The 72,089-nt window shown below is 39.4% G+C and overlaps 1 protein-coding gene across 1 annotated transcript; it reads left to right on the top strand.

Moving 5' to 3' along the window:
• Positions 1-30,923: 30,923 nt before the first annotated feature.
• On the top strand, positions 30,924-60,391 carry LOC119554381 (ubiquitin-conjugating enzyme E2 G1). The gene is made up of 3 exons (XM_037865262.1): positions 30,924-31,155; positions 46,241-46,343; positions 59,958-60,391. Exons 1-3 carry the CDS (start codon positions 31,110-31,112, stop codon positions 60,313-60,315), a joined length of 507 nt encoding a protein of 168 aa, XP_037721190.1. The 5' UTR covers positions 30,924-31,109; the 3' UTR covers positions 60,316-60,391.
• Positions 60,392-72,089: the final 11,698 nt, after the last annotated feature.

Genomic DNA, 72,089 nt, shown 5'->3' with positions numbered 1-72,089 from the left:
TACATCTCCAAGGGACCGGCACTGGAGGACCACGCAAGGTAACGGCAAGCACAGCCAAGCGAACAACAGCAAAACGATTGTTAGGAAGAAGGATGAAGGAGCCGTCGTGGACCGTCACAGGTCGATTGGGAGGATAACGCAAACCATCTGTAATAGGACCACACGAAGTCCGGATCAAGAGCGTACGGCGTTTACGACGTACATAAAATCCTGGGATATTATCCAGTAAGGACCAACAGGTGGGAACACAAGTCTAACGCATCGAACCATCAAGGTCCAAAACGACTTCGCAATGATCATCAAGCACCATTGCAACAAACTAAGACCCGTTGCACGGAACACCGCAGTTTTTATAGACGATTAATGAAACCTCAGCAAAAAAAAAACATACTTAAGAGTAAAGTAAGCTATTTATTAAACACTTACAAAGGCAGATCCAATATCGCATTCGACACCGGAATCTGATTCATCATTATCAGGAGGGCACGTCAGCGCGCAAAGCAGGACTATCGCTACGATGCAAGGCCAGGACAGCACGCCGAAAAACCAGTACGTATCCATCGACCAACAAGAGAAAGGACTCAGGAGAAAGTTGGACAGCGCGATCAACTGGATACCGTAGGTCACGCCAAACAAAACCAATCGGACTACGTATCCACAGTTGGTTTCCTCGACGAAAGATGTTAGGACCATTTGGATAAAGAAGGTGCAGCCCTTGTAGGATACGAGTAGACTCCTCCTCACATGCAAACTGAAACACGAGATCCGTATAAGGAACGAGCAACATGACGACAACTGACAAAGAATGCCTGCTTCCGACTTTTATTGACGAATTCGTCAATGGGGGGAAGAATGTTCGTAACCAAGGTTACTCGGTTCGATCTAGCCAAGTTGCGTTGCACGGTTCAACAACACATCAGCTAACAAGAACATACGATCAACGCAACTTATACGGAGCAGCGACCAGGCGCACAGTAGCAGCACATTATAGTACCGACGTCGCAAGTGTGATACAATCAAACAAGACTCAGCAGAACAGCCCAACAGGTAGCGTTGCTGCTGACACTGCAGCCTAGACGACCAGCCGACAGACCCAAGGCCAAAACTAGGTCAACGCAAGCACCGGGCAGCACCAACGCTGATGCCTTACTTAGCAGATAATTTAGACACCCAGTTCTGGGTTAGAATAGTATTTAAGCCCTGATCTACAACCCAATAAAGTTAGTTACGAATCTAAGCATTCCCCAGACTTATCACTGTCATCTCCAAGTGACTCTCGTCAACTCACCCTAGAACAGATCGTCGATCGCCTGTGGTCCGGCACCGTGCTCCTTTAGTTACCTGTGTCGCGACGCGATCTTCCTGTTCTACCTAGCGTCTCCGTGATAGCGACAAGTGTTCAGTAACCCCCTTGTCCCGCGGCGCGACCTCAACACACTGTTGATCTCCGGTTACACGCACACTCGTGTACTCACCCCCAAACAGTCCTATACCGCCTGCGGTCCGGCACCATACTACCTCGTAGTCATCCGTGTCGCGACGCGATCCTACTGTAACACAAAGCGTCCCCGTGTCCGCGACGAGCATCCATAACCCCCTCGTCCTGCGAGTAACCCGTACCTTGCCCAGCTAAACTAGGCAAGAACAAATTGCATTTCTAAGTATTTACCTGCTCAACCAACAAATACTGACCCAATAAGTACATCCGACCATTAAACGAATTTAAATCCACTACATTTTCAAATTTGTTTGCAAAGATAAAGTTATAAATTGTATTTTGTTTTGTTTTGGGTCGAAAGTAAGTTTTGATCTACAAAATATAACAGAGTTATTGAAAGAAACCTTAACGCCCAATAGGTTGCATGCAATTCTACCTTGCGACATAGTTTTTGAACTGATAAAGGAATCATATGTACAAAACATTATACAATATACAATAAATGGCCAGGCCATTTAAGCACTCATAACACACGTTACCTTATTCCACCCGCAAAAAGATTACACTCATCCTTAACCAAAACCTCCAGAATTATCCTTGAAAACAGGAAGGTTGAAAGCTGGAATGTGGACATGTTGTCTGAAACCTATAACCATACACTCAGTAACCATATATACACCGTTCGAATTATTTTCAGAAGAGAGCTCATGTATTCTCTAAAAAAATAAACAATAACACGGAAAATAAATTACAAATACGCTGTATCCAAAAATTAAGTCCTAACTAGAGAACGAAATGAATTCTAGAATCGACAAAATGAATGAGAGTATAGTTAAACAAATTACAGTAAGTCCAGACAATGTGGTATTTAGGAAAAAGAATAGAAGAAACAAACTGACTGCTTTTCGAAAAAAAAGCACTAGAAGATAGAAAAAATAATCCAATTTCCATTCCAATTCGGCAATTCTCGGGTGTTGCGTGGCCAGACCAACGGCCACGATTGACCTATTGGTAACCACACTTCGGTAGTTTGTGTACCAGACGGCCATTAACTCCTAAGATAGGGGAAATAGAGAAACAGTACCCGTAGGTGGGAGCACCTAGTTAATTCATCCAGTATGGGAAGCCAGCGAAAGCTCTAGTCCGGTATAAAAGACCCCAGTCAAATAGAGAGGACAGACAGAATTTGATCTGATCTCCCTGGCAGTGGTTTAGAAGTACAACTCCCATCAGCGCAGACCACGGCTGGAAGAAGACTGGTGTCTAGAAGGATGTCTTGACCGTTTCCCTAGGATTAACTTTACCCAGGAGAAAGTCCTGATTACCGGTCCTGCGATCGGCCGCACCCTGAAGGAAGTCCACCTCCAAGCTCCAAAGGACGAAAAGTTCTAGTGAACTACGTTTCTGGAATAAGGACCCCAAGATGGGTAGTAAAACATCCAAAGTGGACGGCAGAACCGCTCCATGTTCTGGGCATCCTGAAAGTCGTTAAGATACAAAAAAGATTTGTGCAGAGACGCCGCGACTAACATCACGCCCTGGAGAAAGTAGAAACCCACATCGGAGCCTGAATAGAGTAGTTGCAGCAAAGTGACACAGAAAAAGAAAAAGACAATAAACCAATAAAAGTCGAATAAATGGCCAAACAATTAAAAACAATTTGCGAGTGCAGGCATTTCTAAATGCAAGTGAAACAGAACCCACAAATACGTTGAACAAGAAATTGGAGCTACACCGACCAGCCCCAGCCCGAGCATTGGAACTGACGTATGCCGCTGTGGAACTACCATACGATGCATACATACATACATATTTATACTGCCATAGTGTTATTTTTTTTGTGTAACATAGTTTTTGTGTTATGTTTTTGTGAACCGCCAACTAATATCGCACGTACATATATATTTATAAACCCTTTGTAACGTCTCCCAAAGCCCAGGATTCAGAGCGTCGAGATCTTATCGCCCAGGAATTTAAGGAGGGTAAGTGTGTCGGAGCGAAGTTCCCATTTTTAAATATATCTTTATATTTATATGTTTATGTCCGTGCATCATGGTTACCACACAAGCTATAGAAAATACTATTAGCCAAGATCCACAGTTCAATTTAAGAATCCAACATTTATTGTCAAAAGTAAGTTTACCAATAACTATAACTGAGTTAGAGAATTCATACACTGAGACCTTCCGTCTAGATTTTTTACCACTCATACATTGTAACAAGACAGAAAAAGCTATTGTCATCCATAAAGTACCAAATATAATTGCTCTTTCTCGCTTAGACAGAAATACATTATTGGGCAATATTAATTCGTTCATTGTTAAGCTCAAGAATTAGTTTCCAATAAACATCCGTAGATATATAATAAAATTAATATACTAGACATACTCTTTGTAAATTTTCATTTTAATATAGTACTTATACAATAACATTCCGAGTATCAGCCTTGTAATTGTATGTACAATTGCAAGAGCCCTCTAAACGACGTTTGTAGTCGAAAATAGTCAGCGTTTTGTGACGTGCGCACCTTAACAGATGGTACTTAATTCTATATGCATAAGCCAATATTATGTTACTCATCCACGGCGCATTCCGATATATATTACTCAATAAATTTATAATGAAAAAAAAAATCAAAACCATGAAGTGCTAGATCTTTAACAAGGGTAGTGTGCTGACGCGAGAAGTGGAGTAGGTTAAGAACAATGACATAACTTTCAACAGACAACCTTGACAACAGGGGATCGTATTGACCGACCCGCGACGATCCACTTCTCCCGTCTGCACCCCCTTTAGAAATGTTTAGCAGCTCATGATTTTAAATTCGCTTCCACTGCTTCCACACTTTATAAATTTATTGAGTAAAATATTGGCGGGTGTCATAAATGGGTATTAACGATAATGGCTAATACATATGAAATTAATTCAATTGACAATTACAATGGAATTAAATATCTCCGAAACATAGATTTATCGCATTTTGACTGAACATATGGGCTTACGAAAGGTGTGTGCACAGTTTTTTCCGCACAAATTGACTAACGACAAAATTGCTCAAAACTAAACATTCGAAGGACATTATTAAAGAGGTCAAAAAGGACAACAACTTCCTTTACAATATTGTGTGGTGACGAAACGTGGTGTTCCAATATGATCCCGAACCGAAACGCAAGAGTGCTGAATGGAAGGCATAGGCATTTATTGGATACAATAAATTAATTTTGCCAAAAGAACCATTTGTTCTGTTTTTATTTTTATACCCGTTACTCGTAGAGTAAAAGGGTATACTAGATTCGTCGGTAAGTATGTAACAGGCAGAAGGAAGCGTTTCTGACCCCATAAAGTATATATATTCTTGATCAGGATCACTAGCCGAGTCGATCTAGCCATGTCCATCTGTTCGCTGAGACATCGCGAAAACTATAAGAGCTTGGCTATTGGGACTTGGCATGCAGATTCCTGAGCTTCTTGCGCAACGCAAGTTTGTTTGAAATGTATTAGTCTCGTCAATACCTATTGACTGACCCAAAAAAAAGTTTGCCACGTCCACTCTAACGCCCATAACGCTTACATCTGTCTACCGCCCATATAACCATATATTGAGATCGCGGGTAGGTGGCGCATTTTAATCTCGCTTTGCTGCTTGCATATCTCCATTTCCCTTTAGCTGAGTAACGGGTATCTAATAGCCGAGGTACTCGACTATAGCGTTATTTCTTGTTAAGTCCTGTTTACTTTGGAACGCACCTTGTATGTTGTGGGCATCTGTGTTTGTTGACAACCGGAAAACAAAACAATTGGAGCAATTTAAAAGACTAGTTTGCTGGTTCCTGTCCCAAAAAGTATGTATGTCCTTGATCAGCATCACTAGACGAGGCTATCTAGCCATGTCCGTCTGTCCGTTCCTACGCAAACTAGTCTCTCAGTTTTAAAACTATAGGAACGAAACCAATACAAAAGTCTTACTTCTATTGCAGGTAGTATATAAGTCGCAACTAGCCGGATCGGACAACTCGACACACTTGAGTTGTTGCCTCTTTGGACCATTTTGTCAACAAGCACTGGAAACCACAACCCCTTCTCGAGGAGGAAATCAGATACGAGCAGCAGCAGCTCCGCGCAGGAGAATTCCTTCTAAACATTCTGTGTTTCTTGTTGGCCACCGCTGAATAATATAAGAAACCAGTCTTGAACAGAACTCATACTGCAACTGTTTATTCATATGAAATATTATGAAAACTAATTAAAGACAAGAAAGGAAGTTAGCTTTGGCAAGCCGAAGCTTATATACCCTTGCAGCTATAATTATTATATTAAAAAAACACAAAAAATGATATTCCCAATGGTATAAGATAATATGTCAAAAAACACCGATGCTATAATTTGTTTCATATTATTTTCCTACCAATTTTCCGATCGTTCCTATGGCAGCTATATGATATAGTCGTCCGATTTTGATAAAATTAAATTCAAAATTCAGAACTAATTAAGAAATGTTATTTCCAAGCCTAGGAGGTTATATGTTAAAAAACACCGAAGCTATAATTTGTTTCATATTATTTTCCTACCAATTTTCCGATCGTTCCTATGGCAGCTATATAATATATTCGTCCGATTTTGATAAAATTAAGTTCGAAATTCAGAACTAATTAAAAAATGTTATTTCCAAGCGTTGGAGGTTATATGTTGAAAAACACCGAAGCTACAATTTATTTCATATTATTTTTCCACAAATTTTCCGATCGTTCCTATGGCAGCTATATGATATAGTCGTCCGATTTCGATAAAATTTAATTCAAAATTCAAAACTAATTAAAAAATGTTAGTTCCAAGCTTAGGAGGTTATATGCTAAAAAACACCAAAGATATAATTTTTTTAATTTTTTTGTCCGATTATTCCTATGGGAGCTATAAGATATAGTTGTCCGATCCGGCTGGTTCCGACTTATATACTACCTGCAAAAGATATAAGACTTTTGGGAAAGTTTCAGCCCGATAGCTTTAAAACTGAGAGACTAGTTTGCGTAGAAACGGACGGACAGACGAACAGAAGGACATGGCTAGATCGACTCGTCTAGTCATGCTGATCAGGAATATATATACTTTATGGGGTCGGAATCGTCTTCTTCACTGCGTTGCAAACTTCTGACTGAAATCAATATACCCTCTGCAAGGGTATAAAAATCCGATGGAGAAGGCTATCAGGATTTCCCTGGATATTTTACCATAACCGACGCAGCCGACTACGGACGGTAATAGATCATCAAAAATTTGTAAGCTTGTAAGCACACGCTACACATACACATGTAAAGGTGGATTATATTGTGAAATCAGAAGAAATTTAGGTGAAGTGCCAATTTATTAATAACATCAGTGATAAAGTGCGACATGGAGATAAGGAGGAAAACAGAAAGCTATAGTCGAGTACCTCGACTATCAGATACCCGTTACTCAGCTAAAGGGACCAAAGGAAAATGGAGATATGCAAGCAGCAAATGCGCCACCTACCGGCGGTAGACAGATTTAAGCGTTGTGGGTTAGAGTGGGCGTGGCAAAGTTTTTTTTAAATCAATCGATAGGTATATTGACGAGACCAATACATTTCAGTTAAAATTTTTTATCTAGCACGAAAATTGTGGGCGCCACAGGCTTGGGCGGTTTGCGGGCGTTAGAGTGGGCGTGGCAAATTTTTTTTAGATCAATCGATAGGTATTGACGAGACCAATACATTTCAGTTAAAATTTTGTATCTAGCATGACAATTGTGGGCGCCACAGATTTGGGCGGTTTGTGGGCGTTAGAGTGGGCGTGGCATATTCGCGTAACAAATTTGCGCTGCGCTCAAGCCTACGGAATTTAAATCTGAAATCCCGTTTTCTGTCTTTGATATTTTCCGAGATATCCGCGTTCATATTTACGATTTTTTGAAGATTGTGGGCGGTATGTGGGCGTTAAAGTGGGCGTGGCAAATCAAAACTGTAGGAGCCACAGTTTTGGGCGGTTTGTTGGCGTTAGAGTGGGCGTGGAATCTCCATGCCTAATCCCAGTATTGTAGCTCTTATAGTTTCCGAGATCTCAGCGTTCATACGGACAGACGGACAGACGGACAGACGGACATGGCTAGATCGACTCGGCTAGTGATCCTGATCAGGAATATATATACTTAATGGGGTCGGAAACGCTTCCTTCTGCCTGTTACATACTTTCCGACGAATCTATTATACCCTTTTACTCTACGAGTAACGGGTATAAAAATGTATACTTTTTTTAAAGAAGCCATTAATTTTTGTGTAAGAGACAAAAACTAAAAAACTAAAGATAAATTTATAATAAAAATATAACAATTTTTTTTTTTAAATATAGGTATATAAAAAAGAAGCAATTAACTTTTGTAAAATGACTTTGCAGTTCGTGGTCCCTAAGACCTCTTATTACACTCTTACTGGAATCCATAAATCCAGCACAAATTCGTCACCATAATGCCATTGTCAATCCTCCTGAGTTGTTCGCTTCTATGAGAATCCCCAATCTTATCCGCTTCCTACCCACTTACGGTGGGGACCCATTCAATTTAAACGATTTTATAAATATAAATGTGGAGGAGGTGATACGAATTATCAGAGGGACTGACCAAACCCCATTTGAGCAAATGCTTCTTACAGCAATCAGACAAAAAATCGAGGGAAGCAGATATTGGCTCGGCATCAAATTTGATTTGGGACTAAATCTAAGACGCATTAATAAGACACTGCAGAGATAGAAGGGACGTGGACACATTGATGGCAGAGTTGTGCAGTCTACAACAAAAGCAATTGTAGGTGCAAAGCTTGTACGACCATATTACAAAGATTAAGCTAGCATTGTACAGACTCATCGAGACAGAGGAGACCGAACAGCTTGCAATCAGGGTTAGACAGACTGCCTAACGTCGAACTCGAATGGACAGAAAATGTTCAATATTGTAACTAAGAACATGATAGAGGCCACCGAGGCAGCACACAATATTGAGGAAGATTAATATTTGTAGTTAAAGGCCTCGAAACGCATACAGGATTCCTGAGCAGGTTTAAGCTAGAAGCTAACTTACCATATATACACTTATCTTTCCAAAACAAACACAACTTGAAATTTCTGCTAGACACTGAAGCTGAAGGCTCTTTCATTAGTCCTCAATTCTTACCAGATCATTTAAGAATCAGGCTCAAAAATCCAATCTCAATTACAACACTTATCCAACAACACCCCATCTTACAGATAATACGGAATTTCCGTATTCACCAATTCTTTGCCGGTTTAATCGGTATGCATTTTTTGACCCAACTGCAAGCGACCATTAATATCCCCGACCTTATCTTCAACATACAGAACTTAGAACTTCCCTTACCGTAGAACCAAATCGCTACTCAGAGATTCAAGAAATTGAGGAAGAATCTAAATCTCTGGTTAAGGTCCCAGTTTATGTTAAGGAGAGCGCATAATAACCTTAGTTTGCTGGAAATTGATAATTTCTCTACCAAACACCAGAAGTTCTTCTTGGATTCGAAATTTAAGGTAGTCAAATTTAATGAGTACGAATTCGCTCGCATTAATGTTATGCCTAGCAATGCCAAATACAAGAATAAAGGTTTAACCTTTATATAACTCTATCCGAACCAAAGTCTTAAATGAGGAAGAAAGGCAAAAGCTTTTCCAACTCTGAACAAAATTCACACACTTAGTATTCCGCGAAGGTGACAAACGTAATAGTCGACGACCTCGACTATCAGACACCCGTTGCTGTTTACGAGATATCACTACACGCCACATAACGTGAAACCTAGGTGGCTTTAATGAAATTATTATCTTCATCCCTCTCAAACTCTATTCACTTTGCTAATTATTATTCATTATTTGGTTATAACTTTTTAATAAATGGTCAAATTTAAAATATTTTTGAAATAATAAGAGCAAAATCTCATTTATATTTTAACAAAGTATTAAAAAATGTGAGAGCTAGTCTGGTTTTAAGAGAATATAAATGCTTCCTTCTACCTGTTACATACATCTAGTATACCCTTTTACTCAACGATTATCTGGTATAAATACGGACGACCTCGTATTTTGTAGATCCTTTAGATTCAATCTGACTGAAGAAGCAGAAATTCAAAATCAAATAAACTAATTCCTATACCAGAATATCATAAAGCATTGGGAATCAAAAAAATTGACAATGGTGTTTGATTTTAGGAAGGTTAATGAGAAAACAATAAGGATAGATTTCCATATGGAATATTAACGACGATTTCGACAACATTGGTAGAGCTTAGTATTTCAAAACCTTAGATATGGCTAGTGGGTACCATCAAATCGAAATGGAACCCATAGATACACCAAAGACTGCCTTTACGGTACAAGGGGGACGTTACGAGTTTATCCCCATGCCCTTCAGACTTACCAACGCCCCAAGACTCATGGACAACGTGTTAGGCGGTCTAAACGAAAAATGTTGCTTAGTTCCTCGACCTCAGAACACATCGCTGAATTAGGATCAGTGCTTCGCACGTTAAATAAGGCTAAATTAAAAATACAACCGCATATGTCAGAACTCTTACGTATAGATATTGAGTACTTAGGGCATATTGTTACGGAAGAACGGAAGAACCCCAAAAAAAGATCGCGACAATATAAGCATTTTCAATCCAAACTCACAAAAAGGGGATCTAATCTTTTTTAATTTTTTTCGCGATTTTGCCAAGATCACCAAACCCATGTACTGTTGACTGAAGAGTTTAAAAAATCTTTCGAAACATGTAAAACCTTGTTATGTAAAGACCCTCTACTGAAATAACCCGATTAAAAAAAAACTATTCATATTAACGACTGATGCCAGCAATGTGGCAATTGGAGCGGTCTTTTGGCAAGGAACCATAGGTTCCGACAGACCGGTGTCATTCGCAAGCAGAACACTCAACGAATGAAAAGCAAACTACTCTACCGTGGAAAAAGAAATGCTAGCCATCATTTGGGCTAATAAGTATTTTCATCCCTATCAGTTTGGTCCAAAATTACAAATTGTCACAAAGCACAGGCTTCTGACTTGATTAATGAATTTTAAAGAACCAAATACAAAATTTGAATTGGAAGCTCCAACTTCTGGAATATGACTACGAAGTGGTGTACAAGAAGATATCGCAAAATTAAGTTGCCGACGTCCCAAGCCGCGTACCAAGAGAAATTTATTGCATTTCTAAGTATTTACCTGTTCAACCAACAAATACTGACCCAATAAGTACATCCGACCATTAAACGAATTTAAATCCACTACATTTCCAAATTTGGTGGCAACGATAAAGTTATAAATTGTATTTTGTTTAAAAATTAATTTAGACTCACTGGGTCGAAAGTAAGTTTTGATCTACAAAATATAACAGAGTTTTTGAAAGAAGCCTTAACGCCCAATAGGTTGCATGCAATTCTACCTTCCGACATAGTTTTTGAACTGATAAAGGAATCATATGTACAAAACATTATACAATATACAATAAATGGCCAGACCATTTAAGCACTCATAACACACGTTACCTTATTACACCCGTAGAAAGATTGCACTCATCCTTAACCAAAACCTACAGAATTATCCTTGAAAACAGGAAGGTTGAAAGCTGGAATGTGGACATGTTGTCTGAAACCTATAACCATACACTCAGTAACCATATATACTTGTACACCGTTCGAATTATTTTCAGAAGAGAGATCATGTATTCTCTAAAAAAATAAACAGTAACACGGAAAATAAATTACAAATACGCTGTATCCAAAAATTAAGTCCTAACGAGAGAACGAAATGAATTCTAGAATCGACAAAATGAATGAGAGTAGAGTTAAACAAATTACAGTAAATCCAGACAAAGTGGTATTTAGGAAAAAGAATAGAAGAAACAAACTGACTGCTTTTCGAAAAATAAAGCACTAGAAGATAGAAAAAATAATCCAATTTCCACTAAAAAACCAAAGTTACAAAAAAAGTTACTAGGTTTAATCAACGAACTGGGAATCGTAATAAAGATCATTACAGGGAACTTAGATGACTCGGATGGACGTAGAATCGAAAACAGTCTCAAAACGATAGCGGATAAGTAATTTACATTGATTGCGAAAAAACAGGAAATAATGAAAATCGACATTACAGCTAGGTATGAACATATTAATGAAGAGCAGCAAATATTAAACCACTTTTTAAACTATTATAAAAACACTATTTTCAAATCTATGAATTCAGAACACAAACTTTTGCATACTCTACAGTGCATATCCATAATTAGAATAAATATCGATGTATCATTAAATTACCTAAGCAATATAGAAGAGAGCATGCTTCTTAGCTAAATAAAAATTTGTACCGACTTTCATTGTTTCCGAAGAAGAGATAAACCTAATTAGACAGGAAATAGACGACCCAGAATTAAGAGAAATTTTCGATGAGTATCTTATCAAAATGTTAGAATTATAAAATTTTATGGTTGGTATTAAGATCAATTTTAGAATAAGAATACCTAACTTTGAGAAACCCCGATACGAATACAAACACCTTGTTTCGTTACCGATAAATGAATCTAAATTTTTAACTGTACCAAACTGGTAAGTCATAACACTAAAGACTTACATTATATTAATGATAAATGCAATGGGGTCTACAAATATTTTATTTGCAAAAACTCAGTATCAGCTGAAAACGATTTTATATTCGAAGGCTTCAATCATATACTCCCCCTGGAGACAGCTAACTGCAAAATTAAAGACGTGGAAAAACAAGAAATTAAAACAGAAATAGAAATGGCTCATATCTTGATACTAAACTCGATAAATTCAACCATTAAATCGAATTGTACGACTAAGAATTTCATACATGGATAAGCCCTAGAAACATTTAAGAATTGTGCGGTGTACATTAATCAAATCCCGAAAAGAAACGAGTATCCCCAGTTCGAAGATGAAATAGAAGCGACAATTCCTAATATCCAGAAGATCAACATTATATATGACATAGAAGACATAAGCCTACACAAACTTAGTTTAAAATTCGTCAATGGTTTCAATTTAATTACATACTGAAAAAAATTGACAGCAACTAACCTTGGATTGATCTACTTCTTAGTAATAGTTGGAGTAGTGGTTGCAGTCCTTTTAATCAACACAAAGAAGAATGTTATATTCGCTACATTACCAGTTACGAGTTTCGTGACGTCCACTCCTTCGTTCTGGCCGACACTTCAATCCAGGGGAGGAGTTACCGTCCACCCCGTAAGTAACGAGCATCCGGCTAAGTCACCCAGAGCTACCCTGAAGATGGTACAAATGTGCAATCGGCCACATAGTCAAAACTAAACAACGACCCACTTGAGTCGTTGCCCCTTTCGACCACTTCTTCAATGCAGCACAGAAAACTCCAAGCCCCTTCTCGATTAGGAAATCAGGCTTGAACAGCAGCAGCTCCGAGCGGGAGAGTTCCTTGTAAACATTATTTTACATATTTGTTTTTATGTATTAATGTATAAGTTGTAAGCTATGTACATTCGGTTAACAAAATTTCCCATTTAGTATTCACTTATGCAGTTATTCCACGGCATTATTTCAGACTATACGATCTTACGTAAGTGCGAGCCAGACAGACATATGCCAGTTCCAATGAACAACTAATGAGCAAAACTGACAAGACCGATAGACACTGCTAGTATTCAAACATTACTTCTGTTGGGACACCCACGGTCCCAGAGGGTTTCCACTTATTTCAAGTTCTGGTTCACAGCATACAGATAGCTGAAATCTTTATTTAAATTCAAAATGAGTTCACAATTAATCAAATTATTAACATTTTTCCTTACACTTGTGGTTTGCCGCTCTTAAACTTCTCAAAGCATCACTTTCTTCTTCTTACATTCCTAAGTTTTCCAATACTAACAATATAGAGATGACACTGGCTAGCAGTGTTGAACAACTTAACATTTTAACAAATAAATCGACTTTTGAAATTGGACAGTTAGCGCGCGGTTAATCCTTCTTATTAGCCTCGCAACATTCCCCACCTCGTGATTCTTCTGCGTGACTACGCTGAGTATCACCAATCCTTATAATGTCCAATTTAGCCAGTTTAACTGCCGGGCGAGTAACGAGTCCTCCCGGTGTACGCACAACACCGCTACGAACTTGTCCATCCTTCGCCAGATGAACATCCACGACGATCCCTTTAGGCCAGGAGTTTCGCTTGCTTGTTTCATCAACGATAAGAACCACGTCATTCACTGAAATTGGAGCTGGGTTCGGCTGAAACCATTTTGTACGACTCGTCAGGGTGGGTAGATACTCTCGAATCCATCTTCTCCAGAAACGGTCTGCTAGTTGTCCAGCGATGCGGAAATGTTTGGCCAAGCCTAAACCATAGGATTCCATCGCACCGCGTTCCCGTAGACCACTGGAGTTACCAACCAAGAAGTGGTTTGGTGTAGGGGCTTCCGAATTTTCAGATTCCAACGAAATATAGGTCAACGGTCTTGAGTTTAAAGTGCATTCGACATCGGCCAACGCAGCGCGCAATACTTCCTCGCGCAATCCGACGTTCGACAAAATTTCCGTCAGGATTGACTTTGTAGAACGCACCATACGCTCCCAACTGCCGCCCATATGAGGCGATCCCGGAGGAATAAAGGTAAACGACATCTCCGGATACTTGCTTTCCACTGTTGACGTTGATATACGTTCGATCTCTTGCGCGAGTACTCTGCTGGCTCCCCGAAAATTGGTTCCGTTATCAGATAGCAACTTAAGAGGCACACCTCTGCGAGCAGTAAATAGTTTTAGAGCCAATAAAAATGAATCCGTTGAAAGAGATGGCACCAATTCTAAATGAACAGCGCGAACTGTTAGACAAGTAAACAAAACTCCCCATCTCTTCTCGCGACGCCTTCCTACAGCAACTTCAATCGGTCCAAAGTAGTCTACTCCAGTAAACGTAAATGGCAGTGTATGTGGCGATAGACGTTCCTTTGGTAAAGTTCCCACCATCGGTGGAATGGGTTGCGCTCGCCTGATGCAGCACACAGGACAGTTATTGATGATTTCCTTTACAAGGGCTCGCAGGCCCGGTATCCAATACTTTTGTCGTATTTCGTTGACAACTATTTCTGCATGCAGATGGTGGTACTTCCGGTGTTGATACTCTACTATAAGGTATGCAATCCTATGGTGACGCGAAAGTATAACAGGACGCTTAACGCTGACTTCAACATTTTCTATAGCATCGATTCGACCGTGCATGCGAAGCACTCCGACTGGGTCCAAGTACGGCGAGCATTTATATATTGTGCTTTTCCGGTTTGTTAGGCAACGATTTTCCTTTAGGCATCGAATTTCATCAAAAAACTCTTGTTCTTGACATGTCCGTATGAAAATTGTGTCCATTTCAACATCGCGCTTAAGCAAAAGCAATCTCTCCAGCTCAGGTCCGTGCGGCTTCACGGAAAGAAGGCGTAGAAAATCTAAAACTTACTTTTGCGCAGCGCGTAGACGCTCCAGTTTGCTGAAACGTAGTGGATCCGGCATAACACATGCTAAAGGCGAGATTTGTTTCTTAATTTCCTCCTTGTGGTACAGTACCTGAGATTCTCTGGATTTAGACACTTCATTTCCGAGTGGCCACTTCGACTCATCCTGCAAAAGATAATTCGGTCCGGAAAACCATCGTATTGAACTATTTACCTCAACACCTTTTGTCCATTTAGTCCCATCATCCGCTACATTTAGTTCCGAGGATACCCAGCGCCATTCATCAACTTCGGAGCCTTCAAGAATTTCTCCAACTCGTAAAGCTACGAATTGCGGGTACTTACGAGCGTCGGATCTTATCCAGAACAGAACATCTTGAGCATCGGTCCAGGACACACGTTTTTCAATTTCGATTGATAGCTCAGACTCCAAACACTTGGCCAGGCGCAATCCCAAAACCGCTGCCATTAATTCCATTCGTGGTACTGATATGGGTTTCAAAGGTGCTACTCTGGTTTTCGATGCTAGCAAGGAGCATCGAATTTCGTCTCCAAGATCAACTCGCAAATATGCTACCGCCGCGTAGGCATCCAAACTAGCATCAACAAACATATGCAGTTGCAGGCTCTTAGCATTACTCGAGCCTGACATGTAGCGAGGGATACGCAGATCGCTCAGTTTTGGCAGTAAGGCTTGCCATTTCATCCAGTCAATCTCATCCGGTTCCTTGATTGTGTCGTCCCAGCTCACACCAGACCTCCAAATATTTTGTAGAATAATTTTGGCACGCACGTTAAAAAATCCAAGAAGCCCGAGTGGATCGAAAATGGACATAACGATACTCAACACTCGGCGCTTCGTATGAGAGCCAGCTGACTCCCTTTGCAGCAACTCAGGCTTGATGACAAACGTTAGCATATCCGACTCGGGCAGCCACCACATTCCTAACACTTTCTCCTGCAGTTCATCGTGAGTGCCAAGATACTTAGGCGGTGCTTCATAAACGTCATTCAGAGAGCATACGACGCGATTGGAGTTTGATAGCCAATTTCTCATTTCAAATCCACCCTTCGCGTGAATATCCTTAATATTTTCGCGAGTTTAACCATTTGCTCCTCTGTATCAACTGACTCCAACCAATCGTCAACGAAAGTGTTTCGGCAAATTGCTTTTACGGCTTCTGTATGACTTTGACTAAAGTTGGCAAGTGATGGCGAGCATGCAGCGCCGAAAGTCATTACCTGCATTACGAATGTATCCGGTGGGCAATTAATTTCTCCATTACGCCATAAGAACTTCTGGGAATATTGGTCTTGGGCGCAAACTTTAATCTGATGAAACATTTCCCGTATATCGCCTGATACCGCTATAGGTCGTTCTCTGAAGCGCAACAGCACTCCCATCAAGGACACCAACATGTCTGGTCCTTTTAAAATAGTGTCGTTTAGTGATATGCCGTCAACTTGCGCTGCCGCGTCCCAGACCAGACGTGTCTTCTTTTTGTTAGGGGTTGTTACCGTGAATATCGGAAGATACCAAGAACGTGGACTGTTTGACAACTCCCATTTCCCGAGTTTGCGAATGTATATCTTTTCCTCGTAGTGCTGCATGGTATTATTCAAAAACGTTTTCAGCTTCGGATCTTTTAACATTTTCGCCTCAAGACACTTGTGCCTTTTTAGAGCCATGGGGTACGAATCGGGCATATTGGTTTTGTCGTACTTCCACAACAACCCAGTCTCCCAGCGACTTTCGTTGGAAATGTACTTTGTAGTTGCCTCCATTATCTTTAGCGCCTGTTCGTCCTCCTAAGATCGCAATGGTTTTATAGGAACACTCACGCCGAATGAATCCAGCGAAAAGAATGCCTTCATAGCTTCGTCAAGTTTCCGCGTACCGCAAACTATTGTGCAGTGGCAGATATGGAATATATGAGGTGGTGTGTCATTTTTCGGTTCTTGGCGGCCGTACACAGCCCATCCTAATTTACATCGAACGGCAATAAGATCGTCATCTTCAGCTTGACGAACCTCCAGCGGCACACTGATCTTAATGTTGTCTAGTCCGATGATAATTTGAGCCCTCACATCTTTGTATGTTGAAATCGGAACCGTTCTCAAGTGCTCACGTTCTTTGAGTGTCTGATCTTCAATGCTTTGCAATGGAAGATCCAAGTTGCTTACAGTACGCACTCCTTTAAGTCCATGTCTTACTTCCGGACGACCCTCAGCGGAAACACTGACGCTAACGACTCTCGATTTTGACTCGCTCTGGGTCACGTCGCTAGTCCATTTAAGACAAAGCTGCTCTTCAGGATCGTCAAGCCCTAGCTCATCGGCTAACGATCGTTCCATTATAGTGCAGGACGCACCTTCGTCGATTAGAGCATAAACGTCTATGCGACGGGAATTATTATGCAAAGTTACTGGTATATAACGGAAAAGAGCCTTTGTTGTTGACTTTTCATGGTAGAAAACCGTTGACTCGCTGGTCTCTGAGTCGCCGGTTTTTCTAGGACTGTCCTCCTTGTCATGACGAATCTCGCTGTTAGTCTCAGTATTCTGATAATGCAATAGCACGTTGTGCAGTAACTTACATCCATCGAGGTGGCAAAGTTTCTTCACTCTGCAGTTGCGAACAATGTGCTTCCCAAAACAACAAAAGCAAAGTCGTTTGGATTTAATAAATTCCACTCTCGACTTGATGGACATGGATAAGAATCCTTTGCAATTTGCCAGACCATGGTCGCAGCCACATTCTGCACAAGGATGATCTTCTGTGACATGTGCCTTCGACTTGCCGTCGTCATTGCTTCCTAGCATGTCGTGCACTAGCAGGCGCTCCTTTGAATACCTTCCACCTTTATCTTTCTCTGTTGAGTGACATTCATAGGGTGCAACCATCGTTGCGCACATCGCTATTCCAAAGAGCCACTTGTCAAAGGTGGTCAAATTGGCGGCACCAGCTGCTAAGCGATGTCTACCCCAATGCAGCTTAAGATCACTTGGCAATTTAGCAACCAAATCGTTCAACAGAGAAAAATCATTAAGGTATTCTTGTAGTCCTACTGACATCATTGTGGCACAATAATTCTGGACTGCCAGTGCCAGACGAATCACAGATTCCAAATTGTTGGGTTTGATGGGCGGCTCTTCTTTAAGCTTCCGTTGCAAGCTAGCGTGCACTATTTCTGAACGCCCATACAACATCCTTAGCGTTCCAATAGCATAAGGTACCATAGCTGGGATCATGAGCTTTCCCCGGACAGCTTCTAGCGCGGATCCTTTCAGGCACTTCTGGAGTCTGATCAGATTTTCTTCGTTGGTAAATCCACATCTTCGGGCTTTCCGGTGAAAATCGGCAAGTCTCGTGATATGACCTGGCGCGATGCAACTTGGGCTGGCGTCAATGTGGGTCCCGAAGGTACTACGTGTGGGAGCTGTGTGCCGGCAAACTGTGGCATATGTCTTCCTGCTCCAACGTTACCAGCATTAAGACCAGCATTAAAAGCGGCGTTAGGCTGTGGTACAGAACCCAGTCCATTGGCTGGCGGAAAGAACCCTGCGGCCACGTTTTGATGTACAGATGTTGGTGCATTGTTTGGTGGCATGAATCCGACAGTGTTATATGGCGGTGCGCATTGCGCTGCGGTATATGTCGGCATAAACTGACGTGCATAGTTTTCCTGAAGATTCGCATAAGAACATGCGTTCGGTATAAATTCAGGCGCCGCCCTCCTTTCCGTATAAGGAGGTGTGGCTCTCTGCGCGTTCATGTTGCACGTGTCCGCTTGTTGTGTGAACTGCTGCCCTGCCCAATTCTGCGAAGCGTCGTAGCCGGCGTGATTAGACATGATCGGTGTGCTCGCATTCTCAAGCGACACAAACTCGTTCGAGTGAATCACAGTTTGTCTAGATACATTTTCGTCTTCAAAACCTCTGAATGGCCCAGTGAAGCTGCATCCTGCGTTTCCAACTGAACCTGCTCCCAATCCCGTGTGTGAATACTGATCACCAGATCCTCGTCCTCTTGCATCATCCATTTCGCACTTGTGACGTCACTCCTTGTACAAGTACTACTACACAACTCATGTGCGATTCACCAGCCAAAGTCGTCGAAACTTGCGAATTTGGCACTCTATGACCACTATCGTGTATACTCCGTCCTCACTCTCTTACACCCTTGGTAAAAGAATGCTTTCCCGAAAGCACGTGCACCCTTGGCACCGAGTTTTCCAGATGGCAAAGTATTTCAGATTGTTGGGACACCCACGGTCCCAGAGGGCTTCCACTTATTTCAAGTTCTGGTTCACAGCATACAGATAGCTGAAATCTTTATTTAAATTCAAAATGAGTTCACAATTAATCAAATTATTAACATTTTTCCTTACACTTGTGGTTAGTTCTGCATCCATTTAGTTCTGTAAACAAAAAAAACAACATACAATGTAAGTACAATTTTTGCGTCACAATTGGGTTATTAAGATCCGATCAACAGGCACGTTGCGACAAAAATAACGTTGCTACTTACAATTAAAGACAAAACTATATATTAGCCTTCAGAAACAAAGCTCAAAGTGTTTTTGGAGAAATTATTGGCGGAGATGATATAATTAAGAATAGTTGCAAGCTTTGCTCAGCATCGAAATATTTTATTGCTTATTATAAGTTCGAAATTTAAAATCAGCTAGTTAAGGTAATATATGTTAGGTAATACTCTAGATTGGGGGACTCACCCCCGAAATTCGCGAAAAAATAATCCTCGATGGAATGCGATTTCTTAAGCATTTACGTGCAAAAAGAGCTTGGTCGGTTCTTGGCATGGTTCTCTTGTAATTGAATTTCAAAGTTCCCGGTTTTGCTATAAAAAACATGTGTGCTTTTTTCGTACTTTTCTCATGCTATAAAATCGAGTTGTCTTTAAATTTCATGTAATATGTAATTTGTATCAAAAATTGTTGTTTATTGATTCATTGATTCATTCTGTTCAACATGACGTGCCAATCCTGCTTTCTAACCATTCCGTCAGTTTTGTTGACCCAGTTACGAAGGCAAACACCCAAAAAATTGAGCGCCTGTGGCGGGACCTTAAAGAAAACATTCCGCACTACGGCCGAAGGAAGGAACACTGTCATAGATATTTGGCGCGCTTCGCCTTTTTAAAGAAGCACACGCCGCACACCGTGTGCCTCGATTGTATCTTTACAGCCACGGCGGATATGTTCAGGCCGAAGACCAAGTCATATGATGTATATTAAATATGAACTCAAAACATCGTGTAAGTACAAATTAAACAAGAAAGAACGCTATAGTCGAGTACATCAACTATCAGATACCCGTTACTCAGCTAAAGGGACAATAGGGAAATGGAGATATGCAATCAGCAAAGCGAGATTGAAATGCACCACCTACCCGCAATCTCAATATATGGATATATTTGGCGGTAGACAGATTTAAGCGAAAAAGGAAAACTTTTTTTTTATTTTACCCGTAATCGCGGCGATTTTTTTTTAATTTCATGCCAAATTTTACTCGTTGCATTTATTTTTTAATTTGTACTTACACGATGTTTTAATTTCATATATCATAACATTTTTCATACAGAATACCTCCGTTGTTGACTAAGTTGTTAATTAGGACACTCTGTCATATATTCGGATCTGCAATGTGGACTAGGCCTATGGGGACACCACTATAAAAAAACGAGCCTGGAACATTACCTCAATGGTAATTCGAAAAAGTGTTTGCTGAAATTATCTTAATAAATATAAAGATACAAATTGTTGGAGTGTTATTTAATGCATTAAGATGGTGGGCGACCGTGGATGGCCATGATCGTTCATGGCCGTCACTGAAATAACGGTACAGCATTGTGACATCAATAATGTGTCCTTTATAGACCGCAAAGTATAACATGATTATTTAAATATGCTTTTTCAGTAGAAAAAAAAAATAAAATTTTTTATTAAATAAAAAAAATGGTACATGATTTTTATAGGAAATCATTTGAAACCCTAATTAGGTTTATAGGAACTCATTTAAAAATGTAAATAATTTTATAATTACTTATTAAAATTTCTTTGATTGAAAATATGGGAAAAGCACCCTTGTTTTTTATAGAAAAGCCGGGAACTTTGAAATTCAATTACTAGAAAACCATGTCCGACCGCCAAGTTCTTTTTGCACGTAAATTCTTAAGAAATCGCGGTCCATGTTATTTTTTGCATAGTTTGTTACGAAACGTTTTTTCAGAGTCCTGAAAATTTTAGATGATGCTAAAAAGCTTAATATAAGAAACTAGTTCTACCGCTTTTGAAAAAACTCGCTAGTTTGGAGGGAAACATCTATAAATTGCTTAATTTGGTAATACTCTAGTAATACCTCACCCCCAAAATTCGCGAAAAAATTATCCTCGGCGGACCGCGAATTCTTAAGAATTTACATAAGAAATAAAGGCGCGGTCTGCCATGGCTCTCTTGTACGAAACCGACGACGGATTTGGGGACGGTTGGTTTGGAAACCAACCAATCGAAACCGTAGGTGTCACAGAAATTCAAGCGATTTTCTTTTTTTGGAAAAATTACCGAAAAATGACCAGGGCTGGATACGAATTTTATTTGACTTATTTTAACCATTTTCCAATAAGTATTAAACTTAATTTATGCTTTTTTTTGCAAAATTACAAAAAGAATGCTTGATTAAAGCGCATATTCTACAAAATATAAAATATAAAAATGAAGAATTTGAACTATCCGCCAGGCTACATACTGCAGCCCTGAACAGCTGCTCCTCCCAAGCAGTGGTCACAAGAACGCGGTCGCCCCGAGTAAAACCTTTGACAATGTCGATATTTTCGCGAATGAATCGCAAGAATATGGCGTCTTGTGCTGCTGACCTATGCTTTCCCCTGAAAATTAGCAACGTCTATTAGTTTAAATTAAAAATAAACAAAAATTGTTTAATTTTAATCACATGTTTGCTTCTTCTTCATAGCCGGCTTCTTATCCGGCAAAAATAGGACATTTTTCACGACAGAGCTGCCACCTTTTTGCAAAGGCGGCATGTTCTTTGTAATTTTTCTCAATAACTACAACTTCTTTTGATATGAAATTTTTACCAGAAATAGGTTTTATTATTTACTACAATACTAAGTCCCGTTCTATAAATAATTCGTTAACACAACATTTCGATAACTACTCCGAAATTTGGTATTTTAAAGTTCGAGGAAATTGGTACCACTGTCAGGCTGGACGGTGTGCAGACGGTTTTTTAGCTAATTTTTTCAATACCTCTTATAAAATGCTTATTTTTAAATACAACCCGAAGTAAATATTAAAATTGTAGTATGCAGATAGTTCATAGATTTCATTAGTGTTGTCTTAAATAAAGTTTTATTCTTGTCAAGGATTTGTAAGTTGATTTATTTTTATCAAAACGTCTGTCAAAATACGGGGGAGTTAGAAACCGTCAAAAATTACGTCTGTGACACCGAGACTTGCCTTTCGAGGGAAATTTGGCTGGAAGGAATTACTGTGACACCCCCGTATATAATTATCGGTGTTGCCAGATCGATATAAATACATAAATACACCTTACACTTAAAAAATTATTTGTTCATTCAGTGCCAATGGAAACAAGTTTTCATCTTTTATTTTGACGGTAGAAAAAATGTTATCCTGGCTTGCACTCACTTTGTCTTTAATACAAGAAAGATTTTTTCATGCGAATCCAAAAAAATAATCGGTTTAATAATCGCTCGCACCTTTTTCCACCGGTCCGGCATCTCTGTCAGCTGAGATTGATAAAATGCATGAATTCGGAAGTGTTGCATAGATCGACTCGGCTAGTGATCCTGATCAAGAATATAAATACTTTATGGGGTCGGAAAAGCCTCCTTCTACCTGATTCATACTTTCCGACTTATCTAGAATAATTATAAAACAAAGTTTTTTAATCAGATTCTTAAACTTTTTTTAAACTCAATTGTTGTAACAAGTAACGTTTAAAAGTTATTGATTAACCAAAATTACCACATTTACCAGTACAGAACAAGTAACGTTGTATGAGCATGGAATTTTGTTTATGCCTATCAAAACTTTATTTTGCGGCCCTGGAAACAATTTAATGGTGTTCAACAGCTCGATATAAGCAAATTCACTTCTAAAATTATTAAAAAACCCGCTAGCTTAGCGATAATGGCTTAAAAATAGTCAGACCTACAAGCCTTTTGCACAGAACACTACAATTAACTTTGTAAAGTTTCCACGAACCATTTCTAGTTTTCCATGTTATTTGGGTGCTTCTGAGTAAAGCCTAGTACTCACATCGACGAAAACCGCGAGCTTACCATAGGAGTGAGCGAGAGGCAAATACGCGGCTAACGCTTTTCGACGGGTCTGTTTTTCAGCGCGGTACTCAGATGAGCTAAGGAAATACCAGAAAAAATACCAGATTTCGGGAGTGAATTTTCGATGAACGCCGTTAGCCGCGGCCCAAAGAATAAGAAATTTGATCTTTGGCGGTGTTCGTGCAAAGGCGTTATGGAAACTAAAAATTAAAAATGGAAGGAAAACCCCAAAATCGGCTGCAGGAGGTCAGTGCAGATGAAATAGGACGCCTAATTCAAGCTGTTGCATTTTATTGTGGGATTTCACCGACAGAAAGCAATACCTCAACAGGGCAAAGATTCACTAGAGAATCCCAGTGGGAAAGAACATGCCGAGTGGGACTTCGCTCTCTACATGGACATCCTGCCGAGCGTGTCCTCGCAAAGAAAGTAAGATCTGGCCAAAGTAATTTGGTTGCGTTGTACTAATAAAAGGATCTTTTTAGCATAACCACCAGTAATATGATCTCCGAAGTCCTCTCCATTAGGAGTCCGTACACCACCACCACCACCAGCTACTTGGCATCTTTAGCGGAGCTGGAGGACCCGCTGGCTTCTATAGGGAGGAGGAAAATAGGGCGCCCGCTAAGTAACAGTTGGAGAAGCCATGGCCAGGATGCTGGGCGACTTCCTGCAGCATCAGCGGATCAACCCCGTTCCCAATCCGGCTACCACTTCCTCAAGGTCCAATATGCCCATTGGGACTCGGAGCTGGACTGCGGTGGCGCGGGAAAGATGGCGAAGCATTCGTGGGACGTTAAGGAAGCTTTAAACTACAAAATTTACACAAATAAAAACATTTGATGAACATTCCATTTATATTATTTTTACTTTCTTTGTGAGCCAGCAGACTCCTCCTTTTTAAATTTCTCCAATTGATTTGTTTTCCGTTTGACAACAAACCCAGCCGCTTGACAGTAAGACCATGCTACATGCATTGCGGGTGAACTTTGAAAACTTCGGTCACACTGCAAAGAATAAGTTTTTTCGACTAGTGAAACTCTTAGCCGATCTGAGTACTAGGCTTATATGTCTTATTCTTTGGGCCGCGCCTAACGGCGTTCATCGAAAATTCACTCCCGAAATCTGGTATTATTTGGAATTTCCTTAGCTCATCTGAGTAGCGCGCTAAAAAACAGTCCCGACGAAAAGCTTTAGCCGCCTGTTTGCCTCTCGCTTTACCGATAAAAGCCTAGTACTCACATCGACGAAAACCGCGAGCTAACCATAGGAGTGAGCGAGAGGCAAACAGGCGGCTAATGCTTTTCGTCGGGTCTGTTTTTCAGCGCGGTACTCAGATGAGCTAAGGAAATACCAGAAAAAATACCAGATTTCACGAGTGAATTTTCGATGGACGCCGTTAGCCGCGGCCCAAAGAATAAGAAATTTAATCTTTGGCGGTGTTCGTGCAGAAGCGGTGGGGAATTTAAAAATTAAAATGGAAGAAAAACACCCAAAACGGCTAAAGAAGGTCAGTGCAGATGAAAAAGGACGCCTAATCCAAGCTGTTGCCCATTGTTGTGGGACTTGACCGACAGGAAGCAATACCACAACGGGGCAAATCCGCTGAATAGTTGAAGCGCTGGAGGGGATCCACTAGAGAATCCCAGTGGGAAGGAACATGGAACATCGCTCGCTCTCCGACGAGCTCTCCATTGAGGACTCCTCCTTCACCAGCTACTTGGCAGCTGGTGATGGAGCGGAGATGGAGGATGCGCCGGCTTCTATAGGGAGGAGGAAATAAGGTCGCCCGCAAAGGGACAGCTGGAGGAGCCATTACCAGCCATTATTGGCCAGCTCGGAGCTGGACTACAGATGGCGCGGGAAAGATGGCGAAGCATCCGTGGGACGAGAAGGAAGCCTTAAGCTTCTAATTTACATAAATAAAAACATTCGTAGAAAACTTCATTTATTTTTATTTTAATTTCTTTGTGCACCAGCAGACTCTTCTTTTTTAAATTGCTCCAATTGATTTGTTTTCCGTTTGTCAACAAACCCAGCTGCTTGACAGTAAGACCATGCCACATGCATGGCGGGTGAACTTTGAAAACTTCGGTCACACTAAAAAGAATAAGATTTTTCGACTAGTGAAACCCTTAGCCGATCTAAGTACTAGGCTAAAAACTCAATTTGCACGTACTTTTTCTTCTGCTTCTGCGATTTTGCACATCCTGTTATAAAATTAAAATGTCGGGACTTACACCCTCTTCCCACAGAGTTCATCCGGCAGAACGAATTGGGATTTTTGGCAATTGTGAAACTCCTATTCCCATAGAGTACATCCACCATCTGATAACAGCTAACGTGAACTGAAGTTCCTCATCACAACATAAGAAAAGTGGGGCTATACCCTACCCATAGAGTCTATCCGATAACAGCGTTTGGGATTTTTGACAAATGTGAATTTTCGCAGTCATTTCACTGTTAGGCCTAGTACTCACATCGACGAAAACCGCGAGCTAACCATAGGAGTGAGCGAGGCAAACAGGCGGCTAGAGGTTTTCGTCGGGTCTGTTTTTCAGCGTGGTACTCAGATGAGCTAAGGAAATACCAGAAAAAATACCAGATTTCGGGAGTGAATTTTCGATGAACACCGTTAGCCGCGGCCCAAAAAATAAGAAATTTAATCTTTGGCGGTGTTCGTGCAGAAGCGGTGGGGAATTTAAAAATTTTAAATGGAAGAAAAACCCCAAAAACGGTTAAAGGAGGTCAGTGCAGATGAAAAAGGACGCCTAATCCAAGCTGTTGCCCATTATTGTGGGATTTGACCGACAGGAAGCAATACCACAACAGAGGCAAATCCGCAGAATAGTTGAAGTGCTGGAGCAGATCCACTAGAGAATCCCAGTGGGAAGGAACATGCCGAGTGGGACATCGCTCTCTACATGGACATCCTGCCGGTCGTGTCCTGGCAAAGAAAGTAAGATGTGGCCAAAATAATTTGGTTGCGTTTTACTAATAGAAGTATCTTTTAAGCAGAACCACCAGTAATATGATTACCGAAGACCTCTCCATTAGGACTCCGTACACCATAACCACCAGCTACTTGGCAGCTTAAGCGGAGCTGGAGGACGCGCTGCCTTCTACAGGGAGAAGGAAAATAGGGCGCCCGCTAAGGAACAGTTGGAGAAGCCATGTCCAGCCACTGCCAGGATGCTGGGCGACTTCCTGCAGCATCAGCGGATCAACCCTGTTCCCAATCCGGCTCCCATTTCCTCAAGGTCCAATATGCCTATTGGGACTCGGAGCTGGACTGCGGTGGCGCGGGAAAGATGGCGAAGCATCCGTGGGACGAAAAGGAAGCTTTAAACAAATAATTTACATAAATAAAAACTTTCGTTGAACATTCCATCTATTTATACCCGTTACTCGTAGAGTAAAAGGGTATACTAGATTCGTCGAAAAGTATGTAACAGGCAGAAGGAAGCGTTTCCGACCCCATAAGTATATATATTCTTGATCAGGATCACTAGCCGAGTCGATCTAGCCATGTCCGTCTGTCCGTCTGTCCGTCTGTCCGTATGAACGCTGAGATCTCGGAAACTATAAGAGCTACAATACTGGGATTAGGCATGCAGATTCCTGAGATTCCTGCGCAGCGCAAGTTTGTTTCAGTAGAGTGCCACGCCCACTCTAACGCCCACAAACCGCGCAAAACTGTGGCTCCTACAGTTTTGATGCTAGAACAAAAATTTTAACTGAAATGTGTTGTTCTCATCAATACCTACCGATTGCCCTAAAAAAAAGTTTGCCACGCCCACTTTTACGCCCACAAACCGCCCACAAACTTCAAAAAATCGTAAATATGAACGCGGATATCTCGGAAAATATCAAAGATAGAGAAACGGGATTTCAGATTTAGATTCCGTAGGCTTGAGCGCAGCGCAAGTTTGTTACGCGAATATGCCACGCCCACTCTAACGCCCACAAACCGCCCAAGTCTGTGGCGCCCACAATTTTCATGCTAGATAAAAAATTTTAACTGAAATGTATTGGTCTTGTCAATACCTATCGATTGATCTAAAAAAAAGTTTGCCACGCCCACTCTAACGCCCACAACGCTTAAATCTGTCTACCGCCGGTATGTGGCGCATTTGCTGCTTGCATATCTCCATTTTCCTTTGGTCCCTTTATCTGAGTAACGGGTATCTGATAGTCGAGGTACTCGACTACAGCGTTCTTCCTTGTTTTAATTTAATTTCTTTGTGTACCAGCAGACTCCTTCTTTTTAAATTTCTCCAATTGTTTTGTTTTCCGTTTGGCAACAAACCCAGCTGCTTGTCAGTAAGACCATGCTACATGCATAATAAGATTTTTCGACTAGTGAAACTCTTAGCCGATCTGAGTACTAGGCCTTAAGAAGAAAAATGGACAGCTGCATGTTCGTTATACAAATGTCCGTTATACCCTCTTCACACAGAGAGGGTTTCCGCTTCAGCAAACAAATTCAGCTTTAGCAACCAAATACTACTGCTACGTAGTAATTGAAACAACTAAAATGTTCTGCTACTGCTCAGGGTGTAATTTTTTTGAGACCTGAAGCACAGCATTTTTGAAATACTGCAGTTATTTCTTAGGCAGAACATTTAATATGGTAAAAATTACTCCACAATCACTATGGCTACTGCCCTCAGCACACTTTCATGATATATGTTAAATATGAAATCAAAACATCGTGTAAATAAAAATTAAAAAATAAATGCAACGAGTAAAATTTGGCATGATATTAAAAAAAAAATAGCGCCGATTTTTTCATATAGACTACCTCCGATTTCGACTAAATTGTTAATTGGGACATTCTTTGTTATATATTGGGATCACCACTATAAAAAAACTAGCCTGGAACGTTAAAACTACTTATTAATATATAATTACTTTGATTGAAAATATGAGAAAAGCACACTTGTTTTTTATAGAAAAACCGGGAAGTTTGAAATTCAATTACAAGAGAACCATGTCCGACCACCAAGTTCTTTTGCACGTAAATTCTTAAGAAATCGCGGTCCATCGAGGATAATTTTTTTGCGAATTTCGGGTCTGAGTCCCCTAGTCTAGAGTATTTCTTTGATTTTTTTAAAGTAAATTAAAATAAAACTCATAATGATTACGGTCCCTACTTCAAATCGATTGCCTTGAATTTAATTTCCAGAAAATATCCCAATGAAAAATGTTATATTTGCTACAGCACTGCTGAAAGCAGTAGCCGTAGTCATTGTGGAATATTTTTTACTATATAGAATGTTCTGCTCCAAAAACAAAAGTAAAGTCTTAGATATTGCTGCGGCTCCCTATAGTAATCTGTTGTAGTATTATAAAAGTGCTTTGCTCCAGGCTTCAAAAAAACTACTCCCGTAGCAATAGCAAATAGTAAAAAGTACATATATAGCTTAGCATTTTTAACCCTGAATGAAATAATCACTTGGCGCTGAAAACATTCCACATGCTAACGTTTAATTTGTTTTCAGTTTTGCTTTCCCTTCGGATACGGTTTGCTTATGCCGATTAGCTGTTCGCTTCAGCGATTCTCTATGTGAACAAGAATCCGCTTAAAATTGCAACACCGACTTTAAGCTGCTGTGTGCAGAGGGTATTAAGGTACATCATTTAGTACTGCACCGAAACAGCATCGCATATCTATAGAAAAAGAAGGTTCGTTAATTTTGTCGTCAAATTTGGATGGCGGGCTATCTGAGAAATGTTCGGATCGCCGACTTTCACTACTAAAGCCTAGTACTCAGATCGGCTAAGAGTTTCACTAGTCGAAAAATCTTATTCTTTGTAGCGTGACCGAAGTTTTCAAAGTTCACCCGCCATGCATGTAGCATGGTCTTACTGTCAAGCAGCTGGGCTTGTTGTCAAACGGAAAACAAATCAATTGGAATTTCAATTTCAATTTAAAAAAGAAGAGTCTGCTGCTGCACAAAGAAATTAAAATTTAAATAAATAAAATTTTCATCGAATGTTTTTATTTATGTAAACTAGAAGTTTAAGGCTTCCTTCTCGTCCCACGGATGCTTCGCCATCTTTCCCGCGCCATCTGTAGTCCACCTCCGAGCTGGTCAATAATGGCTGGTGATGGCTCCTCCAGCTGTCCCTTTGCGGGCGACCTTATTTCCTCCTCCCTATAGAAGCCGGCGCATCCTCTATCTCCGCTCCATCACCAGCTGCCAAGTAGCTGGTGAAGGAGGAGTCCTCAATGGAGAGCTCGTCGGAGATTGAGCGATATCCCATGTTCCTTCCTACTGGGATTCTCTAGTGGATCTCCTCTAACGCTTCAACTATTCTGCGGATTTACCCCGTTGTGGTTTTGTTTCCTGTCGGTCAAGTCCCACAAAAATGGGCAACAGCTTGGATTAGGCGTCTTTTTTCATCTGCACTGACCTCCTTTAGTCGTTTTGGGTGTTTTTCATCTAATTTTTATTTTTAAATTCCCCACCGCCTCTGCACGAACACCGCCAAAGATCAAATTTCTTATTCTTTGGGCCGCGGCTAACGGCGTTCATCGAAAATTCACTCCCGAAATCTGGTATTTTTTCTGGTATTTCCTTAGCTCATCTGAGTACCGCGCTGAAAAACAGACCCGACAAAAAGCTTTAGCCGCCTGTTTGCCTCTCGCTCACTCCTATGGTTAGCTCGCGGTTTTCGTCGATGTGAGTACTAGGCTTAAGACATAAACAAAGCAATGTCAGTTCTTATGGAAATCCGTGGAAAGGATTGAGAATGGTGCATGGATCTCTGTGGTTGGGGGCTATCCTTACGGTATTCCGTTTAACTTTGTCGATACTATAAGTTATTAAGTACGTATTGCACGACTCCTTCTGTGGTTCTCCGTTCAAGAATGAATGCTAACAGAAGTTAGCAGGTCATTTTAAATTTTGTTCCGCTCTTTTTATTTTGCCACATTTGTATTCCAAAAATTAAGCACGCCCTTATTCGCTTAAGTATTAAAAAGAAGTAATTTATAAGTATAATGAAAAAAAGAACTTAAATTGAATTAAATCATAAAACGATAATAATAAATGAAATAATCTTTTCCAACACTCTCATAAAAACGTGTTTTTAATTTCATTTCCACAAGCAACATATTGCTTTTTACAGTGGCGGATCCAGAGACGATTCTTGGGGGGGGAAATTGAACTTATTCTTCGATTTGGGGCTCAAACTTATTATTGCGAGAGAAATACAGTACAAATTATAAAACAAAAATGATCCATCCCAATTTTTAGGTAAACAAAGTGGTTATATATTTTATATATATTTTTCTAGCAAACAAGTAAAATTTTTAAGTTCTGTGGTTCCAAGGGGGGGGAAATTTCCCTAATTTCCCCCCCCCCGTGGATCCGCCACTGCTTTTTAGACAATTGTCTAGATTACACTGAAATATTTTTAGATGGGTGGAGTAACTGTGTTTATCGGAAACCAAAACCTTTGGGACTATTCGTCAAACCAATTTCGGGTAGATCTTTGTGGGAACCGGCTATTAGGTACAAAAACTTGATTGCAATGAATGTGTTTCTGTGGGAATGCTGTATATGCGATGTGATAAATAAAAAATGTTGTTAATATTCTCATTCATCGTTTCGCAAACTAGTTCTACTCTACATACCATTTTTAGAACTCTTGTTCAATTTGTCAAATTGTTAAAATTAATTTGGTCGATAGTTCTATTTACTTTTGAATGCTAAGGATTTTTAATAATACAATTTTTATTTGTGTAAATTCGTGGCGCGTATTTAAAAGCTATATACATATTTATTTTATTACTTGCAATGTCTGAACTTCAGTCATCTCTGTTGTTAAAAAAGCAATTGGCAGGTGCGTTAACCAACTTAACAATCATAGGTATCTATGCATACACCTGTGCATATACAAGTATAGAATATGTCTGCGAAATTATTGATTTAGTTTTGTCACATGGTTTCAAAATTTATGCACTAAACGAAATATGTATTAATGAGGTGTTCAAGTCATAAGTTTACATATGTGTACACTGTACATGTGCAATTACCTACATATTACTACGTTCTTTATCTTGTAAATACAATGTATGAACGTGTAGTTATTATAAACCCTATGGTTTCGGGACAGCCACTTGACCTTTCGGAATACTAAAGGCATCGTCAGCCCTCAAGGGCCAATTACTGAGTTGTGTATTTGCGTGCACACATCTTATGTTTTAAAGCATACATGTTCGACACGAATGAAAGACATCACTTTGCCAATTAGGACAAAATAAAAGATACCATTATAAATAATTTAATAACATAAAAAAACGGAGATTTGTCTAAATAATAATTATTGACAACCTTATGTTATAAATATGTAATTACTTGCTTAAGAAGTTGCAACACGGTAAAAGGGCATATACAGGTACTAGAAATTACAAAATTAATTTCGGACATGTTTTTAATATATATTGAAGTTTAAAAAATAAACAATGGGGCGCCACTACAACAGTTATTTTAAGGCTTGCTTAACATGATCACAGTTATGCCAAAGCCAAAATACCTATGTGTGTATATGTATATATATATATGCACAGGTAAACTTGAAATTCAAACTCGAAAAGCTGACAAACTATTCGAGATATGAAAAAAAGTAAACCAGTTTATGTCAGGCACACGGTTGGCATTTATTAAGGGCAATATAAAGTTTAAAAAATTTGATTGTGTTTATTTTTAAATGTTGAAAAATATTGATTTTTACTAAATTAAAAAACGCAAAAATTTATTTGTTTTTCAATTCCTTCGTTTAAGTAGTATATTTTAAGATACACTAACATGCAAAATGTACAATACAATTTTCTGATGACCCTGTCACCAGTTATACCGGTTGGTTTCTTTTTTTTTTGGAGTCTTCGAAAAAGTTTTCTCAGTAGAAGAGTTTTTGATATATTTTAAAATCAAAGAAACAGAACTTTCGTAAATATACCCGTTACTCGTAGATTAAAGGGGTATACTAGATTCGTCGGAATGTACATACAGTTGCGGCAACAATAATAGCACCAATGTGTAGGCAATTCTTCTTTGAGCTACTAAATAGTCATTTTTTGCAATTTTTTTATTCTGTTTGTAAGGGTAAGTAGGGTTACATATCTACTAACTAAAACAAAAGTGGTTACGCCCACAATGCGGATGGTTTTTAAAACTTCGATACATTTATCATAAAAGTAGCAAAATTATGCGGCAACAAAAATAGCACCACTTAAAGAAAAGGCTTAAAAAACTTAAAAATAACCGCGATTTGCAAATTTTTTTTGATTGAAATGTATGATTTGATACATCTTAAGGTAAAAAAAATATTGTTCTAAAGCTTGGGCTTCAACAACAACAACAACAACGACCGACCTGACGTCACTAGACACCAGAACCTTTCCTTGGCAAAATTGTTGTTTGACTCTTTCAAAATAGCTCCAGGGCAGATTTTTTTCTTCAGTTTTGCATTAAAAACATAGTTTTTTAACATTTCTGCAAAGATTTTCGATTTATTTTAGTTCTGGGGCTTAAAAGGTCCCCATTATACCATTTAGCTTAAGGGTTTTGATACTTTAGACGACTCTCTATCAGATTTTTTTTGGTTTATAATCGTGGTAAAGCTTCCAAAATAAAATAATTTTGTATTACGAATATAATTGCATCATAATTTCTGAGCTATCAAAGTTTACATGTTGATCCTGTATGGGCTTACATTATGACATGGTACCATTATTATAGTACGAGTGTATGCCCATACCATGATATTTGCTTCACCATTATTATTCTTTGCAAATGTGAATTGGGAACTAAATTTTTGATTTGTAGGTTATCTGAGGTGTATTTTAAGCCTTTTTCATCTAAACATAAGCAATTTTCCGCCGCCAGACCATAAAAGAGTTTCCCTTTAATTGTGGGCCTTATTTAAGACTCGTACTTCAAATTCACCCATGCTCTGCAGTCTAGGGAGATTTTTTTTTTGGACGTCAAGCGCATCATTTTTGTTTATGTACATTATATCCAACTTTTTATGTACTTACAAATAGTAAAAAAAAAAATATGCAACTTCATAGGCGGCTTAAACGGGTCCTACTTGCATTCATGCACATGACTTTTTTACAGTTATGGGGTCATTGCGGCTTTCGCACTGCGTGCTATTCTTTTGTGTTCTTGTTTTAGGTAACTACAAATCATTATTTTAAAGAATTCGACGATTCAACTAAACTTATCTTTTGCATTGCCTTTATAAATTGGCTTTTTGAATGTCCTTCTATTTGTACCATTACAGTGCGCTTAATCACCCATTGGGAACACTATTTTATTCATTATTTTACCAATTCACTTAGTAGTACTTATTCTTAATATAACAAAACGAAAAACATCCAAAAAATCTGAGCAAATGAAGTTTTAAGACGAAAACCGTTAATAGTGCTATTTTTGTTGCCGCATAATTTTGCTACTTTTATGATAAATGTATCGAAGTTTTAAAAACCATCCGCATTGTGGGCGTAACCACTTTTGTTTTAGTTAGTAGATATGTAACCCTACTTACCCTTACAAACAGAATAAAAAAATTGCAAAAAATGACCATTTAGTAGCTCAAAGAAGAATTGCCTACACATTGGTGCTATTTTTGTTGCCGCAGCTGTATGTATGTAATAGGTATAAGGCAGCGTTTCCGACTCTATATAATTTCTTGATCAGGAATACAAGCCGAGTCGAACATAGCCACGTCCGTCTGTCCGTCTGCTTGTTCCTCCGTATGAACGCTGAGATCTCAAAAACCATAAAAACCAGAAAGTTGGGACTGGACATGCAGATTCTTGAGGTTCTGAGACGGCGAAAGTTTATTTCAGCAGAGTGCCACGCCCACAATCTCTTGTATGCCCACGCTAAAACCTGTCCAGCTCCCATATTTTTATAGATTTTGTGAAAGTGAAAATGCAATTTGTTTTAAATTACAATTCAATAATTACAATAATTTCATTCCATAAATTGTCGATGCTAGGTGGCGCCGTTGCGAGGTGTGGAACTGTGAACAGTCGCATTGCTGCATATCTCAGTCTCAGTGAAGGAGACGAGACGTTTCCGACCCCATAAAGTATATATTTTCTTGATCAGCATGACTAGACGAGTCGATCTAGCCATGTCCGCCTGTCCGTCTGTCCGTCCGTTTCTACGCAAACTAGTCTCTCAGTTTTAAAGCTATCGGACTGAAACTTTCCCAAAAGTCTTATATCTTTTGCAGGTAGTATATAAGTCGGAACCAGCAGGATCGAACAACTATATCTTATAGCTCCCATAGGAATAATCCAAAAAAAAAATTTTAAAAAATTATATTTTTGGTGTTTCCTAGCTTATAACCTCTTAAGCTTGGAAATAACCTTTTTTAATTAGTTTTGAATTTCGAATTACATTTTATCGAAATCGGACGACTATATCATATAGCTGCCATAGGAACGATCCGAAAATTGGTGGAAAAATAATATGAAACAAATTATAGCTTCGGTGTTTTTCAACATATAAACTCCTACGCTTGGAAATAACATTTTTTAATTAGTTCTGAATTTCGAATTTAATTTCATCAAAATCGGACGACTATATCATATAGCTGCCATAGGAACGATCCGAAAATTGGTGGAAAAATAATATGAAACAAATTATAGCTTCGGTGTTTTTCAACATATAAACTCCTACGTTTGGAAATAACATTTTTTAATTAGTTCTGAATTGCGAATTTAATTTTATCAAAATCGGACGACTATATCATATAGCTGCCATAGGAAAGATCGGAAAATTGGTGGGAAAATAATATGAAACAAATTATAGCACCGGTGTTTTTTGACACATTATCTTATACTATTGGGAATATCATTTTTTGTATTTAATAATTATAGCTGCAAGGGTATACAAACTTCGGCTTGCCGAAGCTAACTTCCTTTCTTGTTTGCTTTGAGATAGTTTTTAAATGTTTGCCAATAAAAAAAGTATTTTTGTTTTCGACATGTCTAAAAAATAAAGGATTGTTCTGGAATTAAAATTTTTTCGGATTGAGTTTTATAGGACTTGAACCTTGGACCGCCCAGAGGCGGCTCAGGGAAAGTAGGCCAAAAAATGTTCAGTACAACAATGTTTTTGTTTTCACGTTTTATTATAAAGTAAATAATAAAACAATTAAAATGGACCTTATTTAAATTTACAAAAGTAGGCAAGTAGGAAAGTAGGCCAAAAAATGTTCAGTACAACAATGTTTTTGTTTTCACGTTTTATTATAAAGTAAATAATAAAACAATTAAAATGGACCTTATTTAAATTTACAAAACTCCATAACATTTTTGTACAAAAATATTGTTATATTTGTGATGAAAATCGTAGAAATAGTCTTTTTGGCAGAGAAAGAGTTTTTAGCTTGCAAAGCAAGTATGAGACTTCGGATCGAAAGTTTAGGAGCTGGTGTTTTGCATAATTTGCTTCGAGCTGCTTTATTCGATGAAACAAAATGTAAGCATTTATCATGGCTAAATCAAGCATATGTGTAAATAGTCGATTTGTGTACTTGTTGCTTTTTACTGGAATCTTATAACGACCAAGAAGTCCTTCAATTAGGTCGACAGCACTCAAGTTGCTTTTGTATTCGTGGACAACATTGGGGCAATCTATGTCAACGTACTCGTTTCAGAGCGAACAAAACGTGTAACCTGACCTTTTAAATTCGATTCATTCAGGAATGGCTGTGTGCCCGCGTAAGTCGAAGCAAGTCGCACCGCCTTATTGTCCTTCCAAACCGTCAAAGACAATTGGACACCTGATGCAAATCCACGAAATTCAGTGCAATATCAACGTACTTGTTTCTTGTCTGTGGGGAGCTTACAATTTGGAATGCGATTCGAGCGAATAGTTCCCAAAGAAAATATTTTCAGGTGTTTTGAGATATTCAAGAAGCGGTAAAGAAGTATAGTAATTGTCGAAATAGATAATGAGGTGCTGCAGCACCAAGATCTGGTGAGCCACTTTGAACAACGTTGTCCCCTGCGCCGCGAAATATCTTAAAATTATAGCAAAAGCCAGAGGAGTCGCACAAATTGAAAAATTTCACTCGCCATTTGTGTGGTTTGTTCGGTAAATTGTGTCGAAAAAAGGTCTTCAGCTTCGTATCACAAATTTCTTCATCCGCACATAAGCGTTGGCTCATCGAAACTGACGGAAACTTCTCATTGAAGTGATTCACAATAGCCCGAATTTTGTATAAAGCAACTTACTATTATCGTTGAAATGCAAATTGCTTCGTAGTTTTTCAAAGCGATTTCTTGACATCTGAACTGTTTCAAACGCGTACTCGCCCCAATATGAACGAACTTTTGGGTGGCGAGACATTGACATATTATATAAAATGCCTATAAACTGGCGAACTTTAAAGTTGCTTCTCGAAAACGAAGTATTGACGTCTTTTTGGGTAGCATACACATTTCTTTGCTTGGTAATATGATCAATAATAGTATCATTTAAAAAAATACTCAAAACACTTGAACGGAGTATCAAACTTCTTAAAAACTTCCATCAAGTTCGCCAAAGGAGTAGGAGTTCCACTTGATGTAACTCAAATCTCATCAGCCAGCAAGGAATTCCACATATTTATCGCTTTTTCAATACCCTCTTTGTCTTCCTCATTGACAGGAAACAGGCATCAGCAGTCAAATCGTTCTCCAATTCTTCTTCACCGTCCGTATCAATTTCAAAAACAATTGTATTTAAATATCTCTCAATCTCCACATCGGAAAGACATGATAGCTTATGTCGGCGTTCCATGTCTGCTGAAGCAATTATTTAAACTTAAATATGCCATGGTCCACTTTCAAACTTACCTTACAATTTTTTTCCGGAATTGTCCCAAAACCGCCTCTAGAAGGGCTACCTTAAAAAAAGTAATAAAATACTAGCGAAAACTTTTTTTTGTGTTTGTTTTTTGTTTTGCGTATTAAGTATTAAAATTGTATTATATTGATAATTATCAACAACACGGAAATCATTTTCTTTATTGCGGCTGACTTTTTAAAATATATAAAACAAAAGTTGTTGATGCGCTCTATTTACAGAATAATTATTTCGGTCGAATTGCACACTTTATCAACTTCAAACGTCTTCAGCTCTGGCATCTATTGCAAAACGCAATAAACATAATTTTTGGACTTCCCCGAATTACAAAATCGAAGAACGAAAACTAAAAGCAGTGAGGATCGCGAATAATGGTGTTTTAAAGTTTGCCCGTCTAGAGGCGGTTATGGACACTAGAGGGTCTTGGGCACTCGATAATTCCGGGATGTACTTCTGTAACGCGTTCCAACAGCTATTTGCTCTGCTGTTGCTTTGCCTTCCTCAGCACTACAAGAGATTGTCATATGGGCTCCATATTCAAAAGTTTTCAGATCCCTTGAATGTTATCCTTTAGTTGTCTTTTACGCTGCAGATTATCAGCTTGAAGGCCTCTGTGAATTTTTAAATATAATAATACCGAAGGGAACGCATCTAGGCAACATCTTCGGTCGACAGCTAAAACTTTGCTTAATGATTTACGAGATCTTTCGACGGAATTCCACGTGAAGCCCAATAAATAAATTTCAGATACAAATTTCTGCCAGCGTACACATAATTGCTTGGGGTCGTGGCTGGTTCCATTCGACAGAACTCAGCCAACAATCTTGATAAAAAACAAGAAAGGAAGTTAATTTCGGCAAGCCGAAGTTTGCATACCCTTGCAGTTATAATTATTAAATTTAAAAATACAAAAAATGATCTTTCCAATAGTATAAGATAATATGTCAAAAACACCGTAGCTATAATTTGTTTCATATTATTTTCCCACCAATTTTCCGATCGTTCCTATGGCAGCTATATGATATAGTCGTCCGATTTTGGTAAAATGAAATTCAAAATTCAGAACTAATTAAAAAATGTTAATTCCAAGCGTAGGAGGTTATATGTAAAAAAAAACACCGAAGCTATAATATGTTTCATATTATTTTCCCACCAATTATCCGATCGTTCCTATGGCTGCTATATAATATAGTCGTCCGATTTTGATAAAATTTAATGCGAAATTCAAAACTAATTAAAAAACATTTTTTCCAAGCACATGAGGTTATATGTTAAAAAACACCAAAGATATACGGGGTTGGTCAAAAGTATTTTCACAAAACAAAAGTAAAATATACTCATAATTTGAACTTACATCTTGTTAACTTTGGCATCAATGGAACGGTAATTTAAATGCCGTTTGAATGATACAATACATTTCTTAACCTATTCAGAACTTATTGAAAAGGACGAATTTGTGTGAAAATCTACTTTTTGAACTTTTTTCCTCGACTTGAAAACTTAAATTTTTTGATGCAAAAAGTTTCTTCAAACAAAAATAATAGTAACTGCGAAAAGAGTTTTTCAAAAATAATTATACCCGTTACTCGTAGAGTAAAAGGGTATACTAGATTCGTCGGAAAGTATGTAACAGGCAGAAGGAAGCGTTTTCGACCCCATAAAGTATATATATTCTTGATCAGGATCACTAGCCGAGTCGATCTAGCCATGTCCGTCTGTCCGTCTGTCCGTCTGTCTGTCCGTCCGGATGAACGCTGAGATCTTGGAAACTATAAGAGCTAGGCTATTGAGATTAGGCGTGCAGATTCCTGAGCTTCTTACGCAGCGCAAGTTTGTTTCAGCAGAGTGCCACGCCCACTCTAACGCCCACAAACCGCCCAAAACTGAGGCTCCTACAGTTTTCATGCTAGAATAAAAATTTTAACTGAAATGTATTGTTCTCATCAATACCTATCGATTGACCCAAAAAAAAGTTTGCCACGCCCACTTGAACGCCCACAAACCGCCCACAAACTTCAAAAAATCGTAAATATGAACGCAGATATCTCGGAAAATATCAAAGATAGAGAAATGGGAATTCAGATTTAGATTCCGTAGGCTTGAGCGCAGCGCAGGTTTGTCACGCGAATATGCCACGCCCACTCTAACGCCCACAAACCGCCCAAGCCTGTGGCGCCCACAATATTCATGCTAGATACAAAATTTTAACTGAAATGTATTGGTCTTGTCAATACCTATCGATTGATCCAAAAAAAACTTTGCCACGCCCACTCTAACGCCCACAACGCTTAAATCTGTCTACCGCCGGTAGGTGGCGCATTTCAACCTCGCTTTGCTGCATATCTCCATTTTCCTTTGGTCCTTTTAGCTGAGTAACGGGTATCTGATAGTCGAGGTACTCGACTATAGCGTTCTTCCTTGTTTTGCTTATATTTATAATGATTTTTTGAAAATGCTTAGAAAAATGCATTTGAGCCATAATTTTCTCTTTTTTCGTACACATTTTTTTCGACATTGTCACCTTCATATCTGTTGCGACCGCATTTGAACAGATTTTTTAAAAGGTTATTGTAGCTGTTACTCGTAGAGTAAAAGGGTATACTTAATGTCCATGTCCGTAGGAACGCTGTGATCTTAGAAATACAAAAAACTAATAAGTTATTTAATTAGCATAGACATTTTAAAGATTCCTGTGCAGCGCGGCGCAAGTTAGTTTCAGAAAGTACCACGCCAATGTATTGCTCTTGTCAATAGCCATAATTTGACTCTAGAAAATGTTCCCACTCCCACTCTAACGCCTACAAACTATAAAAAACGTCCGTAAACGTCCATCTCCGAAACTATAATAGCTTATAGAGATTCTTGCGCACAAACCTCCCAAAAACGTGGCGCCCACATTTTCAAAGATTCAAATTTAAAATACATTTTATTTTATTCCTTTTCCCAATACCTAATGGCACGCCGAAAACTGTTGAAATCTGACTAATATTTATTGAGTACTGAGTTTATCCCCGTATCCAGCAAGAACATCGTCAATGACGCCACCGCCAGTAGATAAAAGTGAAAAGTGTAAAATGTAAGGCAGGTAAAATGTAAAATACTATTTATTTTGAAGTTAGTTAGCTGAGTAACGAGTATCTGATTCACCAAATTTATGACGGAAATGCCACGTAGATCAGTTAAAAAGCACAGAATTCAAAGGTTTAACGTATATTTATTAGGGGTTATCTTATTACAGCGGGTGGGTGGCTTGGTTGGTCTCGTCACCACGCACTGACTCCAGTGGCTGCTGATGACGCTCGTCTTGGTTCGTCGACGTGTTGACTCGATGACCGCTGACTGTCTGCTCCGTCCTGTAGCTCGACGCGTTGACTCGAGGCCGCTTGTCTCGCCTTGGACTCGCAGAAAGATCGGCCGTGAGGGCTTAGAGAAGCGTCACCGTTCTCAGACTAGGATGAACAGGTGCCTCGCTTTCCAGGACAACGCCTTTCAACACAACGACCTCCTGTATTTTGCTCTGTTCCCGACGTTCCCACTAGGGTATCGCTCTGTTCGCGCTGGCAGTCAAGGCCAATGCCAGTAAGCAGACGAACGTTCCACCTTGCCCTTACCCTATTGCTTGTCGTCCGTGACGTTCCTGCTCTAATCAATGAGTTCTCCGCGGCGGTCGTGACGTGGCTGCCGGTGATGTCCACTGATATCGCTGCCGATGTCCCCTGCTCTGCTCCTTAACGTGCTTGCTGCGAGGCTGGATGTATCGTGGTCTCTGGTCTTGGACGATCACCGTTCCGGGACTTGCTAAACCGATGGGCTTCTCTAGGACAACGCCTCTTGAATGCCTCAACTGCTCGCCCTTACTCGCTGGTAGTGTGGCACTGGCTGGTAGTCTGGCACTCGAGGTTTGTTCTGCGACTTCGCCGGTAACCGCTGGGCTCTTCAGGATAACGCTTCTTGTTACCGCAAATCGATCAACCGGCCAGGACCTGCTCAGTTGGCCAAGGCACACTGGGCTAAGACATCTATCCCCCCAAACTCACGGTTCCTCGTCACAGGACTCTATTGCCTGACTCTATTGGACCCGCCGGGCGATGTGCAACGGTCGTGACAAGAGTAGGATCGAATCGCCTTGACTTAGCCGTGTGATGCCCTCAGAACCTTTAACAAAAATTTCTTATATTAACAATTGTGACGAAAAATTATATTACATTCGATAAAATAAATAAACTATATTAAATTTATGATTTCGGCCCGCAACAGTAAATATTTATTTACGTACACGTAAATTTTCTGTTGTAGCGTGCCGAATACATAAATTTAATATAGTTCATTATACCCGTTACTCGTAGAGTAAAAGGGTATACTAGATTCGTCGGAAAGTATGTAACAGGCAGAAGGAAGCGTTTCCGACCCGATAAAGTATATATATTCTTGATCAGGATCACTAGCCGAGTCGATCTAGCCATGTCCGTCTGTCCGTCTGTCTGTCTTTCCGGATGAACGCTGAAACTATGGAACTTGGAAACTATGAGAGCTAGGCTGTTGAGATTTGGCGTGCAGATTCCTGAGCTTCTTACGCAGCGCAAGTTTGTTTCAGAAGAGTGCCACGCCCACTCTAACGCCCACAAACCGCCCAAAACTGTGGCTCCTACAGTTTTGATGCTAGAATAAAAATTTAAACTGAAATATATTGTTCTCATCAATACCTATCGATTGACAAAAAAAAATTTGCCACGCCCACTTGAACGCCCACAAGCCGCCCACAAACTTCAAGAAATCGTAAATATGAACGTGGATATCTCGGAAACTATCAAAGATAGAGAATTGGGATCTCAGATTTAGATTCCGTAGCCTTGTGCGCAGCGCAAGTTTGTTACGCGAATATGCCACGCCCACTCTAACGCCCACAAACCGCCCAAACCTGTGGCGCCCACAATTTTCATGCTAGATACAAAATTTTAACTAAACTGTATTGGTCTCGTCAATACTTATCGATTGACCCAAAAAAAATTTTCCACGCCCGCCCTAACGCCCATAACGCTTATATCTGTCTACCGCCGGTAGGTGGCGCATTTCAATCTCGCTTTGCTGCTTGCTTATCTCCATTTCCCTTTGGTCCCTTTAGCTGAGTAACGGGTATCTGATAGTCGAGGCACTCGACTATAGCGTTCTTCCTTGTTTATTTTATCGAATGTAATATAATTTTTCGTCACAAGTGTTGATATCAGAAATTTTTGTTAAAGGCGCGTTCGCCACTACTTTTTACCTCGTTAAGAGGTGTTTTTGTTTGATATCAGAAGTTTTTTTTTGCACAAGAGTTTAAGTTCCCCAATACCATGACTAGGAGTCGTCCCCATGAATGTTAAACTTTTTAATAACAAGTTTTATCGCTTCAATTACCTATTTTAATAGCACAAATTTGGAATCTCAAGGGCTGTATAGTTTCAGATTCTAAGAGAAATCTGTCGTTTCTTACATTTCCCGCCGAACTAGCGGGTTTTTCCAAAGTGGTAGAACAAATAGATCAAGTTTCCTATTTCGATTAGCTTCATGCAAGTAAAGGACCCTAAAACCATAACAGATTTTCCGTTTGAAAAAAATCTAATAAGAATATTTTTCATCAAATTGGTTTTTTTCTTGTTTATTCCAATAAGTATGAAATATTTCGTATACGGAGCTGAAACGAGTTGCACTTTTTATCGCTCAATATCTTCCAAACGGTAATTTTTAGGGCAAAAAGTGTTATAAATCAAAAGTTGAGGAATCTCAAGGGCTATACTTGTATGATATGAAATTTAAAAAGAAAACGTTCGACTCAATTTTGAGAAAATAGTCAAAAAGTAGTTTTAAAAAAAAACTTTTTATCATAACTCTAATTCTATTATATTCCGACAACTTTACTATATAAAGGGTATTTAGCAAATTAAATTATCTTTTCAGAGTTATATAGCACGTTTCTGTAGCATTAGTTGTTTAGATACTATAAGCATTTTAAATCTCGCTTTTTTTTTTTGATTTTCCGCTAAACTAGCGGGTTTTTCCAAAAGTCGTAGAACAAACGTTTTCTATTTCAAGCTACTTTATACAACCATAGGGTTTCTAAAACTCTAAAACTAAGATGGGATGCATACAAACCCACAAACAAAGGTACAAATATTTTCATTTTGGGAAGAAGAAAATCTTGTCTTTGCTTAGTGTAAATTATGGGATTTATTGAGCTATCGTTTTCATAATATTGGCAAAAAACATGCGGTCGCGAACGTACACAAAATGGAAATCGACATTGGGACATAATATTCTAAAGCAATAACTTTACTTTTAAAATTGATTCATGTAGCTTTCATTCGATTCTGTTCCCAAGGAAATATATCCATTTGTTTTTTTTTATTAAATTAAGTACCGGTCGCGAACGTACGATTTTTCCATGTTGTTTTATTAACAGTTAATCGAAAATTTTTTTGCTCTCTTTGAATTTTTATCTTATTAGATTGCAATAAAGAGATTTGGTAGAAAAAGTTCAAACAAATCATATGTTTTCCTTGAAAAAAAAATTAATCATAAAAATGCCTTTAAAACTAGCTAAAAATGAAGAAAAGTGAATTTTTTCAGTTTTCAGGGAAATTTGTACAGCAAAACAAATAAAATATGCTTTGGTTCCACTGTATTATGAAAATATGGTAATTGATTTGTGAAAATACGCAAAAATTTCGATGATTTTGAAGATTTTACTGTTTCGGTCCTGGTTGACCATTTTTTGGATTTGCCCATATATAATATAATATAATATAATATAATATAATATAATATAATATAATATAATATAATATAATATAATATAATATAATATAATATAATATAATATAATATAATATAATATAATATAATATAATATAATATAATATAATATAATATAATATAATATAATATAATATAATATAATATAATATAATATAATATAATATAATATAATATAATATAATATAATATAATATAATATAATATAATATAATATAATATAATATAATATAATATAATATAATATAATATAATATAATATAATATAATATAATATAATATAATATAATATAATATAATATAATATAATATAATATAATATAATATAATATAATATAATATAATATAATATAATATAATATAATATAATATAATATAATATAATATAATATAATATAATATAATATAATATAATATAATATAATATAATATAATATAATATAATATAATATAATATAATATAATATAATATAATATAATATAATATAATATAATATAATATAATATAATATAATATAATATAATTTTGAAACGAAATTATATCGCACGATCTTAGGTGGTTTAGTAGCGACATATGTCGTTTTTTCCACGGCGGACTTACATATGTCATTATAAAACGACATAAGTTCGCCACAATTAATTTTTAAACGACATAATTTCGCGCGATCTTATTACGTTTAGCAGCGACATAATTTAGCCAGAAAAAAAACGACATAAGTTCGCGGACCAAATTTACTCGGCGGAATTATGACCCTATGCCATGTGGCACACTGACGCGCCGTTCCGCCGATGACAGGTGCCACTTCATCTCCTGCTTCAAAGTTCACGGCAGAGTCCAAAGTGCGGTGCGTTCCGTTATTTCCCTTTGCACGCGGCACCCTCGCTCTGCCACGAAGTCTCCACTCTCTCACTCTCCCAGCTCTCGTTCTTCAAACGCTCTTTCTCCAATTTTTCGCTTCCTTCTACCTGTTACATACTTTTCGACGAATCTAGTATACCCTTTTACTTTACGAGTAAGGGGTATAAATATAATCTGATATGTGCTGCTCTCTTCAATACCTATCGATTGGCATACAAAGTTACTAGCTCAAAATCGGCCGTATGAACGCTGGTGTCTCGGAAATTATAAAATTTGGAAAGTTGGGATTGGGATTGGGAATGCAGATTCTAGAGTCTTGCGCAGTGCAGGAGCATTTCATTGGAGTGCCACGCCCACTCTAACGCGCAGAAACAGCCCAAAACAGTGGCGCCAACCATTTCTAAGAACAAAATTTAAAATAAATTGTATTTAATACCTACCGACAACATTTTTGAAATCGGACCATTAGTTAATAAGTAGTGAATTATACGTCCGTATCTAGCAAGAACATTGTCAATGATGTCATAAACAGTAGATATAAGATAAAAGTGTAAAATGTAATTGTAAAAAGTGTATTTATTTTGAATACGAGGCACTCGACTAGCGTTAAAGCTAAAGAGCTTCATTTCGTCATTAAGAGTGCCTATGAATCCAGTGTTTGCTTAGCCGAGTGTCACGCCCACTCCAACGCCATTAATTCGCAAAAGTTGGTAGCGCCCAAAAGTTCAATAAATCGGACAACAGATAGTAGGTTAATATGGTTAGCTGAGTAACGGGTATATGATAATCGAAGCAAGTGACTACTGCGTCTCTCTTGTTATACCCGTTACTCGTAGAGTACAAGGGTATACTAGATTCGTCGGAAAGTATGTAACAGGCAGATCAGGATCACTAGCCGAGTCCGGATGAACGCTGAGATCTCGGAAACTAAAAGAGCTAGGCTATTGAGATTCGGCATGCAGATTTATGAGCTTCTTACGCAGCGCAAGTTTGTTTCAGCACCGCGCCACGCCCACTCTAACGCCCACAAACCGCCAAAACCTGTGGCGCCCACAATTTTCATGCTAGATAAAAAATTTTAACTGAAATGTATTAATATCGTCAATACTTATCGATTGATCCAAAAAAAAGTTTGCCACGCCCACTCTAACGCCCAAAACGCTTAAGTCTGTCTACCGCCCACATAACCATATATTGTGATCAGGGGTAGGTGGCGCATTTCAGTCTCGCTTTGCTGCTTGCATATCTCCATTTCCCTTTTGTCCCTTTAGCTGAGTAACGGGTATCTGATAGTCGATGTACTCGACTAAGCGTTCTTCCTTGCTTTTCAACTGAATTCAATGTTTTACTCGTCTGTAACAACATGTATAATTATAACAAGTTTGTTGTATTTTTATCGTTTCAGAACTGAACAAAAACCCAGTGGAAGGATTTTCAGCTGGTTTAATTGATGAAAATGATATTTTTCGTTGGGAAGTCTTAATAATTGGACCACCAGATACGCTATAGTATGTTATTACCATTAAATTATTTTTTATATGTAAGCTGGGACTCAAACCCAATAATTATATGTTTACGTTACCTTTACTGATCCATTTATACCTAATTCGAATACGTTTTTGAATTTCGTTAAATGTTGTTGCGATTTATCTATTTAAAAAAAATAAAAAAGAGTTAACCAATTTGAAGTATTCAAAATATCATCTAATCTTTAGGCGTTTTCTAGGGTTTAGGTTAAGTGCCGAGTGCCGGCTTACTTTTCCCGGACCTGCTAATTAAATTTGGTATTCTCAGTCAATAATGTGAGAGCAAACTCTACTATTTTTGCCTCGATATAAAAAAGCAATAACTAAACAAATGTTGCGCTCTGTAGCTCAATTAACAGCACCCTGTCATTATTTTCTGTTAAGATAAACAATTTCAAGGAGTCGAGACCAACCAATTTTCTTTTACTGCAAGTTTATCTGGTCTTTAACTTAATCGGATTGATAGCTATTATCTACACACATCTACTATCTTACACAATAGGTAACTAATATAATGTATTTTTTATTTTGATCTCTGTGTATATTTATTAAGTTTACTGCCCATGGAAATGACTGCATTCCAGCACCCGTTCCACTATGGGAAATTTGACCACTTTTTCTGGCCAAATTAATAACTCAAGAACGGAACAAGATATTTGGCTTCTGTTTCTTGCATCGGGTTAAGTTAGCTAATATCTATTAGGAATAGAAAAGTAGAGGGCGTGGCACAAGTACAAAGTAACAAACGTTTTTGCAACAGTAACATATTACTGTATGTTTATTTATTTAAAAATAGTGGTTTTAAGGAAGAAAGTAATGTACAGCGCATTCATCTTGCAGCCCTGTAGTAAAACACAATTAGTAAATAAATAAATAGTAATAAAAAATACATTTTCCTTACACTTCTATTAAAAAAAGTCCTGCTCTTCGTTTTCCAACTCAACGTTGTTTTGATGTTCTAAATCTAATACATTAAAGGGTCTTTCAACCTCGAGCGCCGTGTTGTCAGTACCTTGATCTTCCATAATCTTCTCGACGACGTCAACTTGCAAATCAAAGAGCCGTCTTGCTGTGTGGACTATAAAACTGCAGTGGTACTTCAGCTTTGTTATTACTAACAGAAAAAGAATCAGGTCGGCACATTTTTTTTTGGTCAGCTACAATGGATATACATCACGTTGTTTTTGTTTTTTTTTTATTGGTTTCGGATAGCAAACTATTGTTCTTTTGTAAGATTTTGGTCCAGCAGAAGAGCTTATGCCTCGTTAGAGGACAAAGTCTCTGGCTTTTTGATTGGTGCCATAATTGCTTGGCGCCTTTTCGGGGCATATTGAAAGCAGCTTGAGAATACTTGCAAGATCAGCTTGCTTTCTTTTTCTTGCAGCCAAGCTTGCTGCATAAATAAGCAAACTTACATAATGTGATTTTGCTAGTTCTGCAGCGCGCCTTCTGCGAGATCTGCTACCCTTTGCATTATAAGGCAGACTTGGCCGACCTACTGGCTTCTTGGTTACCGGTAAATTCATAACAGTTTTGGAATCTAGCCAAATGGCATGCTTCCTGCGCAACTGACTTAAATTAGCCTAAGAGCTCTTCCACATTTGCGTCAAGCGGTAGCAAAATTGTTTACTTGCTTGGTCTACAATGTCGCTGTGCTGTTTAAACTCCACTTCTGATAGTCCAGCTTTCATAGAATTTAATACTGCATTCTCCTTTGCAACTTTTCCAGTTGCTTCGAACCACTTGCCAAACAACTCTTCGTTAGCCAATTTAAGGTTATGTCCTAAAAATTAAAATTTCTCGGAAAATCGTAAAAAGTGATAGTTGTAATAATATTCATTCAAACAAGAATTTAATACTGTACAACATACAATACATCTTGTGGATGGACTCTTCTGGACTCACTTTAAATTCCTTTTACAAGATGAGACTTTATCAAAAATATGCATTATCAAGGCTACTTACATTTTGGCTCTAATAAAAGGACAACACGAGTTTTTTCTACAGGGGACATTCACAAACACATAATACAAGCCACACAGATTTGGATTCATTTTAAAACTTTGAGTTATGTTGACTAGATTTTCACTTTTGGCCTTTTCAAGTTTGCAAAGAAAACTTATTGATGCAGACGTATGCGCTTTGCAAATGAAACAGCTGCGTTTATCAGCTGCATGTGCATATAATATATAATATATACACAGTTACACTGTATGTATGTACAATTGTTTTTCGTATATATGTTCAATATGGTGGACATTTTAAGGTCATATGAGCTTACCATCTGATAATCATCATCAACCATCAAATAGATGCAAAAAAAAATTTATTTTAAAGTTTAGGCGGTGCGCAAAGGATTCCAGCTTGCAGTAAAACTGACTCACACAACACAAAAAATGTGTCATCCTTTCCTTAATTTGTCAACTTTTTTTGTTCTGATCTGATTTTGAAACCAAACAGACCGTGTTTGGTCCCCGAAAAATATTTTTTTTTACAAAGTGTACAGGAGACTTAAATGAATTTTAGATGCATTAACATTGAATTTGCGATTGTATTTTATAATTGTGAGGATCAAGGGTTATGTTAGCATAAGTCATTGGCATTTAGTTAAACCTCTAAATAATGGTTTTGGTTATTACGCACAAACTGTCAAAGTTAAAAATCAAGTCCTCGCCATCTAAACGAATATAAAATATGCATAAAAACCTTAAAAGCCATTAAGGATATTACAGGTAAATAAACCTGGATGCATTATATTTCAGCACATCTAAAAGGCACCGCAACGTACTGCACCTAGTATGCATTCGACATAGAACTATTTTTTTTGGTTAATACTTTCCCGAACTTACGACTGGGTGGTCCTTGGTTGGTCCCCACTTAATCAATCATTTTGCGATCATTCTTGATGAGTGAAAAAAACAAAGGGGACCCTATGACAGCATGACGGATAAAAAACGATGCTTTTTTACGTCGACTGATCACATACAAACAGGTAAACAAAGGGGCGGAACCGGTGTCGAAAGTTGGATTGCATCCGATGAAGGGACTGCTGTGTATTTGGTGAATATGGATATGAATATCCGAGGCGTGATCTATTTTGAGCTGGTGCCAAACATTGACAGCAATTGGTCGAGTTAAAAAACGTAACCCAGAAAAAGCGTCAGATTTTGACCAATAGCAAAGGAGTTATTTTCTATAATGACGACGCAGGCCCCACTTGCAAACGGATCCAGGTCAAACTGAAGGATATAAATTGGGAAATCATGACTCAACCCCCATACTTACCGGATATGGCACCTTCTGAATTTAAAGTTTACATTAACATAATCAGAATTAGATAATTTAAATTGGTATTGAGTTTATCGGAGAGATAGAGGGGAAGACAAAAAAGACAAGTTGCTTTGCCGCGCTGTTCGGGCTGCAACTACTTACACATACACATGCATAAATACATTGAAATTGTCTTGCTCTGACGTCATTGCTTTTCTTCTTGGGAGGTTTGTGGGCGTTAGAGTTGGCGTGGAGGTTTTTTTATGTCAATCGACAGGTACTGACGAGCCCAATAGATTTCAGTTAAATTATCCAGCACCAAACTGTGGGAGCGGCACATTGCTGAAATAAACTTGCGCTGCGTAATAATCCCCATACCTAATCCCAACTTTCTAGGGTTCGGAAACGCTTCCTTCTACGTGTTACGTACTTTTCGACGAATCTTGTATACCTTTTTACTCTACGAGTAACGGGTATAAAAATAGAATACGTCAAAAACCCAAATTTTTAGCTTTTTCACCCTTATCATCTTGTTCAACGAGAAACCGTACGATTTTTAAGAACCTGGCCGATGTAAATTTTTTGCCCGTTCAGAGTGGAATGTCGAACAAATTAAAATATAAATAGGCTTTCTTTAAAAAATTTCAATTGTAGTTTGCACTTACAATCTGGCACCAACTTATGCACTTATCCTATATTTTGTGAGGTTTGAATAAAATTATTATTTCCAAACTTTTAGAGAACAAATTTTAAGAACACTTAAATAAAATTTCATATTACGTTTACAAGCGCGTGAGAGTCTTCCACAAACGTGTAAACTGTTCACCCCAAATGAATAAGAATAAATAGGGGTAAAGTTAAATTTTACAAATGAATATCCTATAAACATCAAAATTACTTAAATGCAATACTTCATCAACCATTTATCTTGTCTGCTCCAAGCTAGTTTCGTGGGCTTTAAGAATGCATAGAAATTAGTCGAAAGTACGCTGAAAACAAATTACAGTTAATACATAAAATCTTGTCTAAAACCCCAGAAAACATTACTATCAGATACATGCGAGGTAGATAGAGATCGGCAACAGCAAAGCGACTGCTCCCAATATTGCATACCCCGCAACCGCGCCACATAATGTCAATTACTATTATTATATATGTGGCGCGGTAATATTGATTATTATTTGCCTTTAACATTTTAATGGGGGTCAGACTTAAATAATTTTTGACATGAAGATAGTATTGATAATCAAATAAAAAAACACTTAAAAAATATTAATAATGGCGTTAGAGTGGGAGTGACAGCCTGCTAAAATAAACTTGCGCTGCGCAAGAAGGTCTAGAATGTGCACGCGAAATCCTAACAATGTTCACGTGGATGGTCGGATAGATGGGCCTAGATAGTTACACTCGTCTAGTGGTCCTGATCAAAAAATATATACTACCCTTTTAGTCTATGAGTAATGGGCATAATACGATTTGGGAAGATTCACGTCATTAGCTTTTACAATGTACTTTTTAGATACATATCGTTCTAAGCATTAAATATTTAAGATATGTCCAACTATGAGGGCCATATAATTCAAAATGTCAGCAAACTTTGGTTCTTAGGTATACCGCGGAACCTGTAGGTGATGGAAAATAGTTTTTATGGTACTTTTACTCAGGAAAACCCAAATATCTTCAAAAATTGTGCGTGAGAATTTCACAAAGTTTAATTTTGTGTTCCTGTGTTATCAAGGGTTTTTTAAATACCTTAAAAAATCACAGAAGTGCCTATCGGTTTTGCCAATTTTTACCATTAGTGCTGATTTATGTGTGCCTTGCTCGCCCTTAAAAAAATAGCAAAAAAATGGCAAAGCAATACCGATCTTAAATTATGATACTTCCTCAGCATATGGAGATTGAAATTGTTCGATCTTTATTTTATCAACCTGAATTATCCTGAATATCCGTGTTGGCCGTAATGTCCAGAGATGAAAGTTCAGGATTCAGCCGTAAAACGAATGCTTGTTTCCGCTCCGGTACACAGGTACCACGCAGATGACAGGTTTTTGGTACTACAGCATTATTGTCTGCACTGCCAGTTTTAGTCGTTACTCCCGGCGTTACGTCAAAATGTGGCGTGGGAACATCGTATTTTCCGTGCATCTAAGGAGACCTTCACATTTTGACCGATTTTTTTTTTCGACCTCAGTACCGAATTTTGTGGCAACTGAGATGGACTGCTGTGCTGTGGACGCCGTATTGCCAGAAGAAGTTTCGCTGACGAAAACCGTGGTCTACCTATGAACCGCGATCTTTTTGCGCTTATTAGAATCGGACTCAGATAGCATGCGGCTTGATAGCTGCGACTCAAGCGTACGGTTTTTTCGGATTACTTATGTAACACTGCTTTTTTGAGCCGCCTAAAAACAAGGAAAATCGCCCTAAAACTGGGTCAATGGCGATCGGGTAACAAAATAAGGCAAAATTTTTTAAAAATAGGGCGATTTTTCCTAAATCTAGGGTGAATTTTCTTAAATTTAGGGTGGTCTTTCTGTTTTCAAAGGTAAACTACCCTTAAAATATGAAAAGGTGTTAGAAATCAACGGGATTTGGGCCGAGGGAGAGGCGTCTGATGTTCCGGCACCATTTGCCGGCATAAGCTACGTCGTATTCGGGTCGTGGGATCTTGGTAAGCCTCTCTCCTCTCCAACATAACGAGAATAAATATTTTAAAGTGCCTGGAAAAATCCATAAGGTTCGTCAGTCGTCAGTCCACACTGCCCCACAAGCTTAGCTGTCGCTTGATCGCAATACGATCGGGCTGTGTTTTGGCCATCACACATCCCTCCCCATCACACATTCGTGTGCCAATGGATCGTCGCGGGCCGCGCAATACGATCCTTGTTCTTGTTAGAGTTCTAGCACACCATAGTTTCGAATTCTTTTTCACATTAGAAATTTATTAGGTAATATATATCGGCGTCCGCCGTGGATGAGTAATAATAGGCTAATGCATATGGAATTAATTTAATTGACAATTATTTTGTTAGCGGAGACTATCGAATTTCACTTTAGCTTTGATTGACTCTATTAACACATTTATATTGCATCACTACTTTCTCCGAAGTATGTTATGGGTCACTACGCTTTTGAACGGATGGCTCCTACAGCTAAACAATTTTCAGGAGCATAAGGATCATGAGTAGTGCGGCTACAAACATCACAGTATGTCAGATGTCGTCCTTATTATTGATCCTCTCCACGTTCTTTGATGACAATGGCGGCGCTGGTCCGACACAAGATTCTTTCGAGCTGCGATTTGTGTCCTCCTCAAGGACTGTTGGATATGGTGGCTGTACCTGGTGGCAGAAGACTTCCGTGTACGACTACCCCAGGGAAAGTCGCCTTCCCTCGGAGCTACCGGCTTCCGTCAGCAAGACAAATACAACTTAAGCTTTTTTGTTATACTTTTTGATTCTTGAAGAAAACAAACTGGAAAAATTGTTAAAGTTTTAACTGCTAGTTTTAAGAAGACACAAAAGAAATTTTCAGGGCTGTAACAGATTAATATGGACAATAATTTGGTATAACTTATTCTTGTAGAGTAGTGTTTTGGGGCATTTTTTAAAACAATTGTTTTCGTACATCTTATATACATAATTGATTAGTCATTTAAGCGTTATGGGCGTTTGTGGGCTTTAGTGAGGGCGGGGCAAATATTTTTAAGGTCAATTGATAGGTATTGATGAGACCAACACATTCGGTTAAAAACTGTAGCCACCGTTTCGGGCGGTTTGTGGGAGTTAGAGTGGGCCTGGAATATTCGCGTAACATACTTGCGCTGCGTACGAAGTTAAAGAATCTTAATCTGAAATCTCAACTCAAGCCTTTATAGTTTTCGAGATTATAGCGTTCACAGGGACAGACGGATCGTCGAAAAGGAGGACAGTCGGACAGACGAATAAACGGACCACAACTTCTCCGACTTCTTCAGTGTGGAAATTCGTCTGGCTTAAAACCATCTTAGATCTTCGCCAACATGCGGCGACTGGCTTCGAATTCGCGCAGCCAGAATTATTACTCTTTTACTTATCACTCCTTTTCTGGAACAGGTACAAACATCAGTTTGACGTTTTCCATAAGAATGTCACATGTATCAAATTCCAAGACCTCCTGGCCTCAAGCATTGTTTTTACCAAGGGCAGGTTGCAGAAAAGTGCCAAAACTGCCCCTATCATGCTCACGATTCTCGTCGTAAAACTAAAGGAGCTGTCGCTGGTCGACGGCAGCAAGAACATATCCAGCGATCACACAGTTCAGCCAGATATTTAACACATTCGGAAAGTACGTCACTCAGCTGAACGTTTTTGCCGCACACAGCTATTATTAGCATATCTGGCACTGGAGAATCGGAGACTTCTTCACGGCCAGCGACCACGAGGCAATCGTCTGTACGTTAGGCACACAGACCATGAATCCCGAACAGAGTAGCCAAGGGCTACCGCCAGGAGACGTTAATTGCGGACATGCACCTCGACACGGAGGCAGACGCAATCTCCTTCCTTTAAACAAGCCAGGAGGTCCATAAAGCACGCTATCCAGGACAGAAAACGCAAATGAGTCCGGAAGTTATGCGACGCAGCAGAACAGGACCCTTGGGGGCGGGGCTTTCAGACTCGTAGTAAAACGGGTAAGTGCAGGCAACCGCTCTCCTACGGACCCTGAATCCCTAAATGAGATTGTTCGCACTTTGTTTTCAACGGATAGCACCAAGGAGTAAACACGCTATAAAAGGGGTCCTACATGGGGGATCAGCAAAGTAACGGAGGCCGAGGTTGCTGAAGCTGGACGCAGACTGCAGATCAAGAAAGCTACCTACGGGGCAGGATGCAGTGCCCAACAATGCTGCCGTTTCAGCCGGCACGTTTGCGGAACTTTTTTTTTTTTTGCGCGGTATCCCACGGCCACACTTCCCGCCTAACCGACCGAGGGCCGCTGACGTGTGATAGACGCGTATAAAAATAAAGTTATAGTTCGAGGAAAAAAAGGAGGATCTAATGTTGGGCATAACATAATACTCTGAAAGGTTCATGCAAGTCATAGTTAGATCTACAATGATTTAAAATTAGGGGAATATAATTGCTTGTTAATCTGCATGGAGCGGAAAAGTTTAGCTGGCTAACCAAGTCGAGGCTATCAACTTAGCGGCCCCAGGTCGATCCCTTGCGGGACACCGGAGTTAAGGTGGAGTATACAATAGGGAGAATTTTTAAAAAGTACTCTTTGTGTTCTGCAATTAAGATAACCTAAGATCCATTTTAATGGATCAACAGGGAATGCTTTACTAAAGTCAGTGTAAATGGTGTCTGTTTGAAGATCTTTTTTAAATCCCTTTATTACAAATGATGTAATTTCCAAAAGGTAAGTTGTTGTTGATCTACGTTTCATAAACTGATATAACTGACGTACAGAGGTGCTGCAAGTGGGCAGTATTTATATTTTTAAAGAGCTTTGGGATCGCTGACAATTTAGAGATTCCTCTATAACTACATGCTTCCACTTTGCTACCCTTCTTGTGGAGAGGAATTTCAAATGATTGCTTCCACATATTGGGAAATTGTGAAGATTCTAAAGATAAGGTAAATAATTTGAGAAGGGGCTTGCATAAGGCCTCCGCGAAGTATCTAAGCACGCAGCCAGGAATTCATTCAGGACCAGGTGAATATACGGACTTGACACGTTAAGGATCAACAAGCAAAGATCTTTCATATAAGGTGGAACAAAATATTAAATTCGACCTGGATACAGTGTAAGAATAAGGCTGTGAAGAATGAGATAAATTAGAATATGTCGTTTGAAAAAACTTGGAAAAAAGTTCGGCTATTGCCTGATCAGTTGTTGCGGTAATATTATCAACAGATAACAAAGATAAAGGATAATTGTTAGATTTGCGCTTAGTCTTAACAAAATTATAAAGCTTTCTTAGATTCTGCGAGAATTTAACTTTACAACGATTTAAATAGTTTTTGTAACACAGAGAGTTAAGCACGGTAAAACCAGACAGGCAACGCCAGTCTGCGCTAGGGAACATTTTCCCTTAGGTGAAAAACCAAAAAAGCTTTTGCTTCTAAACAAACCAGGGAAGCTTCTTCCTACAGACCGTTTTGTCAGCTCGACATAGTAGGCATGGTGTTTGAAAAGCTAATTTCCAAGCGGCTTAATGTGGCTATCGAAGCTGCTGGCGGCCTCTCCCCTAACCAGTTCGGCTTTCGGAAGAAAAGTCCACTTTAGACGCGGTTCAAACAGTCACAGGTATCGCAGCGGAAGCCAAAAGCGGAAAGCGCTGGAAAGGTGGTACGTAGAAATACTGCCTACCTGTCACGCTTGACATTAGGAATGCCTTCAACACGGCAAACTGGACGAGGATTATGCAGGCCCTGAGGCGGCAACAAATACCGGAATATCTTATCAAGATCGTCGACAGTTACCTTAGCGATAGAGTGCTGTTGACGACACGAGCGACGGTCCCAGAGAGTACCAAGTTACTGCTGGGGTGCCACAAGGATCGGTCCAGGGCCCCTTGTTGTGGAACACGATGTACGACGGAGTGCGCAGGCTGCCCATGCCAGCCAACATCCAAGTGACTGGATTCGTTGATGACGTCGCTATCACAACCGTGGCCAAGGCGATAGCCCAAGTGGAGTGAGAAAGGTGGAGTCCACAAAAACGGATGCAGTCCCCGTAAGCAGCCGGCATCTTGTCGAGACAGCAAACCTGATGGTCGGCGCCTGTCAACATAGTATCCCAGAGAGCCGTAAAATATATAGGGGTCATATTCGATACCCGGTTGTCATACAGCAACAACAAGACTGCAGCGACCGCAAAATCGCTCGCTCGGATCCTACTGAACACGGGGGGCCGAAGCAATATCGGAGGAAACTCATAGCGAGCGTCGTTACGTTGCAGGTATTATATGCCGCCCCGGTGTGGGCTGAAGCAGCCATGACGCCCTCGTACATGAGTGGCTTCGCTCGCTCGCACGCACAGGTTATGCGCCACCAGTGCTTTCCGGACGATTTCTGAGGAAGCGACGCTGGTCATTGCTAGCTTAGTTCCACTAAACGAGCTTATAAGAGAGGGAGTAGAGGCGCTAGGCGCGACAGCCCGCAAGAGAGCGATCGATGTCTCAGTGGCATGACAGGGGGCTGGACACATGCTCTCATACCAGTCAGAAGCGTCCGTGATGCAAAAGCTCAGGGAAGCGGTGAGAGAGAGGAGAGAAGTGCACACAAAAGCTGTCGCCGTTGTGCGAAGCATTGCTTTGCGGCCGTACCGCACAACCATGTCAGCTATGCCCACTTACTAATATGTATTTGTTGTTCGTTGGATATAAGAAAATAAACGGAAAATAAAAAAATGTCTGGCACAAACGAAAAATAAATTCAAAGATTAATTATTATTTTTACTTAAACAAAATCAATCTTTTTTTTTATTGCGTTGGATTAAGAACTGACTTCACTTAATAGCGTTTTTCCACAGAGATCCATCCACCATCTACCGTTCCGAAAATATCCCAGTTAGTTCCCCATCCAAATTTGGCGGACTCTTTTATGTGATAGTTTGGCGATGTTTTTTCGGTGCCACTTTTTCTTCTTGACAGTGGAAATTTAAACATTCACAACGAAAACGTAAACAATAATGACAGGGAACATTTGAAAATGGAAGACGCAGAAGCAACAGATTTGGTTAGATTAGCCAGATCAGCTGTTATCGGATGGTAGATGGTGGATGTGCCCTGTGGGAATCGTAGTTTCACAATTGTCAAAAATCCCAACAGTTTCGATCGGTTGGACTCTATGGGAAGGGGGTATAAGTTTAACATTCTTGTATTTGTTCGATGCGAGTGGATACAGTGGACTGGTGTGCGATCTAGGGAATAATCACTGCTACTTGCATCTCTATCTACCTCTCACTCCCTTCGCGACACTCGACTAGCATTCGCTCTTGGTGAAATTAGAAATGTAATTTTTAATTTAGCCACTAAATGATGGGAGATTTCAAAATGTCTTTTATATCCACAGAATAAAAGGGTATTCTAGATTCATCGAAAAGTATGTAGCAGGTAGAAGGGACCGTTTTGCAAGTCTGAGTACATCTGTGCAACTATTGACTTTGGGCCCGCAGAAAAAAGTTATTAATAAAGTAAATGAAGCCAAATTTGTTGTGTTTATTCTTTGAATTTGTATTACCAAACTCTTATACAAAATATAACAAAATAGACTAATTGGTCTCATTTAGAAATAAAAAACATTATAAAACGCTTATTTTTTAATACTTGGTCCAAAGACCCTTATTTTTAATTACGCTATTTATTCGATCTGGCATACTTTCTACCAAATTTTGTATGATTTCTTTTGGAATAGGTCTCCATTCTTGATGGAATCGTTGCCACAACTCGTGCTGGTTTGCTGGTACCGATTCGTAGAGTCCCAATCGCCTTTTCACTATCGACCACAAATTTTCGATAGGAATGAGATCAGGACTCTGTGCTGGCCACTCCATTAACTTGAAATTTTGTTTGCGATCCATTCTTTGACGATTTTGGACGTGTGTTTTGGATCGCCATCTTGTTGGAATGTGATGTCACTCTCCTTATATGCACATTTGTCAACAAAATCGCAAAGATGGGTCTGCAAAATATCTAGATAGTCCTCCTTCTTCATAATTCCATCTATTTTCTTAACTGGGCCAACGCTCCACCAAGTAAAACAGCTCCAGACCATGACATTTCCTCCTCATGTTTCACAGTTTCTTGTACGTGACGTTTCTGCAACGACTCTTCAGGCTTCTTCCAACGATATTGTTTACCATCCGACTGGTATCGATTGAATTTAGAATCATCGACCATATAACTCTTTTCGAGTCGTCCAGTTTCAAATTTTTATGCGCCCTCGCCAATTTTTAATCGCGCTTTTATATTTTTATCGGACAAGGCCGGATTCTTCTTTTTCACTTCTGAGGCGTATCCAATGCGCCTAAGTGCTCGACACGCTGTCCACTGGCTGACGGGCTTCCCTATGGCTGCGGATGCATCCTTTGGTTTACAATTTTTCTCATTATTAATTTTTTGCATCATAAGCCTTGCATCTGCATCAGTCAAAATTCGATGTGCACCACTTCTTTGTACCTTGGGTACCGCGTTGCGCCTTTTTTGCACACGAATGACTGCTGATTGGCTTTTTTCATATTATTCGTGTCCATACATCCATTTTCAGTTAGGTTTACTACTGAATCTTCAACGTCTCTTGACAATTTCTTCATTTATTTATGTTTAATACAAAAGAGCAAAAACACGTGAGATTTCGTACGTTTTTAGTTTAAAATCTTTCATAAAGCACTTCAAAACAGTAGCTTTTTAAAAACAATCGGTAAAATTCTGTAATTAAGCTTTCAATTGAATCAGCTGTGCAACTTTTGTGAAAACTATGTGAGTTTATTTGGTTTTTTATTTCTTAATGAGACCAATTAGTTTATTTTGTTGTGTTTTTTATAAGAATTTGTTAATAAATATTCAAAGAATAAACACAAAAAATTTGGCTTTATTTACTTTACTAATAACTTTTTTATGCGGGCCCAAAGTCAATAGTTGCAAACATGTACTCAGACTTGCACGCCACTGTATATACACTGGTCGGCATAAGTATTTTGACAAAACAAAAGTTAAATATACTCATAATTTGAACTTATTTCTTGTAAACTTTTGGCATCAATGGAAAGGTAATTTAAATGCCGTTTGAGTGATACGTTTCTTAACCCATTCAGTATTTATTGAAAAGACCGAATTTGTGTAAATCTGATTTTAAAACTTTTTTCCTCAACTTGAAAACTTAAATTTTTTGATGCAAAAAGTTTCTTCAAACAAAAATAATAGTAACTGCAAAAAGAATTTTACAAAAATCATTTCACTTATATTTTTTTATAATTTTTTGAAAATGTTTAGAAACGTGAATTTGAGCCATATTTTTCTTACTAAAACGCAAACTATACAAACAATCAATTTTTGGTAATGGTCCTGTTTTCTTATAATTGAAAACCAAAATACAAAAATATAAAATATAATATTATTATTAAAGTAATAATATATATAATATAATGTAAATAATAATATAATTATTAAAACACGTCTAACCAAGAGCAACCGTATTTTATTAGCGAATTTAATTTTGCAGTCTTGTAGATAATAATTCTTATAATAAAAAAGATTTAAGGTAGTTTAAGCGTTTTATTTTTCTCTTTATATAAACTGTTATTAATTATTACAATATTTTCTTTTACCCGCAGTGAAGGAGGTTTTTTCAAAGCACATCTGTACTTTCCCAAAGAATACCCTTTGAGACCTCCTCGAATGAAGTTTGTAACAGAAATTTGGCACCCAAATATCGAAAAAAATGGAGATGTTTGTATTTCTATTTTACACGAACCTGGAGACGATAAATGGGGCTATGAAAAAGCATCAGAACGCTGGTTACCGGTGCACACAGTGGAGACTATTTTGATATCTGTAATATCAATGCTAGCTGATCCCAATGATGAGTCTCCAGCAAACGTAGATGCCGCTAAAGAATGGCGAGAATCTTATACCGACTTTAAACGCAAAGTTGCTCGTTGCGTCCGAAAAAGTCAAGAGGAGTGCTCGTGAAGCAGCCTGCCCTATATTTGTATATTTATATTAAACATTTTATACATTAAAAGGATAAACTGAATTATTTAAACATCTTAAACTGGTTTTAATCGTTGCTGCGGCTGTTTCTCAGGATTTTTGACCATGGGTAGAGGGTAATAGCAATTTTGGGTTTCTTCATCTTAACAAACAAACAACAAACCTTCTTCGAGACTCCAATTTAAACCACTAACAGTAAATAAGCCTTCTTAAACTATACCAGACATTATTTATGCTATAGAAATAATGAATAATTCTGTGAGTTTTATTTTTCGCTTGAAAAATAACGTTTTTTTATTTTATTTATTTTGGTTTTATCTCTTCCTACAAGTACAAAAATACTTATAAACTAGTGCGCTAGTCACAATTTAATTTACTTCATGAACATAATAACAATTTCGGAACTATATAGTTCTAATACAAGACATAAAAGCTAGATGACATTTGAAACATTGAATTCTTAAGGACTAAGTTTTGTTTTTAATTATATACTGCTTTTAAGATGTGTGTGTAATTTCTCTTTGAATTGCGTGGCAGATTTAATTGTTTTTAATGGATGTATTAGTTTATTCCAAGAACGTACAGCACATTTAAAAAAATGATTTTCCGCATAGGCATGTTTTACTTTTTGACAAATTAAGATTGTTTGTTCTGTTGGAAGCGCTCAATTTGTTAAAAAGATATTTTGGCTCGGCAGTTGTTATTACTTTGTGCAACAGTACTAGTGTTTTGTACTCGATCCAAACTGTTAGCGGCATATCAAAATTTTTTAAAGTTGCATCTTTGATTTTTATACCCTTGCAGAGGGTATATTGATTTCAGTCAGAAGTTTGCAACGCAGTGAAGGAGACGTTTCCGACCCCATAAAGTATATATATTCTTGATCAGCATGACTAGACGAGTCGATCTAGCCATGTCCGTCTGTCCGTCTGTCCGTCTGTCCGTCTGTCCGTCCGTTTCTACGCAAACTAGTCTCTCAGTTTTAAAGCTATCCGGCTGAAACTTTCCCAAAAGTCTTATATCTTTTGCAGGTAGTATATAAGTCGGAACCAGCCGGATCGGACAACTATGTCTTATAGCTCCCATAGGAATAATCGGACAAAAAAATGAAAAAAAATTATATCTTTGGTGTTTTTTAGCATATAAACTTCTAAGCTTGGAAATAACAATTTTTAAATAATTTTGAATTTTGAATTAAATTTTATCGAAATCGGACGACTATATCATATAGCTGCCATAGGAACGATCGGAAAATTTGTGGAAAAATAATATGAAAAAAATTATAGCTTCTGTGTTTTTCAACATATAACCTCCAACGCTTGGAAATAACATTTTTTAATTAGTTCTGAATTTCGAATTAAATTTTATCAAAATCGGACGACTATGTCATATAGCTGCCATAGGAACGATCGCAAAATTGGTAGGAAAATAATATGAAACAAATTATAGCTTCGGTGTTTTTTAACATATAACCTCCTACGCTTGGAAATAACATTTTTTAATTAGTTCTGAGTTTCGAATTTAATTTTATCAAAATCGGACGACTATATCATATAGCTGCCATAGGAACGATCGGAAAATTGGTAGGAAAATAATATGAAACAAATTATAGCTTCGGTGTTTTTTGACATATTATCTTATACTATTGGGAATATCATTTTTTGTGTTTTTAAATTTAATAATTATAGCTGCAAGGGTATATAAGCTTCGGCTTGCCGAAGCTAACTTCCTTTCTTGTTTTTTATTATTATTCGTTTTTTCATTGAAAGAAAATAAGAGAAAAAGTGATCATGCATCCGGACAGTCAACCTTTACTAATTATGGCGCTGTTTTAAGGCGTTGCCACCTGAAGAATGGCTCTTTAGCATAGCTCATAAATAACTGTTGACCGTTTTTATAACCGTTACTGGTAGAGTAAAAGGGTATACGCTCACTTTAACGCCCACAAACTTCAAAAAATTGTAAATATGAACGTGGAAACTATCAAGGATAGAGAATTGGGACCTCGGATTTAGATTCCGTAGCCTTGTACGCAGCGCACGTTTGTTAGGCGAATATGCCACGCCCACAATCCGCCCAAACCTGTGGCGCCCACAATTTCCATGCTAAATTAAAAATGTTTACCTATCGATTGATCAAAAAAAAAAAGTTGCCACGCCCACTCTAACGCCCATAACGCCTAAATCTGTCTACCGCCCACATAACCATATATTGAGATCGCGGGTTGGTGGCGCATTTCAATCTCGCTTTACTGCTTGCATATCTCCATTTCCCTTTGGTCCCTTTAGGTGAGTAACGGGTATCTGATACTCGAGGTACTCGACTATAGCGTTCTTCCTGTAGTGTAGGTGCGATGCGTGTTTTCTGACTTGTTTGACCAGCTGTGTACGGTGTAGACCAGAGAACGTCAAGGGTGTCACTTTTTGGCACCCGAATCACACTTATAAGTTTGGAGTGCTTGTCGCACTCACAAACAACAAGAATAGAATAACACACCCAAATGCACAAATCGCTTTCCGTGTTTCGTGTTTTTGCATTTCGTCACTCACTCAAACAGTAAGCGTAGATTCTATTTCACCAGACACTCAAAAATTTTGCGCAGATAAGTGAACTGCAAAGTGCACTTAAAGCAAATGTATCAAAAGCAACGGTAGATCACAAAAAGCAATGCGCAATAATGCGCTGTGAGCGAAACACTCATGTTTTACAGTTATGATTTCTAAAATTTGTGGCTGGCCACACATCAAATTTGTCTCGGCATAAATGTTGTATGACACGCATTCACTTGTAATAATTATAAACATTTGTTATTTTTATATTAGTCACTGAAGACGGCAATTACTTTTATTTTTACGACATACTAATCTAAGATTAAAATGAATCCAAAAGGAACACTATTAACGACTGAATTACCTGTTCCTTTATCTGTATGAACGATCTCAAATTCATATAAAATATGTAATGACTTTCTTGAAAACATTAAAATTAAATACACGCAATGAAGCAGCAAAACATGGCTTTTATTTTCATCTCACATATATGTATGTATGTATATGTGCAAGTTATATGACACATTATTTAGGGGCTCTTACCCAATTTATAAACAACTTTGAGCCGAGAGCTAATTTCCAAATAACTCTGACAGACCCGAGATAAATCCGTGGTCAGCTATTTCTGCCAAGCAGGCCTCCAAATCATTCCCACCCAGATCAATTTCACGCAGTCCGAATCAAACGGATGCTGTAAACATCCAAACCGATATTGTAAACAATCGGAGCCCCAAGCGAGCCCTGAGTCCGCTAACGTAAACAAAAGATCCCCAAAGCGAGTCCCGAGTCCGCTAACGTAAACAAAAAGATCCCCAAAGCGGTCCCTAAACTCCGCTAATGTAAACACCAATTTCCGGCCAAGATTGGACTTCGAATTTAATTGGCAAATTGCATCATCCTATTTTCCGACTCTCTTGAGTCATTCTCTTTATCAATTTTTGGGGATAAAATCTCTTAAGCCGAGGTTTGATTATTGATCATTGAACCAGAGAGCAGGCAGTCCGTTTTTGAGATCCGAATCGAGCAGAACAATAATTCGAGAATAAATACAAGAGCAGTGAATTAAATAAGTTCGACCTATTGTAAAATTGTAATAGTGAATAAGTGATTGTTAAAAATAAAAATAAATTTTTTTAATCAATTCACTAGTGAGAAACTTAATTTGCATACTCAAAAACAAATATGTATGCATGTATGAAGCTAATGCAAGAATAACAACAACACACGTGTCTCTCACATATTGTTTGTCTCAAGTGTTGTGCTCTCAATTTCGCTGATTCCTTTTGCTTTAGCATATTGATCGGCGTCAACTCATGTATACATGCAGAAAAGAGCACGAAATCGTTTTGCGAGTGTGCGTATGAGCATGTCCGAAAATATCAGTGCAAGGCAACAAACCTTATTTAAGAGTGCCGATCACACTCTAAGTGCCGTAAACGCACAAATGATTCGGGTTCACTTATTGTTTGGGTTAACCCTTTCCGTTCTCTGGTGTAGACATGAATCTGCACCTTTCCCCCACCCCTTTCCCTGGCTAACATGTAGAAGAGCTCATCTGGCGCATTCCGTATGGAAACTCAGGAGTGTGTGTCTGGTCTGCGTGACTTGTGTTGCTTTCCTCCTTTCTACGTGGCGCAATCTGTTGACTCTGGTTCGTGTCCAACGCAGAAACCGTTGCCTCGGCGTCGGGGTCTAAGTTAGCATGAACTTACTTGTGACCTCGGGCTGTTCCTTATGACTGTCCTTTGTGCGTGGCGTATGGATAACTCTCACTTAGGCCTGATAATCCTGTTGCCTCGCAGTCTGAATCAGTGTATCTAGTGTATGTCTTTTCCGCCTGGCGAATTCACGGATGACTCTGGCAAATGCCCGAAGCTTAATCCAGTTGCCTTGCGGTCTAGATCTGCACTTGTTGTTAGTTCTCCGATGAGTACGCAGGCTGCTCGCTTGTGATTTGTGTTTGTTAGTCCTTGTGTTTTTGTGGAGTATTTTGCAGATCACCGGAGGGACGAAATTTACGACATTGTAAGGCCATACCTCAAGACCAGTGCCGCGATGAATCTTTCGGCAGCTTTGAATAGGTGGTGTTCCTTGGCCCACACTACGTCTCCCACCGCTGGCGTCCATTGCCTGCTCCTCAGATAGTAGTGTCTGGCTTGGTTCAAGATTTCGCCATTCGATCTCAAAGATCTTCCTGGGCTTATTGGCGTTTTTATCCGATGCATTCATGACTCATCCGGGACCTAAGGTTTCCCTATCGTACAGGGCGCTCGGTAGTCGTGGCTCCCTGCCTCGGAGGTGTGGACTCCGATATGCTCGTGCTTACTTCTAGCATGATCTCCGGCTACTTCTCGTCCTAGTTTCCCTGGTCCTGCCTTGCGGACTGTTCGCCCGTGTATTGTTCGGTGAACTGCTGTCTGATACCCATTATACACTTGAAGATCCGACTCGCAAACAGTATTTCGTTATCCGTTATGACCACCTTCGGGACCCCATACCATGCGATTATGCGATCCATACACGCAGCGGCATTAGTTCCATCAACTTCCATAACCTGTCTATTAGGACCAGCAGCATTTGGTTGCCGTGCTCAGATTGTCCGCGCATACAGTGTCCCACAGTTCCTCTGGCACTTGGGCTAGGATTTTGCTAGCCGCCTGCATTTAGTTTACATCTCATGTATGTCTCGCATCCCTCACATGGGCTCGTGCGTCTCTATGCATACTGGGCCAGTAGTGTAGGGCTCCCAACCGTGCAATTGCCCTTCGGCTTCCTACGTGTCCCACCGATGGTGCGTCGTGGTTTTCCATTCATACTGTAACGAACTGATTTTGCTCGCTACGAGAATCGTGCGGCTAGCTCAGAAGATTGTGTGTTCGTCCCACCAAACTTATATGACGTGACTGCCCCGTAGATCAGTGAGAAAACACAGGGTTCGAATGGTAACTTCAGGTTTTATTCTCGTGTTACTAATACAGCGAGTGAGCGGCTGGGCTGGCTTCGGTATCTCTTCGCGCTGGTTCCACAGGCTGCTGATGTTCCTCGTCCTGGCTTGTCGACGCGTTGACTTGGCTCCTGTGACTCGGGATGCTCGTAGTGGCCGCCTCTGCTCGCTTGCCGACGCGCTGCCCCGGGGTCTCTTGTTGCGCCTTGGACTCGCAGAGAGTTCGGCCTTGCGGGCTTAGGGAAGCGTCACCGTTCTCAGACTAGGTTGAACAAGCCTTGCTCTCCAGGCCGACGCCTTTCGAGGCAATACCTGTCCCTTGCTCTGTCCCGGACGGTCCCGCTAGGTTCTTGCTCAGATCGCGCTGACAGTCAAGGCTACCGCCAAGAAGCTGCTGTTCGGGAACTTCGCCGGTAATCGCAGGGCTCTCCAGGCGAACGCCTCTTGAAACCGGAAATCGATCCACCGCTCGTCCGTCACGCCAGGTCCTGCTTGGTCGGGCAAGGTACGCTGGGTCTCAGACAACTTTTCTCCCCAGGCTGACGGTTCTTCGTCGTAGGCCTCTTTCGCTTCCGGAACTCAGCCACTTGTGTCTCAATTCGGAGATTCCTGATGTCCCAATCCCGAACGTCTCGACGAGGAGATCTTGCTCCTTGTATGCTTCCCACTGCGCTGCTTCCGACGACTCGCTTGCTTGTGGCTCCCTCGTAGATTACTTGCTCGACTGACTGTTTACTTGGTACTTTAACTGATCTTGAAGGTTTGACTCCTCGTGATCGACTGATCCAGCTGCCAGCGCTCTGCGGCCTTATATAGGGCCTCCGGCACACGTTATTTCCCTTTAGCGCACGGCCCGCTGAATCTCTCCACTCAGGGTCCAAAGTCCGTGCCTCCTGGTTGACCCACTTGTCCTTCACGTAACGCTTCCAACCGAAGCTCTGCCCACTGCTGCCGTCCCGCTGATTCCCGTGATGCTTGTGGCACGATTGTGTGCCGCTCCACTGCCGAGATGTGGCACTTCTTCTCCCGGTACAAAGTTCACGGCAGAGTCCAAAGTCCGGTAAAGTTCCGTTATCCCCTTTTTGCACACGGCACTCTTGCTCTGCCCGCCAAGTCTCCATTCTCTCATTATCCGCTCCTTGGTCTCCAAGCTCTCTTATTCTCCCACATTGGTCTCCAAACTCTCTTCTTCTCCAACCTTGGTTCCTCCGTTTGGTCACATTATCCGTGCGTGATCGATGTTTCATCGACTATCGATACCGACGGTTAAGCGTTGCCACCTACTCGTTGCGATATTTTCACCTTCTGCCGATATTTCCAGTATTTCTTGCGCCCATCGAACGCACTATCGTCCAGTGACAATCGACCGCCTACAAATCAAGGCGCCCCCTTCCCTAGGCAATGGTGAATTGCCCATACAGCTTTTGGTTGATTTGTTTTTCTTTTCCTTTTTTTTCCTCAGCTCCTACCAGCCTATGTCGTTCGTTATCCATAATCTTAAGCACAATGGCCCCAGCGGTTTTAAATAGCGTTTGGCCTTTGTTTGCAGCAGGGCTTTTCTGCCAGTGGTGAGTTGCACTTTTGGTTGAACCGGCATTTACTTCTCTTTCGCGATGCGTGTTTCTGTCTTGTGTGACCAGCTGGGTACGGTGTACATCTGAATCTGCACCGCCCGCCCGGCCGGGGGACTTGGAGAACTTAAAAGAGTTAATAGCCCACTTAATGCGGTCAGGGTTCGAGATGTTGTCTATGCTTTGGTTGTCAAGGTTCTCCTCTATGAAGAGGTCCTCCACTACTTGGGTGTTTTTAGGGAAGTGGGTGTCTAACAGGATTTCAAGGGTTTCCTGGTTGCTGGGGATTTTGCTAAAATTCTTCTGAGTCTGGATGCCTCCGCAGTAGATTCTATGCTACTACAGAAATTGGCCCATGCTCTTCGTTTTGATATTCTTACTTCCTTTTTGTAAAGGCTTAGCTTTGTATTGTATAAGTTCCAGGAAGATTCGCTATTGTTGTATTTAGCTTTATTAAAGTAAGTTCTACACTCTCTTTTAAGGTTCGCCAGGGTTGTGTTCCACCATGGCGGTTTGTGCTTTGCTTTGACTGTTTTGCTTGGGCAAGCCCTTTTTATGGCCTCACCGCAGATATCAGTGAAGGTATTAACTAGGTTTTCTAATTCTTGACCGTTGAGTAAGTGCGTCGGTGGAGCGTGTAAGTTCCTATTGAGGAGGTTTTTATAGTATCCCCAGTTGGTTAATCTTAGATTAGTAATGTTCTCGGCGGGAGGAAAGTCTAGGGTTATCGTAAGTTCTATGTATCGGTGGTCTGAGAATGAGTGTCCGATCTCCACCTTCCATGCTTCCAGCTGGTTAAGTAGGGGATCAGATATTAGTGTAATGTCTAAGACTTCCCAGATGAAAGTTGGGTCATTACCTTTGTTGCAGATGAATGGATTTGATTGAAGAAGATAGTTGTAGAGTAACTCACCCCTTTCGTTTATGTTTGTACTTCCCCATTGCGTGTGGTGTGAGTTAGCGTCCCCACCCAGGATGAGTTCCTAAGATGAGTGTGCATGTATGAGTTGTTGTGTTATGGTGTTTGGTAATGGCCCGTCATAGTCGCGAGCCAGATAGAATGATGCTATGGTGTGATAAGTGTGTCTGACCGTGGTGAGGTCGCCTTCGCTAAACTGTGGAATAAGAAATGCGTTAAAGTGTGTCTTTGTAAGAATGCAGGTTCTGGTTTTACCCTTATCCTTGTTGTAAAATAGCTTGTATAGGTGGGTTGATAAGCCACAGATGTTGTTACTAACAATCCATGGCTCTTGAATAAGGACTACGTCTATTTTGCTTGTTGCCATGCGTATGAGGAGGGCAGCGGATGCTGCCTTGCTGTGGTGCAGGTTAATCTTCAGGAACTGCACCATCTTTAGGACCGTGGTCGGGCTGGGTACCCTCCGCATCCTCCGCTATGTTTTGGAGAACGGTGCGCCCTAGTCGGGTCGTGTTCTGGGTGCACAGCTGCTTTAGGCTTTCTGTAGGCTCTGAGTCGGTTGACACGTACCCTGTATGGGTGGCCTCCTCGTGCTCCATTTCGTCATCGCTTGGGGGTTCATACGACGCACAGGCAGCCAGGATGTCTGCCGCTAGTTTGTCTGTATCTTATATCCGAAGCTGCACCTTGTCGAACCCGTAGTTCAACCGGTTCTGCTGCGCTGCGGGGGTTCCAAGCAGGACTGGTTCAGGAGTATTACCGCGTTCATAGTGACGCGCTCGGTCTTCTCCACCTTAACCACCTCCCAACCATCTGTTGGAAGCTTCGGGTTGAACCTGGTCAGCAGGCTGAGGATAGCCCCTGGCTCCGAGAGTTCCGACGGCAGCCTCGCTCTCGGTCGAGACGGGATGTCTGCAGCCTCGCAAACTGCCAGCATGGCCCCGGGGTAGACCTCGCCGACCTTGTTAATGGCAGCCTTGTAAAGTGCTGCCGATCTCTCGTCTTCACAGCCGATCAACTTTACGTTGCCCTGGTACCACCCTGCATCTGTGCAATCGGGTGGCGGACCTGGGCTCTCGTCAAGCACTTTTAAGGCCACTGACGCAAGGGCCCGTCTAACCAGACCCCATTGGTTCCTCGGGATCCTTCCGCCTTCATCGCTCTGGTAAATGACGCCAATGATCTTCCGATCCTTTACTACTTCCGCAAAGGATCTCGACCATGTGCCGCGGTTGGTTGTCTTGGCCTTCTTGCTCGTTGGTTGCGCTGCTTCCATCGACCTCTCTCGCTTGTTGCTGTTGCTGGTGGTCATAGCGATGTCGAAGTCTGGGATTACCGCCTTGCCCAGGCTATGTCTTCTTGGATTTTTTGGTAATCCAATTTCGACGTTTGATCCTCACGTATTGGGTTGGTGGCCAGCCGTTTAAGGATGCGAAATGCTTTCTTTCGTTCAAGAGGTCCTCCCTGGTTAGCCTGCCTGGTCCTGCCTGGTACTCACCACAAGACCGGCTTTGGCACTCCCCTCAGGTTGGGGTAGCTGGTTAGCTACACATACGCTGTTGGGAGGCTTGGTCTGGTCTTTATGGGGAGTTGGGCTTATACGGTTTATGTTACTTATAATTAATTTATTAGGAATGTTTTCCATAACTACTTGTTTTTTATATCGAGAATTAAGCTTGTTTCTTTCCCCGTGTTTTTTTTCGTAGATTACTTCAGTATTTTTAATTCCCAAGCTTTTATTTTTGTCGGATAATTTACCGACGGCGTGTTCAGGATTAATATATCCGAAACATTTATTTTTTTCGGATAATTCAACGACGGCGTGTTCTGTATTTTTATATCCCAAACTAAATTCTTTTTAATTCCGATTCTGACTTGAGTTTTTTCATTAAAGTATTTTATACCCGTTACTCGTAGAATAAAAGGGTATACTAGATTCGTCGGAAAGTATGTAACAGGTAGAAGGAATCGTTTCCTACCCCATAAAGTACACTGGTCGGCATATGTATTTTGAAAAAACAAAAGTTAAATATACTCATAATTTGAATTTACTTCTTGTAAACTTTTGGCGTCAATGGAAAGGTAATTTAAATGCCGTTTGAATGATACAATACATTTTCTAACCCATTCAGTATTTTTTGAAAAGGACGAATTTGTGTAAATCTACTTAAAAATTTTTTTTTTAAACTTTTTTCCTCGACTTGAAAACTTAAATTTTTTGATGCAAAAAGTTTTTACAAACAATAATAGTAACTGCAAAAAGAATTTTTCAAAAAATCATTTTGCTTATATTTTTTATGATTTTTTGAAAATGCTTAGAAACACGAATTTGAGCCATATTTTTCTCTTTTTCATACAACTGTTTTCCGACATTGTCACCTTCAAAAAATCATAAAAAATATATGCAAAATGATTATATCAATAAAAGTTTGCCACGCCAACTCTAACGCCCGTAACGATTAAATCAGTCTACCGTCCACATAACCATATACGGAGATCGCAGGTATGTAGGTGGCGCATTTCAATCTCGATTTGCTGCTTCCATATCTCCATTACCCTTTTGTCCCTTAAGCTGATTAACGGGTATCTGATAGTCGAGGTACTCGAATATAGCGTTCTTCCTTGCATAAATATAAATTCCTTTAATGGAAGAATGGTGTTTTCTTCTGTTTAGGAAAGTTGGTTTACAATGTTCCCGTTGTCATAATTTAATTTTTTCCCTTTTCGTTATATTTAATTACTCCTTTAGCTGTATCAATCACACCTCCTATTTTTTTCAAAAGGCTATGACCAATAAGTAAATCTGAATCTAACCCTTCTATTTTATAAAATGTATATCGTGTATCAAAAATAGTTATCGTATGATGGTATTTAATAATTGAATATTTATTCACTGTGGATACTCTTTTATGTATTGGAAGCTCATTTCTATTTTTATAAATTCCTGTTTTAATATTGGGGCAACCCCAGTGTCAATTAATATTTTTACCATTTTGTTTATTTTCCAATTCTATTTTCCTCGATATTGTTTAATCTCATTGTCTTGTTAGCTGGTTTTTTAACAGTTCCAGTTGGTACCCTTTTATTTTCGGCATGTCCTTGCTGAGTGTTCTGGGTTTCATTTCCTTTGGTTTGATCCCACTTGCTCTGATTATAATTGTTATTTTGAAATTTGTTATAGCCTTGATTATAACAATTATTGACCCTATTTTGAATCTGAATAGACTCGTCTATCTCCATTGGCTCTCGCTTATTTTGTGGCTATCATAAGTGTTCAACTGATTTTGTTGATTAAATCTGCCCGGGATCCAGGAGTTACTTTTATTTTTATTATAATTACTATAAGTATTTTTGTTCTGATTGTTGTCTTGGTCAAACCTTAAATAATTATTTTCCTCTGGTTGTTAAAATTATTGTTTTGTTGTCTTGGTTTGTATTTAATGTGTGTTTACCCATTTCCACTCGAGTTTTGCTCGTTATACTTTCTCTGAGAAGTTCAGAAACTGTTTCCGAAATGAGCCCACATGGTGTTACTTTTTAACTCTTGAACTGTTACCATTGCGTTTGCCAAGTCAGGAGGATTCATTGACAAAATGTCAGAAATTTGGCCGCTAAGGCCGGTAATGAGAGTCTGAGAGCTGCCTTCCTATGCTTTTCGTTAAGTTCTTGTGTTATTGGTTTATTCCTACCATAAGTCATAATAGTTTTATTGATTAACATAGTTAATTTTCTTTTAACCATACCATAATAATCCATAATGGATAATTTTC

Source organism: Drosophila subpulchrella, chromosome 3L (genome assembly GCF_014743375.2).
Source record: "Drosophila subpulchrella strain 33 F10 #4 breed RU33 chromosome 3L, RU_Dsub_v1.1 Primary Assembly, whole genome shotgun sequence".
NCBI classification, from domain to species: domain Eukaryota; kingdom Metazoa; phylum Arthropoda; class Insecta; order Diptera; family Drosophilidae; genus Drosophila; species Drosophila subpulchrella.
This window is presented reverse-complemented; position numbering and strand designations above follow the sequence as displayed.

Coding starts and splice junctions, on each gene's coding strand:
- LOC119554381 (XM_037865262.1), top strand. CDS start 31,110: ATGTCTGAACTTCAGTCATCTCTGTTGTTAAAAAAGCAATTGGCAG. Junction 31,156..46,240: donor GTTAAAAAAGCAATTGGCAG/GTGCGTTAACCA, acceptor TTATCGTTTCAG/AACTGAACAAAAACCCAGTG. Junction 46,344..59,957: donor GGACCACCAGATACGCTATA/GTATGTTATTAC, acceptor TTTTACCCGCAG/TGAAGGAGGTTTTTTCAAAG.